This window comes from Schistocerca piceifrons, chromosome 2 (assembly GCF_021461385.2).
Source record: "Schistocerca piceifrons isolate TAMUIC-IGC-003096 chromosome 2, iqSchPice1.1, whole genome shotgun sequence".
NCBI classification, from domain to species: domain Eukaryota; kingdom Metazoa; phylum Arthropoda; class Insecta; order Orthoptera; family Acrididae; genus Schistocerca; species Schistocerca piceifrons.
Genome location: NC_060139.1, coordinates 1,012,439,423 through 1,012,511,511, shown reverse-complemented (window position 1 = coordinate 1,012,511,511; position 72,089 = coordinate 1,012,439,423). Strand labels below are relative to the sequence as shown.

General features: G+C 40.8%; 1 protein-coding gene across 1 annotated transcript; it reads right to left on the bottom strand.

Annotated features, from left to right (window-relative positions):
* Positions 1–35,684: 35,684 nt before the first annotated feature.
* LOC124776793 (protein C10) lies at positions 35,685–56,045 on the bottom strand. Its single transcript, XM_047251931.1, has 3 exons — positions 55,662–56,045; positions 55,363–55,539; positions 35,685–36,395 (listed from the first exon to the last, which is right to left on the bottom strand). Exons 1-3 carry the CDS (start codon positions 55,726–55,728, stop codon positions 36,271–36,273), a joined length of 369 nt encoding a protein of 122 aa, XP_047107887.1. The 5' UTR covers positions 55,729–56,045; the 3' UTR covers positions 35,685–36,270.
* Positions 56,046–72,089: the final 16,044 nt, after the last annotated feature.

The following is a 72,089-nucleotide window of genomic DNA, read 5'->3' as shown; positions in this document are numbered from 1 at the left end:
ATTCAATTAGGCTTGAATGAAAAGTTCTAGGTTAAATTACCTCTTCAAATTTGTGTAAAATCCCGAGCTATCGCTGGCTGCCTACATCACTGTTGTCAGTGACTGTCTGGCTGTCGGAAAACTGCCGAGGCTCCCACCGTTATGCACCTAATTGGCCAGATTATGTTACGGAGGTGATGGCGTGGCATCTGCATCTACAAATCATGTGTATGCTTGTTGTCCGGCGCCACCACTCACAACAAGCGATAATCTACCTGAAGTCTTCCTCTGTGATTTTTCTGTATCGTGCTCTCTTCCATGCAATGCCGGTGTGTTGACTGAAGTTGTTAACACGTAGCTAACTTCATCTGCTTCCCTAATCGCAGAGTTCGAAGCACGAAACCGAATTCTCGTGTATCCAAACTTAATTTCGTATTTATTTAACAGACACCGCTTTTTTTAAAAAATATTTATGTTGATGTTCAACACAACGATCGGCAACAGTCCGTATAGACTGCCCCACGTAACTGTTGCCACACTCATAACAATATTATAGATCCCTGGCAGTCCTAGGCCGAGATTATCTTTAACAGGTTGCAACATTTCTTTAATTTTACTGGGCGGGCGGAGGACTGGTCTGATTCTTGCCTGGCCGGCCGGTGTGGCCGAGCGGTTCTAGGCGCTTCAGCCTGAAACCGCGCGACCGCTACGGCCGTAGGTTCGAATCCTGCCTCGGGCATGGATGTTTGTGATGTCCTTAGGTAAGTTAGGTTTAAGTAGTTCTCTAGGGGACTGATGACCTCAGATGTTAAGTCCCATAGTGCTCAGAGCCATTTGAGCCATTTTGATTCTTGCCTGTATACGACTCTACCTATTTTAACAGTTGTTGCACCACAGAACGGAGGCCACGCTATGTGTTTGTACTCCTGGCTTGGTTGAACAGCATCACGGTTTGGTTTACTCCACAGACCGAAAATCCGTCCTTTCTGAGCACCATCATCAGACGATTAATCTCGCAGCAGGGATGGTCTTTGTGTATTAAGGTGTCCAGCACAGCTCCTTTCTGGGCAAGATTATGGCTACATGATGAAAGCTACACTTGTTGAGCTATGGGTTCGTATGCATTTGTTTTCAATACACAGAATCCGCTTTCCATTCGACCATCTAAGAAAGGCAACTTACAGTACTCCTCCCCTACTGTAAATATTGTGCTTCGATGTGTATCGTTCACATGATTGATGAACTGTCCCAGCATCTCACTGCCATGTCGAAAGTAGCAGGACAGATGGATGGAGGGAGGCACTGTTCAACGTTCGTTCTTCAAAACTCTCCACGATAAAAGCTATGGCTGGCGACAGTGGCTATTATACCAGTCATATGATAATTAATTTCCACCATACAGAAAGAAATGGTCTTCAAATTATGCCGAAACATTTAGAAATTTTCAGAAGGGAAATGAACAGGCAATAGTTTTAATGTTCTTCCACTGGTGCTTTCATAAAACTGAAGACCAAGTTGTGAATGGATTTCAGTTGGGTCTATCCTCATCTGCTTTATGATCTCAGCAAACATGTGAATGTGTCCACAATGGCCAACTCTAGGAGTCAATAAACAAGTCAAATATTTTTCCAGTATGTATGGACGAGAGCTGATAATACTAATTGTTGGTCTTAGTAGTAAGCCTTCTTTATGTCTCTTATGCAGATCATACAACATGTATAGCTTAGGTGCATGTGGACTTAAATTGTTCGCCGGCCGCGGTGGCCGAGCGGTTCTAGGCGCTTCAGTCAGGAAGCACGCGACTGCTATGGTCGCAGGTTCGAATCCTGCCTCGGGCATGGATGTGTCTGATGTCCTTAGGTTAGTTAGGTTTAAGTAGTTCTAAGTTCTAGGGGTCTGATGACCTCAGAAGTTAAGTTCCATAGTGCTCAGAGCCATTTGAACCATTTTTTTAAAATTGTTCACAAGTTCGTCATAGAAGCCAGGGTTCTTTGATAGTTCCCTTCTCTTCTTGCCAAGTGCTGACTTGGTATCTCCTTCATGAATCTGGTATTTGCTATGCTTCAATGTTCAAATGTGTGTGGATACCTAAGGGACCAAACTGCTGAGGTCATCGGTCCTTAGACTTACACACTATTTAAACTAACTTATGCTAAGAGCAACTCACACACACCCATGCCCGAGGGAGGACTCGAACCTCTGGCGGGAGAGCCGCAGAGTCTGTGACATGGCGCCTCTAACCGCACGGCTATGTTTCAATAATAAACGTACTTTCTGTAGCAGTGAGGAGAGCCATCGCGTTATCTCTGTTAACTTCTTCAAAGCAGCCATCTCAACGTTCTCGTGCAAAGTTGTATGGAAACTATGGGAACCTAATCAGGACTCCAGATGGAGATTTGAACACAGTCCTAAGAACGGTAAGCCCCATAGTTGAACCATTGTACCACCTCTTGCCATGTTCTTCAGTGTATGCATGCCAGAACGATTACACACGACCTTCTGGTGGCATTGCGGAATGTTTACGATTTCTGGTGTGGCAGAACTAGTTTTTTACGCTATAAAATACCTTGTTTGCAAAAATATAGGAACAGAACACCCATCATTGTACTCTGAAGGATAAAACAGATGATATTGCATTGTTACTAACAGACTGGTCATGTATTTCACACTGTTCTTAAGCAGAGGCCTTCGCCGCACTGTGTAGGCAGTTCGTTGACCTGACCTGGCGGGTGTTGGAGGTTGCATTTTCAACGCGTAGGGTATTCCCCAGACTCACTCAAACGTATGGGGAAAGTCTAGGCATCTAAAACTCTCTCTCATGGGTCAAACAAAGCTATGATCATTCGTGCTGATCTTATTTGTATACAGTCAGTATCCCTTGTTACTCCTATTTGGTACAGTCCCAGCACAATATTCTAGGATGGGTTGCTTAAGTGTTTTGTGAGCAATCTCCTTTGTACACAGAATGAATTTCTTCAGTATTCTATCAATGAGTCGAAGTCTGTCACCCGCTGTACCTATGCCTATGTGAGCCCACCCAGTTGGCCGTGTGGTCTAACGGAGAAGGAGCGCCTGGTCACCGGCACGAATCCGCCCAGTGGATTTGTGTCAAGGTCCGGTGAACTGACAGTCTATGGATGGTTTTTAGGCGGTTTTCCATCTCCCTTGGCGAATGCGGGCTGGTTCCCCTTATTCCACCTCAGTTACACTATGTCGGCGATTGCTGCGCAAACAAGTTCTCCACGTACATGTACACCACTATTACTCTACCACACAAACATATGGGTTACACTCGTCTGGTGTGAGACGTTCCCTGGGGGGGGGGGGGGGGGGGGGGGGTCCACCAGGGGCCGAACCGCACAATAACCCTGGATTCGGTGTGGGGCAGCGGGAGGGTGAAGTGGACTGCAGTAGTTGTCGTGGGGTTGTGGACCACTGCAGCTGTGGCGGGGGCGGAGCCTCTCCATCGTTTCTAGGTTCCCGGTTAACATACAATACAATACAATACAATACAATGTCTATGTGATCATTCTAAATCGTTGCATCGAAGTATCTCTATGAGTTGACCTATTCCAAATGTGACATTAATACTGTAGTCACAGGAGACTACGTTTCCCGTTTCGTGAAGTGCATAATTTTACAATTCTCAGCATTTAAAGCAAATCGCTAACCTCTGAATCTCTTTGATATCTTAACAAGCTCTATTTGCATGGAAGCGCCAAAGAAACTGCTATAGGTATGCGTATTCAAATACAGAGATATGTAAACAGGCAGAATAGGGCGCTACGGAAGGCAATGCCTGTAGAAGGCAACAAGTGTCTGGCGCAGTTGTTAGATCAGTTACTGCTGCTACAAGGGCAGGTCATCAAGATTTAATTGAGTTTGAACGTTGTGTTATAGCCGGCGCACGGGTGAAGGGACATAGCAGCTCCAAGGTAGCGATGAAGTGTACCGTGAATATTAGAAATCCGGTAAAAAAAGATAAAATCTCCAACATCGCAGCGGCCGGAAAAAGATCCTGCAACAACAGGACCAACGACGACTGAAGAGAATCTTTCAATGCAACCCTTCCTCAAATTGCTCCAGATTTCAATGCTGGGCCATCAGTAAGTGTCAGAGTGACAATCATTCAACAAAACTTCATCGATATGGGCTTTCTGAGCCCAATGCCAACTCGTGTACCCTTGGTGACTGCATGCCACAAAGCTTTACACCTGGCCTGGGCCCATTAACACCCGCATCGGACTGTTGACGACCGGTATCATGTTGCCTGGTTGGACGAGTCTTGTTTCAAATTGTATCGAGCAGGTGGATGTGTACGGGTATGGAGAGAACCTGATGTATCCATGGACCCTGCACATCAGCAGGGTTCTGTTCAGGATGGTGGAGGCTCTGTAATGGTGTGGAACTTGTGCAGTTGGTGTGATATGTAACTTCTGATACGTCTGGATACTACTCTGACAGGTGACACTTCGCAAGCATCCTGTCTGATTACCTACATCCATCCATGTCCATTGTGCATTCCGACGGCCTTGGGCAATTCCAGCAAGACAATGCGACACCCCACGCATCCACAATTACTACAGAGCGGCTCCAGGAACACTCCTCTGAGCTTAAACACTTCCGCTGGTTACCAGACTGCCCAGATATGAACATTATTGAGCATATCTGGGATGCCTTGCAACATGCTGTTCAGAACAGTTCTCCACCCCCTCCTACTTTATGGGCAGCCCTGCAGGCTTCATGGTGTCAGTTCCCTCCAGCACTGTTTCAGACATTAGCCGAATCCATACCATGTCCTGTTGTGGTACTTCTACCTGCTTGTGGGAACTCTACACGATATTAGGCAGTTGTACCAGTTTCTTGGTTCTTCAGTAAATGCGAGTATTTGATAAGGAACAACAGTTCCAAATACTGAAATGTATTCCTGAAATCCGACTCAGATGTGACAGATATAGATGTGCTAACCTAAAGAGACATATGGAAATTTGTGGCAGACTGGGATTTGAACCCGTATTTTCCATATATTGTGACTGGCCGCCTGACAACTTAGGCTATCCGAGCACGGTCCCCAGGCTGATCCAGACTTTTATATGTCACTCACTTAACTATTTTTTCTTATAGATTAATTATTAATTCAGTTAGCCACATTCGCTCATCTGTGTATACATCAATTTAAATTACATTCCTATCACTTTTAGTTTGTGAGGTACAACCTAGTTTCAGGGGCAGATACCACACGCTGTACATAATACAAGGCAGCATGGTTGGTGATGGATGTTCTGGCGGTGGGAAGATGATTTAATTGAGATGTTCAAATGTGTGTCCATGTTCCTGAATGCACAATGCAATGTGCCTTCTAAAGGATCTGCAGACGAAATGTAACATCGTCGGTGTCACGGAGCAACATGTGTCCATGATGTGCTGTTTTAGATCATCTGGGGATGTGGGCTCAGTGGCATAAACACGATCCTTTAGATATCCCCACAGATAGAAGGCACAGTGCTCTATGCGCAGTGTGTGTGGTATCTGCCCCTGAAACTTTGAAGGGTTGTAGCTCCAAAACTAAAAGTGATAGGAATGTAATTTAAATTGATATATACACAGCTGATCTTACTGATTCCAGTGCATGATAGAAACAATCATTGTTCCATTTAAAAGATTGTATCTTTTTGCTGCAACTCTTTGGATAATAACACAATAAATTATGTTCACAGCTCCACAGATAGTGTAATGTTTCTTATGGGGACCTACCACAATAAATGTTTCCGTCGCCTATTACTTCATAACTTATAGAGGCAAACACATTTAGTGAAACACCCTGTATACGTTACCAACATTGTGTGAAATCTCGGTCTTCTGTAGAATGCCTAGGTAATGTATTGACTGCCTGATGGTCTTAGGCAAGCTATGAAATATAAGTTTTTTGTGACAATGTTATATACTCTTCTTAGGCGTTCTGTACAATTCCTAGGTATTATACAGAACGATCAGTACCACTTACGCAAGGTGTTAAAAGGACACGAGAAGAGAAGCTTTTATTAATTAACATACGTTTGAAACTGAAACATAAAACTACGAAAAAATAACAGTAGGTTATTACCGAAAAACAATGAAAACAGAACTAAGATTAAAGTAGTTTTTACAGTAAGTACTCACTTTTCTTCTTCACAAAAAAAAAAAACACTTCACATTTTGGCAATTTGATCTTGTACATACATTTCCCGACTTAAAGAAGAATGTGAATAGAATATTGTTACTGGTAAAACATAATGCACAACTGGCATGATGTACTTGTTGCAACAGGGAAGGACAAAGTGACATTTTGAATTGCACTTAATTTTCTTTTTTACACAAAGGCACCACATCCTTTGGCATTTTGTATTGCACATACACCTGATGAATCTTTTGCTGCTTCCTGTGGACTGAGAAGTATCTGCAGGTCAGAGAGATATTTCGTGGTCAGAAACATCTTCAATTCTCGTTAAATTCTTTGAACATACAGTGAATTCTGACCTTCCATAGAGCTGCTTCGACACTCCTTCTGCAGTTCCAAGTCGATAAAAGCCATCTTTCGTTATATTCATAAAAGCTGCCAACAGGTTGCGTGAGTCACCCCGCCCTTTGTCAAGGTCAGGAACTGGAACTTGCACAGTGGCACTCAAAGGCAGAGGAGGATTTTTTTTCCCCTGAATCTCAAGATTAAGTTTCGATTCCGTTTAACTTTGTATAACTTTCTCAATAATTAAGCTAACACTGCACAAAATGCTAACCCCATAAGCTTCTGCTTCATCACCAACATTGTCTTCAGGAAAATGTCCACAGATGGCACGAACGTTTCTGCGACACTTTTGAAATATGAGCACCGCTGGTTTCTTTTAAGCAGATACAACAGATGTCAGAAAAAGAAGGATTTTTTGGTAACCACAGAAATGGAAGGCTCTTCAATAACCATGGCTGTGATGCAGCCATGGTTTCCTCCATCATGAACTGCATTCTCATCTATGCCTTCTGCAGGGAGCTCTGCCTCTTGCACTGATTCATCTTGTCTGTCTTTCTGCTGTTGTGTTGTTTCTATTCTATATTTCTTTTAGCTTTTCCTCAGCTTCTATGCCTCGTAAAATGGCAGAGACGAAGCTGAGAGACTACTCTAGCTTTGCAGCAGAGCAAAGTTTCGTATGGTGACCTATTAATCAGAGAATGAAAAGCTCTGTTTTTCAGAAGTTGGGCGAACTACAGTCCATCACTCCAGCTGTTAGTTTTTTCATCTTGCATCCAAGCACACAGCATATTTTCAATGTCCTGATGTGCTCTTTCGACACTCCCCTGACTGTGAGAGGAGCAGGTTACCATCGTTGGTCTTCGAGGTGGGCCAGTACTCCTCTACGCTGCTTACCAAATTCCCTGCCATTATCGAACTGTTGGATCGTTGGAGAGTAGGATAATTCAGCAGGTTCTAGCTCACTTTTTTCCCATGTCAGCTCACTTGTTGGCTCACTTTGTGAGCCAAAAAGTTCGATAGCTTGGAAAAAAGTTACCTAGAATCTCCTCAATTATCCTACTATACTCCAACTTTGATGTGTAACTCACTTGTTTTCATTTAAAGGACACCTATTTCATTATAAATAACTTATAAAAGTTAAGAAAAATGACAACTTTTGCTTGTCACACTCAATTATTATAAAAAAATATTTTTTCGCACAAAATGTGCACATAAGAAAAATCATTTAATATTTTCTGATAAAAGGTACACATAAGAAAATAAATTCATTATTTTATGAATATAAGGTGAACATAAGAAAGTAAATAAATACCGTTTTTATTTTTTTGTATGTTCTACTGCATACCTAAAATTTCTTACAATTTAATGGCTGATTAGTCCAGTGACTGTAAGAAAAAAAACTGGTTTTTATATGTTCTATTCTTTGCCCAAAATTTTCCTAATTCTTTCTTCTTGAGCAACCATAAGATTTTTTTAAACTTTTTGCTTCTCATGTTTTTTGAGACGGCTCTTGACTACACTTCTACCACATTCATATGTAACTTTAATTTTCTGGTATCCTTTACTACATACTTTACATATATTATGATTTCCATCTTTTTCATGACCGTCGCAGTCTGGTCCCTTTAATCCCACAAACCAACCAACCAACCATCTTTTTCATACTTCAATATTTTTTATACATACAATTACTATACTGCTTTATTCGTTTGGTATTGTCCATTTAAAGACTACAAAATTTAACAGGAAAAAATAAAGTCGATTTTTAAACCATATTTCACATCATGAACTCTGTCATGAAATCCATTATTTTTATTTTGTAAGTTCCTTCATACCATCGCATTTCAGTTTCATTTGTCCTTCTTCAAGAATTTCAAAATCTCATTAGTAATTAATTTAGATTATCTATCCAGTAAAATAACCTTAAACTAGTTATTATTTATTTTATTTATTTATTTGTCCATATAAATCACTTTTTCAGTACTTATACTGTACACAGGATACTGGGCGGAAAACCTTTTTTAGCTATTGGTTTTTCAAACGTCAAACATACATGATTTCTATTTTTATGACAAATTGGATCTATACAGTTAATAATTACAAATTTCTGAAATACTGTATATTTATAACTTATTTCTACAATTAAAGATACAAATTACATTCTTTTCCTTGCATAAGATACTGTGAGATTGAATAGTAGCAGCTTTTCAGAAGGTAGGCTGTCACAGACTTTTAAAAGCTTTGTAATTCAGGCACGGATTTTATACGTCTTGGTAATCTGTTGTAAAGTTTTATTCCAGCATGATATACACCTTTTTGGCATAATGCTGTATCACAATGATTAACATGTATGTCACTGTCTGACCTGGTACTGTAATCATGGACACTTTTGTTTTGAGCAAAAAGGTTTTCTTTTCTCAGTATGCTTTTTTTTTTGACATGCATGACTGCTCCCAATATATAAATGCAGGGAAGGGGTAGGATCTTTAGATCTTTAAAGAAAGGATTGCATGGTTTTCTGCTGCTCATTCGTTTCATTATTCTTATAATAGCCTTTTGTTTCCTGGAAACTGTTATGGCCTGGTGTACATTTCCCAATAAAATGACACTGTACTTCAGTACTGAATGTACACGAGCAAAGTATACAGCCCTAACTGTTACAACACTAGTATTGTTGCAGAGAATTCTTACTACATAGATCATTTTTTCTAGTTTTTAATTTAGGGATGTGATATGAGTGCTCCATTTAAGATTCTCCTGGATATGAATCCCAAGAAATTTAGTTTCATTGACAGCACTAATTTTTTGGTTATCTATACATATTACAGGTTGTGCCGGATTTTTATTTTGATCAATCTGGAAATTCATGAGTACCGTTTTTTGGGGATTAACTATTAGCCTGTTTCTGGTAAACCTTTCAGACACTCTTTTTGTAATATCTTTTGCAGATACAGTAAGATTTTCTTCTTTATTCCCTTCAAACAATAGACTGGTGTCATCTGCAAACAGTACTGGTACAGAATCCCTAACGTGTGATGGGAAATCATTAATGTAGACCAAAAAAAAAAAAAAAAAAAAGAAAGGTACCTAAAATGGAGTCCTGTGGAACACCTTCGCTTAGTCCACATGGTTCTGAAAGGTCTACCTTAAGTTCATTTCCTTCCGTGTACTTAATTTCAGTTACCTGAGAGTGATATGCCAAATATGATTCAATCCACTGATTTGGCACACCTCTTACACCATACCATTCAAGTTTCCTCAGGAGTATAGAATGATCAATCACATCAAAAGCTTTTGTTAGATCCAAGGATAAACCTGAGATATTTCTGTGGTTGTCCACTGCATTTAAGACATGGTTTATCAGACGAAGTGGTTGTTTCGATTGATCGCTGCAGTCTGAAGCCATGTTGACAACCAGAAATAATATTATTCTCGTTGAAGAATGTAATTAGTTTTGAAAGGCACACTTTTTCAATAATTTTCGAAAACCCTGACAATAGAGGCACAAGCCTATGGTTACCCATACATTGATGATCACCTTTTTCATATGGGAGTATTACTTTTGCCATTTTCAGTTGCTGAGGGAAGACACCACATGATAAGGATGAATTGCATATGTCCAATAAAGGCAAAAGTATTTGTCTTGCTGTTATTTTTATAATATAATCTGGAATATCATCAGTACCAGTTGAATACTTACTCTTCAGTGAATTAATGGTATTTAGGAGCTCTGCTTGGCTTACTGGACTGAGGACTATCTTATCACCAACTTTCTAAGCATACATTTTTGTTCTTAAACCACAAAACTTTTCCATTATTTTTCCATAACGTTTTTCTTTCATTTTTCCTAAAACTTTGTTTCCTTGTGGAATACCATAAATATTATTTCCAGGATAATCACTAGTATTTTTATATCAGTCATGGTTTTCATGTCTTCACTGAAAACTTCCGTTTTTGATATTGTAGATATAACTATCCGTATCTTGATTACAACTCAATATTTTTCCGATATTTTCCCCATATTTTGGTTTCATTATTCTATTGTGAAAATCATACATTAGTTCTTTTGATAAACCAACTATACTCACATCATTATAAATGGGTTTATTAGATGTGATTTTTGCCTTATTCAGATTGATGGCAATAAGATTTTCATTCAATATAGTTATTGCTTTCAAAATTGGCTTATCTATTAATTTATCACATTTTGTACCATCTGAGACTAATTTTTTATCCACTCTGTTTCTTACCAAAACAATTATTCATCAATTTGTAAAAATCTTTTCAAAATCATTCTTTGATTGCTTCCTCATCTGAGTATTCAAATTTATGTAATTCTTCAACCGATCAGATTCTATGAATTTTAAGAATTTATGTATTTTTGTTAATTTGAGTCCTAGAGATGGATAATGTTTAAGATTTTTATAGTGAACTACAGAATTATATTTGTCATTCAAAGTAGTCAGTAACTTATTTTCTTTAGTTCCAGGTATTATTTTATTTTCAGGAGCAAGTGGTAAATCTTTATCTAAATCATGTAATTCTTTTAGATATTCTATACCTACTTCACAAATACATCCAATTATAGCAGTATCTGAAATTTCAAATATTTTTGTACAATCAAAATTATTTGTTTGATTCCCTTCAAATTCACCATATGGTACATATTGACTGACAGCTTAACCATATAAATTATTTTTATCTAAAAATGCTAGTTAATTTGATTCCCTATTTTCACCAATATTTTTCATATATTTATTAATTGCTTTGACTTATCTTTTACAACATTGGGTTTACTCCACCTCTTATTCCTTTTTCAACGATTAAAATCATATCTTAATCTTGTAATAATTCTAGTTGTTGTTTAGTCACTTTCGACATTGCATCATATGATAATGCATGTGCAGTGAAGTACCAAGAAGGATCTGAATCATGTACTTTCATACAATTTTTGTAACATTTTGAAACACATCACACAACAAAACTGCAGCAGGTTTAAGGTGCAGATCATGATATTCACCAAGATTTTTAATATCAAATTTTTCCCAAACTAATTTTGTGTATCTATAATCTTCATCACTTATTTTACTGTCATTCAGGTTTCTGTAAAATTCTTCCTTTGCTGGTAATTGTGTCTCTTTAAATTTCTTCTGAGAATCCATGTAATCATATAGAAAACAACTTTTCTGATGAACACATTGAATAATTCTTCTGGGAAAACTTTACTAATATTTTTCATTTGATCTCTCCTTAAATTTGATGAAAGTTTGTCAAGTACCCTCTTGTTTGCATTGACGGCACTCTGAACAGTGGACATTACATTTCAGATGTGTTACGACCCGTGGCTCTACCCTTCATTCGATCCCTGCGAAACCCTACATTTCAGCAGGATAATACATGACCGCATGTCGCAGGTCCTGTACAGGCCTTTCTGGATACAGAAAATGTTCAACTGCTGCCCTGGCCAGCATGTTCTCCAGATCTCTCACCAATTGAAAATGTATGGTCAATAGTGGCCAAGCAAGTGGCTCGTCACAATACACCAGTCACTACTGTTGATGAACTGCAGTATAGTGTTGAAGTTGCATGGACAGCCTGTACCTGTACACACCATCCAAGCTCTGTTTGACTCAATGCCCAGGCATACCAAGGCCGTTTTTACGGCCAGATGTGGTTGTTCTGGGTACTGATTTCTCCGGATCTATGCACCCAAATTGCGTGAAAATGTAATCACATGTCAGTTCTAGTATAATATATTTGTCCAATTAATGCCCGTTTATCATCTGCATTTCTTCTTTGTGTAGCAATATTAATGGCAAGTAGTGTAATTACTCAAAAAATTATAGAATGGTAATTTCAAATGCGATTATCATTTTGAATTAAATTGGAAGTTTGAAAAAATGATTTGGTTTTCTCAAAACAAAACATGTTAATTTTCATGTTTTACTTCTGATTATAAAAGTATAATTCTATGTTATGTTATCAGAATTACAATAAATACAAAGTTACAATTTTGATGCTGGTGAATCATGTCTCAAATCTAAATCTAGTATTGTATTCTACAATAAGTGACAAAAATAACAATGATCAGTTCCTTCATCATATGAGTACAATTATTTGTACTGTACATGCCTCTATTTAACATATTTGTGTTTATTTTCAAAACGTGTAGAATTATTTGTTCTTATCAGACATAGCATCAAGCATTCACACACACCTCATATATGTATGATACATCATAAAGCATTTGTCCACATGAAGGGTAAAATAACATCACCTACAGTCAAAACATGATTATTCATATTGAACATGATCATAAAAGATCTTCTGTCTTCAACAGGAAGCTGTTCTCTGTTAGAATTATTTCCGTTGAAAAAGTCCCCAAACTTCTCTTGGAGTATTGATGGATTTTCTGCTTTGCTTGGTTATCCCTTACTAATGTATTCATGGAGGATCACACTCCTCAAGAAAAGCTCTGCCACACTGAGCCATAATTTAATGGACTTACTCTGACTGCATACTGGGTTCAGTTATAGTAGATGGTGCATCCATTCACACTGTTGTGTCCAGGAGGTAGAAATATATTGTCTCAGATGTATTGATCTCTCATCTCACAAAAGACATGTATACTCCCATTTCCTGACTGTAACCATTAGATATCACACAAATAAAAGAGAGAGAAGAAATACACTGAGAGTGCAAAACTACAAAGAAAAGAGAAATGAAATCACTGAAGAAAGAAAGAGGATTCACAAAGAAAAAAAAAATGAGAACTGCACAGAAACAAAAAAATTTCATTATGACTTAACATCCATAACAACAGGCAAATGAAGAAAATCATGTAAATAGTCAGTATGTACTGAGGAAGTATTATATTTCTAAAGCTGACTTGTTTTACAATAAAGTGAAAAATCTCCAATACGATCTGTGGAACATTCAAATAACTGACTAAAGAAGTTGTAGCAAGAACCTAAGATGGAAATAGACTTCCAATGAGCCCACATCTTGAAAATATTCCAAGAACATCTTTAGAGAGAGAGTTTTCAGCTATCTTTACATCCTCACATGTGGTGGCATAGCCTGCAATCACTTATAACACAAATAAATGAAAATTGTAATTTTGACACTTCCTATAAATTCGAACCACAAAGTAATTATTACTGCTGATATCCACAGACACACCTGTAGCTATCCACACAGATTTAAGCTGTTGACCACAAATTAATTATTATTGTGGATATCTGCACACTGTCATGTCGTGAGTGTGGGTTTTGATGCTGGGAGACATTGGATTGTGCTAAAGAGGAAATTTTTCCAATTGATTGAAGTGGGAGGGAGCCTTCCTTGTTTGGATTAAATTCTCTGAAGTGGATATGTAGGATCAGAGGATGACAAGCAGAATCATCAGCTCAGAAGATAAAATTAAGTTCCAAGTTTTTTTTAGATTCATCGGAAAGTGGTCTCTGTCACAAAGATCATCGTGTAGTAGCAAATGCAATAAAGCCATGAGGCTGGGGAAGAGACTGTTAGCTCAGTAGCTGAAAGTGCTATGGGTGCAGCAATGAAGTGGGTAGGAATACCATCATTGAGGAAAGACAGAACATCATTCGTAAGAAACTGGTCAAATAGAAAGCCGCTACGAGGCGAAGTGGTACTCCACCCACAGTTGGTGCTGCACACTGAGAACCCCCAAGTATGAGAAAATTGGCTTGGGGGATGAGCTGCTGGACTGAGGTGGTTGACTCAAAGGAAATAAGTGACCTACCTGTAGGTATGTAAACATTGCAAATGGTGATTGCTGAGGTCACTTGCACTCACATTGCTACTACTTCCAACATGGTACAAAGAGGAATTCATTCACTGACCATATCTGCATGAACCAATATACAGACCTCTCTAGATGCCCTCTCAGGGCCAGCAGGTTTCCCACGGAATGCATGATGATCACAGTGTGTTGCAGAATGGTCTTCAATGAAGTGCATCTCTATTAGAGTGACACAAAATGCAGAAGAGGAGGAAATAAGGTGTTCTAATTCTAGCTGGCGATAATAATATCCACTACAGTTCCACTGAATGACTGCTTTATGGGTGTCCAAAATAGGCATAAAGGGGCAAAAAGGACTATTCATGCACCAAGGTCACTGCTTGCCACTGATGGCGGGGGAACCACATCAACGAGAGTTGGTTCAGAATCCAATGGCGTGGGGGACCTAAAGTGGCTGTCACAAAATTAGTCACCTCCGAGTCACACCCACCCACACCCTGCAGTCAGCCATTGCTAAGCCCTGATTTGCCCATAGCTTTGTTGCTCCATGTACACTTAACAGTGCAGTATGTCGGTGCCACATGAATGCTGTGTGTCCATGTGATTTTGTGTATTCACGTGTGGTTTCAGTCTTCCGTGTAATGGTACACTGCTTTGCGTTTGGTAATGAGGAAAATACAGGACAGCAAGGGCCTACATGTAGTACTACTCCAGTCGGTGTGCATAAAAGGTGAAAAGACCACATAAAAATACTCTAGAATTGTCATATTGAACATAGTGAAGATTTTTATTGATCTGGCCTACAGTGACAAAGACACAAATGATATAAACTTCACAAAGTTCATTCTCTAGATGTGAGCATGTGTTTTGATTCTTCAAGAAAGGTATATAAATGAAAACCTAAATTAATGGAGTTTGATGAAACATTAGTGCATAGAACTGTAATTCGATACTATAACAGAGGAGAGCACCTGATGGCTAGAAAAATACAGAGTGATCTCTGTTAAAAAACTAATTATTCTGGCTTAAAGACTTCAATTCTTCATCTTCTCCATTCACTTGGGCTTTGATTCAGAAAGTTTTAATGGAATGCAGAGACACTGCAGTAGCAAGAATGAAGTTTTGCATAAAATGCACTTACTGCATGCTCTTGCAGTATACTTAATAAAACTTGTAGGTTTCACAAAACCATACACAAAAATATATTTTGCTTGACTTCAACAAAAATGTTGGCCTGAAAGAACCTACAGTTACTTCTGCTTAGCATGTATGAGCAATTTGGGTGGCGGGTGCATTGGCCATGGGTTTGTAAGAGCTACAAATAAATTTTCTGGAGGTATGGAATATTCTCGGTTGTTTATAGCAGTAACTACAATACTGGCATCAGCATACAAGTACTCATGTGTGGAGTCTTTGTAACACAAGGCGTGATACAATAATGACATCTTAGATGTTACCAAAATTAATTTCGAAGTTTTCTTAACAACTTTCAGTTGAAAGTTTCTACAAGGTCCGACAGAATGCAAATTCATTATTGACAACATTTTTCTTACGCAGGCAGAAGAGTTTCACATCTCTTATTGTATTTTATTTTTATCTCAGAATACTTTTAATTTGTTGTTGTTGTTGTTGTTGTTGTTGTTGTCATCGTCTTCAGTCCTGAGACTGGTTTGATGCAGCTCTCCATGCTACTCTATCCTGTGCAAGCTTCTTCATCTCCCAATACATACTGCAGCCTACATCCTTCTGAATCTGCTTAGTATTTTCATCTCTTGGTCTCTCTCTACGATTTCTACCCTCCACACTGCCCTCCGATACTAAATTGGTGATCCCTTGATGCCTCAGAACATGTCCTACCAACCAATCCCTTCTTCTAGCCAAGTTGTGCCACAAACTCCTCCCCAATGCTATTCAGTACCTCATTAGTTATGTGATCTACCCATCTAATCTTCAGCATTCTTCTGTAGCACCACATTTCGAAAGCTTCTATTCTCTTGTTGCTAAACTATTTATCGTCCATGTTTCACTTCCACACATGGCTACACTCCATACAAATACTTTCAGAAACGACTTCCTGACACTTAAATCTACACTCAATGTTAACAATTTTCTCTTCTTCAGAAACGCTTTCCTTGCCACGCTTTCCTTGCCATTGCCAGTCTACATTTTATTTCGTCACTACTTCGAACATCATCAGTTATTTTGCTCCCCAAATAGCAAAACTCCTTTACTACTTTAAGTGTCTCATTTCCTAATCTAATTACCTCAGCATCACCAGATTTAATTTGACTACATTCCATTATCCTCGTTTTGCTTTTGTTGATGTTCATCTTATATCCTCCTTTCAAGACACTGTCCATTCTGTTCAACTGCTCTTCCAAGTCCTTTGCTGTCTCTGACAGAATTACAATGTCATCAGCAAACCTCAAAGTTTTTATTTCTTCTCCATGGATTTTAATACCTACTCCAAATTTTTCTTTTGTTTCCTTTACTGCTTGCACAATATACAGATTGAACATCAGGGAGAGGCTACAACCCTGTCTCACTCCCTTCCCACCACTGCTTCCCTTTCATGTCCCTCGACTCTTATAACTGCCATCTGGTTTCTGTACAAATTGTAAATAGCCTTTTGCTCCCTGTATTTTACCCCTGCCACCTTCAGAATTTGAAAGAGAGTATTCCAATGACAAAATATGCATCCATAAAATTTGAGAATGTTCATGTATTATTTTCAGCCCTAACATATCAGTGGTTCTGTTTCTTTTCACTTGCTTAAATAAAGAATGACAGTATGTTTCTCTTCAAAATTTCTTATTGCATTAGGGTTTTTTTTAAGCAGCTAGCAAGAATTTAGTTCTGGAAAGTATTAAATCATATTCTTGACTATAAAGAGAGATAAGGAGAATTTTTTTCAGAATTTTTACCAATATCTGAAATTATCACTAAATGGCAGTGTTGTAGGATGGTAAAATGACCTGGATATGCCTATTTTCATGACAGCCATTATAGCACCTCTGGGGTCACCAGAGTAGCCTCCTCCTCCTCCTCCTCCTCCTCCTCCCTCCTCAGCCTTTGGTGGCTGAGATTCTTGAGACTGTCTGTCTGCAACAAGGGTGGAACAGCTGAAGAGCAGGCAGCTCTGGGATTCTCAGATCGCAGTTCCTTCAGACACTGGCTGGCGTCTGACCTCTAATCTGTTGGTTTGTGAGGAGTGGGTGCCCAGAGGGATCCCTTTCACCAGTACATGAAGGAAATAGCTGCTTCTCCAGCTGGGTGTGATAAATGGTTCCTGAAGGTGGTGTCACAGGAATACCAAGATAGGAGGGCAGTGGGAAAACTTGTTTTGAAAACATTAAGGTAGAGGGAATGATGGCTGTGACTTTCACACAATTGGACTTTGTATCAACAGGCTGTAGGTGTCCATAGTTTTTGCAATCCTCAGTATATGAGCGTATGACACACAGTCAACAAATTTATATTTTGTATTTTCTTTTCTTTATTGATGACTGGAGAAACCAGTGAACATGACGGATGATGTTCCATGTAATTAACACACACAAGTGGTTGTTCATAAGCACTATCTTCACAAAGTGATCGTCCACAGATACCACATTTAGTCTGTCATACAGTGGAATGACATATGGCCAAAGCACAACCATCAAAAGCAGCTCATGGGTGGTGGGATGTAAGGTTCCACTTCACACCTGTATAGTATTACCAGTTTTTTCTGGGAAGACATTTCCTTCAAATGTAAGATAAATGTGCCCATATCTGTTATCCTTGGGACCTCTTCCAATATGTCTGACAAAATGTACACCTCAATGATTAATGGAAAATCTCACATAAAGATGTGAAACAAATACTAACAAAGAGATAGAGGGGCTGGCCAGTACTTACCTCAGCTCAGTACAGCCGATAGATACACAAAAAACAGAACCAAAATTTACGTTCATAGCTTTCGGAACAAATGTTCCTTCATCAGGGTGGAACATTTGTTCCGAAAGCTATGAACGTAAATTTTGGTTCTGTTTTTTGTGTATCTATCGGCTGTACTGAGCTGAGGTAAGTACTGGCCAGCCCCTCTATCTCTTTGTTAGTAAAATGTACACCTCTTCACCCAAGATTAACACTTAAATCCTCATCTGTTTAGAGTTTAAGGTCTCTGTGGAAGATGATTCCTTTGACCATATTCAAAGTCTTGTATGGGTCAGTGGTCACTGGTATCGCACTCAAATGTTCACATGCCTGAAGAGCTGTAGACTGTACAGCAGAGGAGATGTTGATCAACAGCAATCCTTTGCATATTTTTCCTATCACCAACTTCTCCAAATTTATCTTCAATACGCTCCAAAAAAGTTAATGGATTTGTTGCAGTAAAAGATTCACCATCAGTTGGAGTACATAAAAGTACCGAACAAACCATTTCACTCCTAGACACCCAGCTTGTCCCTCTTTGCGTGCAGTATCTCAGGTGGGGAAAGTGGTAGGGTTGCAACTCTTCACATTAAAGTTCTGTTTCCTGTCAGAAGAGACATCCAAATCAGGATGGGCATTGTTCTGGTGTAATTTAATGTGTTTCATGTGTGAAACAGCCACACTGATGCAGCTACTCCAATCAAGGGCTCTCACCACAGGCACCATCCAACCGCACCAAAGGCTATGTGGCAAAATGGCCATTGCCAGGAGTCCTGATATCCCATAAATACAGGCATCTATTACTTGACATGAATGGTGTTTTTTTTTTTTTTTTTTTGTGGTTTTAGGGCGCACAACTACAGTGGTCATTAGCGCCCAGACTAAGTTATGAATGCACTGCGAGGCACAAGGTTAAAACAGCAACTAAAAAGGACAACACTATATATAAAAGGCACATTAACAGGCAAGGGATTAAAAGAAAACAGCATAATCAAATGTCCTTAGACAGGTTTGTGAAGTGGATAAAACGAAGAACGCGAGCAGCCACTCCTGGGTCATCCGCTAAAATGGCATCCAAGAGTACATGGCAGGCCAAGATCAATGCGTAGTGTATTAAAATTCGGACAGGATGATAAAATGTCACGTACCATCAGCAATTGCCCACATAGGCAAAACGGCGCCAGCGCAGCCATCAGCAGATGGCGATAGCTGAACCAGCCGTGTCCAATTTGTAACCGGGCCAAAACGACCTCCTCCCGCCGAGAAGGGCGTGAAGAGGTCACCCAAGCCGTGGGGAGAGGTTTCAAGGCCCGAAGCTTGTTTTCAGTAAGTGTAGCCCAATCGGCATGCCACAGCGATAAAATGCACTGACAAATGACCCTGCTAAAATCAGATGAAGGCACACAACAAGCAGCTGTCCGAGGATGGAGGACCGCAGCCTTGGCTGCGGCATCTGCAGTTTCGTTCCCAGGGATACCGACATGGCCAGGAACCCACATAAAGGTAACCGGAGAACCGTCGTCCGCCAGCTGCTGAAGAGAGCGATAGGGTGAACCGGATGCGGATCACTGAGGCTCTGGTTACCACTCAGGGAATCGGAGCAGATGACATAAGCAGAATGTCGGTGGCGGCGGCTGTAAAGAACAGCCTGGTAGAGGGCAAATAGCTCAGCTGTGAACACCGAACAATGGCCATGGAGCCGGTATTTGAAACTGTGTGCCCTAACAATAAAAGAACACCTGACACCGTCATTGGTCTTAGATCCATCTGTATAAATGTAGATCATATTAATGAACTTCAAACGAAGTTCGACAAACCGGGAGCGGTATACCGAAGCTGGGGTAACCTCCTTTGGGAGTGAGCTGAGGTCAAGGTGAACGCTGACCTGAACCTGGAGCCAAGGTGGCGTTTGGCTCTTGCCCACTTGTGAAAGGTTGCAGGGAGTGAAAAATCAAGGTGCTGAAGGAGGCGATGAAAGCAAACTCCAGGGGGTAGCAGGGCAGATACATACAACCTGTATTGACGGTCGAGACAGTCGTCAGAAAAGGAACAATAAGAAGGGTGGTCGGGCATTGACAATAGCCGACAGGCATACCGACAAAGCAGTATATCGCGCCGGTAGGTTAGTGGCAATTCACCGGCTTCACCATGAAGACTCAACGGGACTAGTATAGAACGCTCCGATCGCAAGACGTAACCCCTCACATTGTATAGAGTTGAGGCGGCTTAAGATGGACGGCCGTGCAGAGGAGTATACAAAGCTCCCATAATCCAGCTTTGAGCGGACGATCAACCGATATAGGCGAAGTAGGACGGTTCGATCCGCTCCCCAAGATGTACCGCTGAGAACACGGAGGACATTTAGAGAATGGGTACAACGGGCAGCCAAATACGACATGTGGAGACCAGCTAAGTTTCCTGTCAAATGTAAGACCTAAAAATTTTGTTGTCTCCACAAACGGGAGAGCAACGGGACCGAGATGTAAGGTCGGTGGGAGAAACTCTTTGTAGCGCCAGAAGTTAACACAGACTGTCTTCTCGGCAGAGAAACGGAAGCCATTGGCAACACTCTAGAAGTAAAGACGGTCAAGACAGCGCTGAAGACAGCGCTCCAGGAAACATGTACGCTGCACACTGCAATAGATGGTAAAATCGTCCACGAAAAGGGAGCCTGATACATCAGCTGGGAGGCAATCCATTATTGGATTGATCACTATGGAAAAGAGAGCGACGCTCAAAACTGGGCCCTGAGGCACCCCATTCTCCTGGCAAAAGGCATCGGACAGGACAGAACCCACACGTACCCTGAACTGTTGATCCATTAAAAAGGCATGAATAAAAAGAGGGAGGCGACCGCGAAGGCCCCACATATGCATGGTGCGGAGAATGCCCGCCCTCCAACAGGTGTCGTAAGCCTTCTCTAAATCAAAGAACACAGCTACGGTCTGGCACTTCCGTAAGAAGTTATTCATAATAAAGGTCGACAAGGTAACTAGATGGTCAACAGCAGAGCGGCGCCTACAAAATCCACAGGGTACAAGATTCGAGCCGCCAAACCAAACGAGAATCAACCATTCATTCCATCACCTTACAGACACAGCTGGTAAGGGAAATGGGTCGATAACTGGAAGGCAAGTGCTTGTCCTTCCCCAGCTTAGGAATCAGGACAACAACAGATTCGTGCCAGCATGTGGGAACATGACGCTCAACCAGATGCGATTATAAGTACGAAGAAGAAAACTTTTACTTGCAGGAGAAAGGTTCTTCAGCATCTGAATATGAATAGAATCAGGCCCTGGAGTGGAGGACCGTGACCGGGCAAGTGCATTTTCGAGTTCCTGCATGGTGAATGGGGCATTATAACTTTCATGATTCGAGGAGCGGAAGTTAGGTGGCCTTGCCTCCTCTGCCTGTTTTCGGGAGAGGAAGGCAGGGTGGCAATGAGCGGAGCTCGAAACCTCTGTGAAAAATCAGCCAAAGGCATTGGAGACATCCTCAGCGGCCACAAGGACATCATTCGCGAGCGTCAAGCCAGAAACTGGTGAGTGGACCTTAGTGCCAGATAGCCAGTGCAGGCTACCCCAGACAACAGAAGAAGGAGTAAAACTGTTGAAGATGGTTGTGAAAACAGCCTAGCTGGCTTTCTTGCTTTCTTTAATAACAAGAAGACACTGTGCACATAATCATTTATAATTGATGCAATTCGCAATCGTAGGGTGGCGTTTAAAGGTGCGTAAAGCACGTCGACCAGCACGTAAAGCGTCTCTACATGCTGCGGTCCACCAGGGGACCAGTACGCGACGTGGAGAAGAAGTAGTATGAGGGATGGAATATTCAGCAGTGGTGAGAATGACTTCCGTGAAGTGTGTGACCTATCGCAGCTTACGAAGGTTTGATCCTGAAAGGTCGCCCTGGAAGAGAAGATCCCCCAGTCTGTTTTGGAGATGTTCCAATAGTTGAGCATGGACAGGGGGTATGATGCAGGAGATGGATAACACACGGGAAGTGGTCACTCGAACACATATCAGAAAGTGCGTACCACTCAAACCGGTGTGCAAGCTGGGTAGTACATGTAGAGAGGTCTAAATGGGAATAAATGTGAGTTGTGTACGAAAGAACAGTAGGGGCGCCAGTATTGAGGCAGACAAGATTGAGGTGGTTGAAAAGGTCAGCTAACAGGGAGCCTCTCAAGCAGGATGCTAGAGAGCCCCAAAGGGGATGGTGGGCATTGAAGTCTCCAGTCAACAAAAATTGTGCAGGTAGCTGAGCAATAATTTGCATCATGTCTGCCCTTGTAACGGCAGATGACGATTGAGTGTAAACAGTACAAATGGAAAATGTAAAAGTGGGGAGAGTAATTCGGATGGCAACTGCCTGCAGGTCAGTGTGCAATGTGATGGGATCATAGTAAATATCATCCCGGACCAGCAACATAACCCCTCCATGAGCCGGAATACCTGCCACAGGGGGTAGATCAAAACGCACAGAGGCATAGTGTGCCAAGTCAACTTGATCGCATGGGTGTAGCTTCGTTTCCTGGAGAGCTACGACGAGCGGACAGTGCAAGCGTAGCAGCAACTTTAAGTCCTCTCAGTTGGAGTGAATGCCGTGAATATTCCAATGAAGAATTGCCATCGTGAGAAGAAAAAGAAAAAGGAGAAGCAAGAAGGGGTCACCTCGAAGGCCGCTGAGGGCCTGGCTTCGAGCTAGCACTGCCACCGCTATCAATAGGCAGACAGTCATCACCCATTTGTTCAATAGGTTCGGCGGCCATCTTGTTAAGATGGCCGGGAGGGGGAGCTTCCTCCGCCGGTGAACGGCCAGATGTCCGGCTACCAGCAGTGCGGCCAGGGTGGCGGCCTTGGGTGGCAACTGCTGGGTGGCGCAGAAGACGAAACGTGCTGCGGCGGAGAGCTTTGCTTCCTATGAGCCTTCTTGGAAGGTCGTTTAGTCGAAGTACTGGTTGATGGCTGGGAGTTCGAGGTATGTAGGAAGTCTTCACGGAATGGTTCCCTCTTGAAGGACCGTGCATCTGACTTCTGGGTCTTAGTCTTCGCAGAAGCTGATGAAGGTGCTTGTGTCTTATGGCTGATGGGAGGAAGCGGAGATATTGACCGGGTGATCTTAGCACTGGCCGAACAGACGACCGTAGTGCTAAAGGTCAGATCGCATGTCTGCATCGACACCTCCCTGGTAGTCCAAGGAGAGGCGAGGAGAGTACTGTATTTCCCCGCTGGGAGCAGTATGGGCTTCCTACTAGCAAATAGCTTGCGAGCAGCTGAGGTGGACACTTTCTCTTTGACCCGAATCTCCTGTATACAGCGTTCATCCTTGTAGATGGGACAGTCGCGGGAGGACGCTGCATGGTCACCCTGACAGTTCACGCAACGAGGAGACAGAGGTGGACAGTCACCCTCATGGGCATACCTGCCACAAGTGACGCATTTAGCCGCATTAGAACAAGACTGGCAGGTGTTATTAAAAAGCTGACACTGGTAGCAGCGCATCGGTGTTGGGACATAGAGGTGAACAGAAATAACCTCATAGCCTGCTTTGATGCGCAATGGCACCTGAACACTATCGAAGGTCAAGAAAAGTGTCCGGGTCGGTACACGGTCATTGTTGACCTTTTTTATGATCCTATGGGCAGCCGCCATGCCCTGCTCAGCGAGGAAAGACTGAATCTCCTCGTCAGTCAATCCGTCAAGTGATCTAGTATACACCACACCACGCGACGAATTCAAAGTGCGGTGAGCCTCCACCCGGACAGGGAATATGTACAGGAGTGTGGCCTGAAGCAGTTTTTGTGCCTGAAATGCGCTCTCCATTTCTAACAACAACGTACCGTTACGCATCCTGGTACAAGACTTGACAGGTCTGGCTATGGCATCTATGCCCTTCTGAATAATTACAGAGTTGACAGATGAAACATCCTTTCCGTCCTCAGATCTAGAAACTACGAGGAACTTTGGGGCAGGCAGTAGTACTTTTGTCACTGGTGGCTGGTCAAGTTTCCGTTTTTGGGCAGAAGTCAAGAGATAAGAAGAAGAGAAATCCATTGCAGAGGAATCCGCCATGATTGCCAGCATCTTCGATGGCGCGCTCCTTCCTTGTGGGGCCCCTCTCAGAGGGCACTCCTGCCTTAGGCGAATGTTTACACCTCAGGTCACACCTCCTGAGAAACAGACGGAGGGACCAATCGGCATGGTCGGAAAGTGTCAGCTCAGGCAGTCACCCCTCCCTGGGCCTGGCCTTTACCAGGGGGTACGTGCGTGCCTTACTTGTCTACCCAGAGCGGGGTATTATGTGTTACACCGTCACCAGCTACGCATGCGAACGTGAGGGTTGGCCTTCAGGCTCACAAAGGGAGGAAAGAAGAAGAGAGAGGAAAGAAGGAGAGGAAAAAAAGGGGAGAGAGGGAGAGAAAGGACAGACTGTCTCAAACGCCGAGGCAGAGACCATAGGGTGGACAAGAATGCAAGGAGAAGAAGGCAAGGTAAAAAGTAAGGAAGACAGTGAGAGAGGGAGAAGGACAAAGAAAGGAACCAAACAAAGGAAGGAAGAAACCAGAATAAGCGAAAAACCAAAATGACCACAAATGTAAGTTGTGGAACCGTCCGTCTCCGGGCGCAGGTGCAAACTACCCCCTTGAGAGGTAGGGACTCCTTTTAGTCGCCTCTTACGACAGGCAGGAATACCTCGGGCCTATTCTAACCCCCGGACCCGCAGGGGGGAGGGGCATGAATGGGGAGCTAGCAGCCTGGGTATCCTCTGTGTTGTCAGAGGACTTAACTGAAAGGGTACATACTGATCCCATCATATTGGCTTTTAGCACAAATAAGATCCTGCATAGATATTGTGCACAACCAATCTTCAACTCAGCATGCTGTAGGCATTGTTTAAGATGTTCTTCCTTAATTTCTCCACACAACAGAAAAATTTGCAAAATGACGATCAATCTCGGAAGGGGACCACAAATTACTTCAGTCAAAAGGTAGGTAATGAAAGAACGTTCTCAGAAAGCAAGGCAGAACCTAGGAAACAGCCACGTTAACATGACAAGCTGTCACCATGAGAAACAGAGCAAGGGAAGGAAAGACAGTTTGATATGAGCAATTGCTGCACAGAAGAGAAACGAGGTGTTGCACTAACTGGTGGCCCTGTTCTCACCACCCAAGTTCTTGGCAAAGAGTCATGAGCCCCCTGAATGGAGGAGGAGGAGGAGGAGGAGGAGGAGGAGGAGGAGGAGGAGGAGGAGGGCGGGGGAGATCTAGGCTTCCGGAAAAAAACCAGAAGGCGCTAGGAACATACACGTCAATCCAAAGAGTCCCTCTAGCCAGGGTAAGCCTTCTATAACTGAAGTGCAGTATGTTCTCCAGAGGTTGGCCACTAAAGGCTGTTCTCCCTCAACAACTATCCATGCCATCAGCACACAGCATACCTTGAGACTGATGTTATCATCCTTCCAATCCAGGTGGCTAAGCCAAAATCCCCATCCCTGTGACACACAACATTCCATTGCAAAGCCGTATGGTGGTCACAGAAGCATGCCCAAAGTTTACAGCTATGGAGGACTGGTGACCCTCACCAGTACGCAGTGCAGAAAACCCGTTGTTGCCACGCCCAGTCCCAGAAAACTAATGCTGAGTACCTTGAGGCACTGGCCATTCAGAACAGCCTAGGTGGTATGTCTGTCTTAATGAAATATATCAATATAATGGAAGGAAACATTCCACGTGGGAAAAATTATATATAGAAACAAAGATGAGGTGACTTACCGAACAAAAGCGCTGGCAGGTCGGTAGACACACAAACAAACACAAACATACACACAAAATTCAAGCTTTCGCAACAAACTGTTGCCTCATCAGGAAAGAGGGAAGGAGAGGGGAAGACGAAAGGAAGTGGGTTTTAAGGGAGAGGGTAAGGAGTCATTCCAATCCCGGGAGCGGAAAGACTTATCTTAGGGGGGAAAAAAGGACAGGTATACACTCGCACACACGCACATATCCATCCACACATACAGACACAAGCAGACATATTTAAAGACCAAATATTAAATATGTCTGCTTGTGTCTGTATGTGTGGATGGATATGTGCGTGTGTGCGAGTGTATACCTGTCCTTTTTTCCCCCTAAGGTAAGTCTTTCCGCTCCCGGGATTGGAATGACTCCTTACCCTCTCCCTTAAAACCCACTTCCTTTCGTCTTCCCCTCTCCTTCCCTCTTTCCTGATGAGGCAACAGTTTGTTGCGAAAGCTTGAATTTTGTGTGTATGTTTGTGTTTGTTTGTGTGTCTATCGACCTGCCAGCGCTTTTGTTCGGTAAGTCACCTCATCTTTGTTTTTATATATAATTAATGAAATATATCATAGATATGGTGAGCATTATCCCACTTACTTCCCCCTAATTCTACAGTAGCCAACAGTCTACTCTCATCACCTCAGGTTCTCAAAATAGTTTGTACTTAACAGTTACTCAGCTCTTGTAAGGAACACACACTACTTAGGGAGTCAACAAACTCAATCGCCCCTTTTAAATTTTCCCTACTTGTCACCCTACTGACAGGTTCTCTGAAATATCTCTGCATATCATTGACCATTTTTCCCCACATTCTAATCGGTTCCCCTCGCCCTTTCTTGGCTTTGAACTTTTTACATACATAATAATTAATTTTTCTCTAACTGGAATAATTTTATTCAAGAACCTGCTAAACTTCATCCCAAGTACCCATCCTTTCTCGTACTTGCAATCTTGCCTTTGCCTATACAAATTTAAATAAAAGTTCATGTTCCTCTGGATTCACTAGGTCCAATGTAGAATCAGTGTGTTTAGTACAGTCCCTAAGTTCCTTCTCATTATTACCAAAAAACTTTTCTGTTATACAGGGTGGTCAGAAAGCCTCAAAAGCTTGTAATTTTGCTGCAGGGTAGTTTGTGTTGTGAAGTAATTGTCACGAAAAAACTTGATATGTTACATCATTTCCAAGTCAATTAGCAGTGAAATTAGCCTGAGGCCATTGTGTGCAAATTCATTTAGCCTGCCACACAATTAGTGTTAGTTCTTACAGCGCAGATGACAGCACATGAGACTGCTCGGCCTTTGGCTCAGATTTGATCCTTATTACCACTCCATGTCCAATTTTTGTATCGCACTCTTGTTCAGTTTTAGGAAACCGAATGAAGAACAGATTTGGTGACACCATCTCTAGCGAACAGTTTAAATTTTCTGTGTATAGTGGCCTGATTGACTAACTTCAATGCCAATAACTTGGAAATGGCACAACATACTGAATTTTTCTCTTAACAATTATTTCTCAGCACAACTTACCCTACAACACTCTTACAGGCTTTACAGATTGTTTCTAAACATTCTGTCTACAGTGCTTCCTTAGCACTATAGTACTTCTACCACTTGCAGATGAGCTTACTTCATTAAATAAGCCTTTCAACCAGACAAGATACTATTCTAAAAAGTTGCAATGTCTTAATTTACCTCCTTGCTGTGTTGCACTGTGACAAATCATGCTGAGCTGGAATGAGGTGTGTCACTGTGCACTGCAATGAGTAGGCTGCTATACCCTTTGGACAGTGTTGGTTCCTCACTTGCTGCAGCTGCTCGGGGCCCCAGTCTTTGACCCTAGGACATCCTGCTGCCACCAGTAATGCTCATCACCTGCTGATTATTTTTATCAGCATACCACTCTGCTCAGCCACGAGACATTTCGGCAGCATACTCTTAACAGTGCTTTTCTGAGGTCACTTCTGTAGCTGTTACTGGCCTCTATTGTTCTAATCTCCTTCAGCAAGAGAGATGAGCCACCACAACTTTCATGCAGGTGCTACAGTCACTGTAGCAAAACCTATCAATTCCTATGCACAAGTACCCCGCATTCCTGGCATTTATTTATGTCATATAAATTTATGTGAATTTTGCAGGGGATTGATAAACAGGGGTTTTTGCTAACGGCAATTCAGCCATTTCCCAAAATGTGACGAATACTTACTTGTCTGGATTAAATTTCCTGAGGTGGGAGATGTCCCATTTTGCAAGTGGAGTAGATGTAATCAACTCGAAAGATACAATTAACTTCTAACCCTTTTGCTGCTACAGATGTGCCCTCTCCATTCCATGCTGAGGTGGCGCTTCTTATGGCTGTATTGCTCATGAAACACTGGTGGCTATGCTGAGAGGCAACATTCCAGTTGAAATGAAATACTAAACCCATTTTTCGAAAACTATAAATAAAAAAAATGATTTTTGTACATATTACAGGGTCATCTTCACTCAACAAAGGACTGAATTTCTTTCCATTATACATTATACTTACTGTGCAGCATCAAATTAAGTAAAACATTACACAAAATTTAAAAGTATGTGCAGAGGTAAAAACGCATTTGATAAACTTTAAGTATTGTTGATTTTAGCTCAGACATTGCAGTGAATAAAATTTAGATAAGATATGGAAATTTTGTTTAAAACTGAGAGCAGAGTGATATCTCAATGGGTTCAGGAGTTACTCGATTTTATATGTGAAGGTCTGTAGGGCACAATGCACTCAGTTCTGTCTACGCAGACTTGCCGACCGCTATGAAATACTTATCCATTTTTAAGAAAATTATCATGTGACAAAATCTGATTTTTTCCCATCTTCCAGTCTGTTATCTTCACTTCATAACACAGTGAATTTCTTTTCATTATATGCCACAGTTACGAGGTTGCATCAAATTAAGAAAAACACTATGAAGAATTTTAAAAGATTTTGCAGAAGTAAAAATGCACTGTTTGAACATTGCTTATGGTTTGATTCCAGTAGATAATATACCAAACTTTTATTCAAGATTGAGAGCAGTAGAACACCCCATTTCATTTGCGACTTGTTGTGCTTTAAATCTGAAGGACGGTTGTGCGCAGTGGTCACAAAAATTGTCGTATCTTATAAACAATTCGATATATCGAAACGAGGTTTTTTGCAAATGAAAGCACACAATAAGGCATATATGTTGTATAATAAATACTCAAAACTTTTATATACACTGAGATGGAATAACTCATTCGCAGGAGGGAGAAGCCAATGGCACAGTATGCATTCAAACATCTCTATCACTATAGGAAAATCCAAGCAGCGCACATAGAAGTGTTGTCAATTTGGAGGAAAAGATGGTAAATATGGGGTATTTGACAAGCACAGCAGTGACTAAAATTCATGTTTGGTACTGGTGCCCTTTTTGGGGGGGTCTGCTTCGATATATTATGGAAAATTTCAAAATTTTTCACTATCATAACTCCCAAATTATACTCTATAGTGGTACTTCTATAATACTTTTACAATAATATAGAGGCATCTGGAGAAAATATGTATAAATACCTCTCTTGTGATTGTGGATTCTTTAGTGCATGAGGGGAAAGAAAGAACCTTTCTTTCCATTGTAAGAGTTGAGTAAGCCTTATTTCATTGTATTTCTGATGTTAGCACTCACATACCAACAATGATCAGTAAGAATGAAACTACAATGAAATCCAGGCCATTAGCTGCTTACAGGTGTTGATAAATATCAACAGGGACAGTTGAAAATGTGTGCCCTGACTGGAACTCGAACCCGGGATCTCCTGCTTACATGGCAGACTCTCTATCCAACTGAGCCACCGAGGACACAGAGGATATTGTGACTGCAGGGACTTACCTCTGGTATGCTCCCCAGGAGACGCACACTTTAATCTTACTGTCCACACACTACATTAGTAGTGCCCCAGCCCACTATACTCATTACTCGCAGTAGTCAATCTACCAATTACCGTAAGAGTTTGAGCAGTGTGAGTGCATGCGCACTGAAGAAGATCATTGGCCAGTAAGCCTGATCTATATGAAGATGGCATCTGTTCTTTCGGACACATTCAGCACTACAGACGTAGTGTGTGGACAGTAAGATTGAAGTGCGAGTCTCACAGGGAGCATGCCAGAGGTAAGTCCCTGTAGTCGCAATATCCTCTATGTTCTCGGTGACTCAGTTGGCTAGAGCGTCTGCCATGTAAGTAGGAGATCCCAGGTTTGTGTTCCAGTTGGGGCACACATTTTCAACTGTCCCCGTTGATATTTATCAAAGCCTGTAAGCAGCTACCGGTCTGGATTTCATTCTTCGAGTGCTGCAAGATCACTAATGGTATCTGTTCTTTCGGACATACCATTTTCATATAATCAGTAAGAGCTTTGCTGAGTAGATGAACATGATTCCCTCTTGTATTCCACCACCTATGAAGCACTCTGAACTCCCTCATTCTAGTCTAAAAACAAAACAAGTAAGAAAGTTACAACTGTATTTACTGCAAGTGCAAAATTAACAGACATTACAGAACATGTTAAAATGCAGCAAATTTTGCGAACCTTGTGGAAGTTCTCATCAATGGAACTTCTGTTTAAAACAAATGCCAATAAATCATCAGAAGCAGGAATCTGCACGTTCATTGCTGAACTCAGTTCATTTCTTTTATATAATCACTCATCAGAATTACGTAAAAAAAAAAAAAAGTTTTCAGTTAGCAAATATGTGAGAACTCCACTTGCACAGAACTAATTGCAGAGAAATTTTCGTAAATATGTTAGGTCCACACTTTTTGGAAATGTTGAGTAAAGATTTTGGTAAAAATGGGTTCAGCTTAATTATCAATTAATCAAAAGATATATCCATTACATAATTAACTGGCATTTGTATACGCTATTTCAGCGTGTCAATGCAAAAACTAAGTGAGCATTTTCTTGGGTTTGGTGGAATTAGAATGTGGCAGAGCTGAAGCCATTGTTCATTCAATAAAAGCTTTCTTGGAGTGTCAAGCTTAACCTAGAAAATATGATTGGGGTCATGGTTGACAATGTTTCCGTAAACACAGAGATAACCAATAGTGTATATGAGAGGCTGAAACGATATTTAAACTTACCATGCCTGATTATGATGCGTTGTGTCTGTAATTAACTGTAGTTAGCAATCTCATGCAACGGAAGAGATATTGCTAAGAAATATTGACTTTTTGGTTTTACAAACCTACAACTTATTTTATTCACCAAATAGCAGAGATGCTGAGTCGCAGATAGACACAACAAAAAGATTTTCACACTAAAAGCTTTTGGCCAATGGCCGCACGCGCACACGAGGGAGGGGCCGCGCAATCTGTGACATGGCGCCCTAGACCGCGACCACGCGGCCACTCTGCGAAACAGGAAATAGGCTTCCTAACAGCATGCACATCCTGGGAGGGGGGGGGGGGGACATATTATCTATAAACAAGGTTCTCAAGTCTCTTAAAGAACTGATTACTGAATTACCTGAAACATATGGTTATACACTCCTGGAAATGGAAAAAAGAACACATTGACACCGGTGTGTCAGACCCACCATACTTGCTCCGGACACTGCGAGAGGGCTGTACAAGCAATGATCACACGCACGGCACAGCGGACACACCAGGAACCGCGGTGTTGGGCGTCAAATGGCGCTAGCTGCGCAGCATTTGTGCACCGCCGCCGTCAGTGTCAGCCAGTTTGCCGTGGCATACGGAGCTCCATCGCAGTCTTTAACACTGGTAGCATGCCGCGACAGCGTGGACGTGAACCGTATGTGCGTAGGGGACCGCACCGCCACTTCCCAGCAAATTAGGGACACTGTTGCTCCTGGTGTATCGGCGAGGACCATTCGCAACCGTCTCCATGAAGCTGGGCTACGGTCCCGCACACCGTTAGGCCGTCTTCCGCTCACGCCCCAACATCGTGCAGCCCGCCTCCAGTGGTGTCGCGACAGGCGTGAATGGAGGGACGAATGGAGACGTGTCGTCTTCAGCGATGAGAGTCGCTTCTGCCTTGGTGCCAATGATGGTCGTATGCGTGTTTGGCGCCGTGCAGGTGAGCGCCACAATCAGGACTGCATACAACTGAGGCACACAGGGCCAACACCCGGCATCATAGTGTGGGGAGCGATCTCCTACACTGGCCGTACACCACTGGTGATCGTCGAGGGGACACTGAATAGTGCACGGTACATCCAAACCGTCATCGAACCCATCGTTCTACCATTCCTAGACCGGCAAGGGAACTTGCTGTTCCAACAGGACAATGCACGTCCGCATGTATCCCGTGCCACCCAACGTGCTCTAGAAGGTGTAAGTCAACTACCCTGGCCAGCAAGATCTCCGGATCTGTCCCCCATTGAGCATGTTTGGGACTGGATGAAGCGTCGTCTCACGCGGTCTGCACGTCCAGCACGAACGCTGGTCCAACTGAGGCGCCAGGTGGAAATGGCATGGCAAGCCGTTCCACAGGACTACATCCAGCATCTCTACGATCGTCTCCATGGGAGAATAGCAGCCTGCATTGCTGCGAAAGGTGGATATACACTGTACTAGTGCCGACATTGTGCATGCTCTGTTGCCTGTGTCTATGTGCCTGTGGTTCTGTCAGTGTGATCATGTGATGTATCTGACCCCAGGAATGTGTCAATAAAGTTTCCCCTTCCTGGGACAATGAATTCACGGTGTTCTTATTTCAGTTTCCAGGAGTGTATTAAGGCTGATGTAACTGCATCCATCATCAGACAGTGACGGAATATCAGTTTTATAAAATGGCACAACACAAGTAATACAGTGGATTTTTGGGCTGAAGTAGGTGTTTACAAAGATTCCATAGGCATGAATTCCTTTCACAACTTTTGGTGTCTTACAACTGAAGTGGGAAGGGTTTTCAATTAAATGAGCTTTGTGAAATCAAAATTGCATGTTGTTGTTGTGGTCTTCAGTCCTGAGACTGGTTTGATGCAGCTCTCCATGCTACTCTATCCTGCGCAAGCTTCTTCATCTCCCAGTACCTACTGCAGCCTACATCCTTCTGAATCTGCTTAGTGTATTCATCTCTTGGTCTCCCTCAACGATTTCTACCTTCCACACTGCCCTCCAATACTAATTTGGTGATCCCTTGCCTCAGAGCATGTCCCACCAACCAATCAATTCTACTAGTCAAGTTGTGCCACAAACTCCTCTTCTCCCCAATGCTGTTCAGTACCTCATTAGTTATGTGATCTACCCATCTAATCTTCAGCATTCTTCTGTAGCACCACATTTCAAAAGCTTCTATTCTCTTGTCTAAACTATTTACCGTCCATGTTTCACTTCCATACATGGCTACACTCCATACAAATACTCTCAGAAACAACTTTCTGACACTTAAATCTACACTCGATGTTAACAAATTTCTCTTCTTCAGAAACGCTTTCCTTGCCATTGCCAGTCTACATTTTATATCCTCTCTACTTCGACCATCATCAGTTATTTTGCTCCCCAAATACCAAAACTCCTTTACTACTTTAAGTGTCTCATTTCCTAATCTAATTCCCTCAGCAGCACCCGACTTAATTTGACTACATTCCATTATCCTCATTTTGCTTTTGTTGATGTTCATCTTATACCCTCCTTTCAAGACACTGTCCATTCCGTTGAACTGCTCTTCCAAGTCCTTTGCTGTCTCTGACAGAATTACAATGTCATCGGCAAACCTCAAAGTTTTTATTTCTTCTCCATGTATTTTAATACCTACTCCGAACTTTTCTTTTGTTTCCTTTACTGCTTGCTCAATATGCAGATTGAATAACATCAGGGAGAGACTACACCCCTGTCTCACTCCCTTCCCAACCACTGCTTCCCTTTCATGTCCCTCGATTCTTATAACTGCCATCTGGTTTCTGTACAAATTGTAAATAGCCTTTCGCTCCCTGTGTTTTACCCCTGCCACCTTCAGAATTTGAAAGAGAATATTCCAATCAACATTGTCAAAAGCTTTCTCTAAGTCTACAAATGCTAGAAACGTAGGTTTGCCTTTCCTTAATCTATTTTCTAAGATAAGTCGTAGGGTCAGTATTGCCTCACGTGTTCCAACAATTCTACAGAATCCATAATTGCATAACAGGATTAATATCAATACTCTGAACTCAATTCTTACATTAAGAAGTGGGCTGAAGTGCACAGGAAAGTGTTGTCATTATTATGAACTACCAGACTCCATGTTGGATTTGATAGGTACAATGTCAAGTTACATCAGACAGTCTGCTCCTGACAATGAAGCAGCAGGATCTCATCAGTCATCTTCAAGAATGGAGGAATATGGAAGTGAGGATGAGGACTTGATGTAAGTAAGTTTTAGAAAACACTTCATTTTAGGTAGTATATGATTATCATTATCAATTTCATTTAAATATAACATGAAATTTGTTATTTTATTTGTTTCTATATTTGTTTTACATTGGGGTATTTTGATTAAATATGGTGACTTTTTAAACAGCTTTTGGGAGCTTTAAGTATCACCAAACTGGCAACACTGCATGTGTACATGTCCACAACACCTGGGGAAAGGTGTAGCCGGACGTGGACACACACCCACAGCAGCAACAGGGTTAAAGGAACCCTCAAAATGAATGACCAGCAAAGCCGTGCAGTTCCGTAACTACTACCCAGTAGTTAGTTACTTATTAAAACATCTGACTCACTTTATCTGTAACTGGTTCCTCCTTGACTATCTGTGGATGCTTGGCCCTGGAGTTTCATTTTGTTTTCCCCATTGACCAAGCCTGTGCCTCGAAACACATAATGTCAAACACCTCTTTGCCTCAGTAGCTACCCTTGTGCATTGTTCTTCATGTATTCAGCGGTAGAGTGTAGGAAATAGGGAGCCTTTCCTTATGTGGTCGATGTCCTAAGACCTTCACTGGTGTCTTGTGATGATGTGTAGTTTCTACAACCCATGCCCCCTGCCCCCCCCCCTTTTTCTTTCTCTCAAGCTCATGCTCTCCCTGTTCTCAGCCATTTACTGTCTTAAGGACCTTGGTTCACTAACTCTATCACATTACTAATTTCACAGGCCCTTGATTCGTCACCTTAACTCTCTGGTCCAATCATGTGGCACCTGTGGCTGCTTTTATCACACCCAAGTTCTTTTGTTACTGTATTCCTTTCAATATTGTTTCCAAGAAATGGATTTTCATTGTGGACAAGACAAAATATAAAAATCTGCAGAGACTTCTAACTATATTCCAAAACAAAAATCTTACACAAAGCTACAAAACATTTGACATGGATTCAACTAAATTGGGCCAGAAACTGTTATTGATTCACTATGAATGCTGAAACACTATAGAATGATAACATATACAGCCACTTTATTTCCTTTCATGTAAATCCAAACCAACATAATGCTTCTGACTTAAAAGAAAAAAAGTAAGCCACATCAGCTCTTGTGAACAGTGAAATCACAATCTGAACCACATCAAATGAATATCTGTGAGGTGATTAACAGGTTCAGTCAGCTCTTGAGTAATAATGTCAATATATTTGGGCAGCTAGAAAGGAACACTGAACTACTGAAATGAACTATGCACCACATTGTTTACATAATGGACTATAAAATATGTGTGTGTGTGTGTGTGTGTGTGTGTGTGTGTGTGTGTGTGTGTGTGTGTGTGTGTGTTTTGATCTGCAAAGAAATGTTTAAGTCTGAAGCTTTAACTATTGTATTTATTTTGTCTGGACAGTTACAAAACTGAACAACAGCAGGAGAAGTCACTGTCACCATTCTGAAAATATTCAACTAATGTGAGGGTACATTGCACAGCTAACTCAAGCACAGGGTAAAAATCAAAATACAAGACATTAATAAGAGGTTCTCAAACTAGATTATTACAAACCAGCACTCAATATGGCATGCAGCATGATTATCTGCACAGCCTAAGGCTCAGCTGTTCACTTTTTACAGGTGACCACAATGAATAGTTGGTAGAAAGATTAAGGATTTTATATTTTTATTAGAAACCATTAATATTCAAGAACAACACTACCAAAGTTGTAAATGAACTTGGCATGTCAGTAATAAATAATCTGCTCAATAAAGGGAAATCAATGTATCTCACATTATTGCACAACTGCACTCAACACATGGTAGTCTGTGCTGTAAACAAGTTATAAAATACTTTGTATTGTTCTAAACTCTCCACAAAACTTGGGGAAAGCAAATACTCAGTGGAATGTGTAAACTGCAAATATGTCCTTTTTGGCAAAGTTGCCTCACAATCCAAGAGACATTCTCAAGATGATTCAGTGCTGATGGACACTGGAGGCAAGTAATGGGCTCTAATCTGTGCATGCAGATGAGCAACTTCTGGATCCTCTTTCTCCAATGTTCGTATTAACTGCACAAACTGCACAATACCTAAGAAGAAAGAAAGAAATTAATATTGCATATGTATAGACAGAATTATTAGTGAAGTTAACGAATTTTCATCCTCAAATGGGAGAACAGAATAACATTTTAAAATGGTGAAGTATAAAAACATGCAATGCTAAATGTGTTAAGTATGGTGTCAGTATCCTTTTTTAACCAGTTAAGATACTGGCTGATAGCAGTGCATATCATCCACTCACTGTAACTTTTCATTTCTACCCAGACATGCTATTTTCTAATGAAAGTCAGGAAAGTGCTGCATGTGAATGTACAAAACAAGTAACAATGTCCTAACATCAACTGTCATACATCTCACTGTTCGTGTGCAGTTTGCAACATTACTGTGTTGAAACACTGTGGTTTATACTAATACAATGTGACTTTTCCTCTCTGTGTTACAATGATGCTGTCTTAAGTGATTATTTTTTTCAAAAATGGTATATGGGAAGACAGTTCATATTGTTAGAGATGAACACATTGCAAAGTGCTAGGAAGCTACAAAACAACATAGTTTTGTTACTTTAACAAAGCCAACCACCAGGTTTGCAAACTATTGTAACACTTCTCAGAAAACAGTCCAAGAAACAAAAAGTAAATTAGGCTAAGTTGCTATAATGAAGGAAGCAGCTTCTTGTCAACTCTTGCAAAAATTGGAAACATTCAAAATATCACAATAAACATACCAATTTCAATAACCATATAATCAAATACATTAGTGAGGATTTTTATGAGAGACAATGTCATTCCTGCATATGTCGAACTCCTGACTTTTCTCATAGAATGAATTATCTTCCAATGGAAAGACAGCTTTAAAGAAATATGGTATACGTCATGAAAGTTACTATTAGAAGAAAAAAACAAATACTGTAAACTGGAAGCAGCACTATTTGCAGAAAGCAAGGAAATTAATTACTGATGGTGGACCACTATTTTACTTCAATGAGACTTCAGTTGATTTGAACCTGACTTACAGAAAATGTTGGAAACATAGTGATGGTATAGGAATCACAAGCAGACATGGTGATTGTTGTACATTTTGGCGGACTATCAGGCTTTGTTGAAAGGTTTGAATTAATTCACCACGGGCAGATAAACTGTGCTAATTTTGATAAGTGGGAAGAAAGTTATTCCCAGAATAGCTACACTGAAAACATGTTTTCTTGTCATGTACAATGCTCCATATCATGAGAAACATATCTACAATCAAACATCAAAAAGTTTGCTTAAAAGATGAATGCTTGATTATTTGAGGAACTTGGCATGACATGCAGATACACCCCAAGAAGACAGACGTGTTATTTTAACAAGCTATTGGCTAGCACTGGGCATTCAGCTGCCACACTACCACCATGCACATGTGATAGTAATGTGGTTAAGCTAGCTTGGCATCAAGCGAAAGAATATTTGTGAGAGACAAAAATACAATGATGGTAACATGCCACTGAAAAGAGTACAGGAAGGCGACTTAGAGAAGCATCCAATGTGTGGACAGCGAACAATAATTGATCTTATTTTGTTCATGAAATACTAAAGACAGAAGATCATTATTGGCACAGAGACAAAATCATGGAAGACATCTTTAACAATTTTGTAATCAAATTTGAACAAGATGATATCAGAGAAAATGACACAAGCAACTTAGAAATAGCAGCAAGGCTAAAGTAAAGATATAGGAGAGTTTCTCGCCACATTCGCCTCCTAAAGCATGTTAAGTTTACCAACATTTGTAGTTTAGGTTGTAGCATCGGAGACAGCTAGCATGTTCAGAAGATGCAAGGACTTAAATGGCTTTGTTGTTCACAGATAGTTTAATAAATGCATTAACAATGGTGAGAAATTTACTGGATGGAATGCTGATCACTCTGGGCGAGACTTATGAGCGACACAACAAAGAATCGCTGCCAGGGGTGTAGTGGTAGTTCTTCAGCCTTGGCACACGGGTTGGCAAGTGAGATGGTTCTGTATGCAGATGTTGCCAGTTCGATCTCTTTATGTTGGATAGCATCGATCATATTTAGATTCAGAGGTCTTGCTGATCAATGCATTTGACACACATGATCTAGCAGGGATAACACAATGCTTTTGTAAAACTGAGCATGTATATTATCTGTACCCCGAGATCAGTGAATAGGGCAGTTTAAGATTGAGCGCCTATTTTTAGATCTATTAGATGTGGTGACCAAGACAGCTTTTAATCACATATAAGTCCAGGAAACTCATCAAATAATTTACCTCCAAAAAGGGAGACTAATTGTATATGTAGTTTGAGCAGGAGCAATTTGGACCACAATGCATAATGAATTTGGGAACTGCTCTGCATCCCACATTATGTTCAACAGGGTATGGATGATGATCTCAGCTTCCGCTGCGAGGTGCCACATATTGTAATGGATTTCGATGGTATCAGATGCAGACAATGTCTAATCCTGCTCTCACTTGGAGAAGGTGCAGCTGGTAGAGTTGGTCACTATTGGAAGCAGTTGTTACTGCATAGACAGGGAACTGGTGCCTGCCAGGCAGTTGCAGTTATCTATATACAATGTTATGCCACAGTATGGGTTGCATCCCTCAGGTTCAATTCCAGGCTACTGCCTCTAAGGGGTTCCTCCAACCTCACCCAAAAATCCTTCTGATGGTCTTGCATACTATGCCTAATTTTGTGGAAAGATTTATGAACTACAGCAACACAAACTGTAATACCTTTAGGCTCTCCTTTGTAAATCAATGTCAGTTGAAGAAGACTGCTCAATAACCTGCCACTGAGTACATAACATTGCTCAATCAGAAGTCCTCGCAGGTGGCCTGAAGACATTGGAGTGGATGGAACAGCAGAAAGACCTACGTTTATAATTTGAAATTGACACTGCAAGTCTGACAACCATCTTTTGGGCAATATTTGATCTGCTAGTCATATCCACATTAGGAAAGGGTCATTTGAGGTGAAGCCATTGATAGTTATTCACTGAGCAATGTCCTCATGATGGGGATAGCATATTAGGGATCAACAACAGAATGGCCACCAGCACTGAAATGTGAGATCTGTCCAACATCTGTAATATTTGGTTTTTGTCTCTGCATAAAGCTCTAATCTGGAAGCATATAGTGATGGGGCTCTACATCACATTGTCAGCATGAAAATCTTTTTAGATGAGTCTCTGACACAAAAACAAAGTAACACCTCTTGTGTTGAGAGTCTTAGTTCCTCCGACAAATACCTGTATCCGTTAAAATAATAATAATAATAATAATAATAATAATAATAGAAGTAATCTTAAAGATACTCCCCCCCCCCTCCCCCCTTGTTTCATTTTCCTACTGACGCTATGAGATGGCTCTGATGTTTAAGGCATTCATTAAGGTGCTAGTTAGTTCTCGCGGGCAAACTTCAGTATTCACGTGATCTGTTAACTGCAGTTACTCGGATTCCTGTGAAAGGGCTAGAGAAATATGAGCTAATACCTGTGAGCTGATATTTTTGAATATGTGTCTCCTTGAAAGATAATGATGTAGCCTTTCTTTCAATAAGGAGACACACTTATTGGTCATCTTTTCTCTCTTTTTTTTCTGGGGGGCGGGGGGGGGGGGGGGGGGTGTAGCTGGCTTGGTAGTTACTGGAGAGACACACTTGAGTATTTGCATGAGCAAGTGTAGAAATTCAATTGCTGTTATCTGCATAAAAGCATTGACTTTTAAAACTAGTTTCCAATGGTGCAACAAATGATTAGTGAACTCTGGATGCTGTGTGTGTGTGTGTGTGTGTGTGTGTGTGTGTGTGTGTGTGGTTTGAGGTTTTCGGGTGCTAAACCTCAAACCCCACACACACACACACACACACACACACACACTCAGCATCCAGACTTCACTAATCATTTGTTGCAGCTGAGTAGCATTTAATAGCTTTTCAGCATCATCATATGATGCACATTTAATTCTGGATTTTTTTACACTGCAACTTAAACATGAAAGAGCTTGCTCAACACTGAGTGTTCCCTGCCAAGGCATGACATTCCGTGCCTCATTTCCTGCAAGTAGTACTGGTTTTGCACGCAATTTTAGTATGAATGTACTTCCACCACATAAAGCATTGCACATACAGGTTAATTCTTATTAATGTTTAAAAAATCCCAAACTGACATACATGATGCTGAAACAATTAATTTAATATAAAGCTACAAATGTCGGGAAATACCCCAAAATTGGATGACAAACCTTGAACGTATGACTTCACCAGATGACTTATCTCACCACATGTGCTGTGTCGGGGACTATTGATTTATCACACCTGACCATCCAACCCAAGTCAAGTAGTCACACTGGTGTGGCTCGTGTGGCTCCCGGCCTACCTACACTACTTTAGCACTAGGGCTCTTGCTGCTCATTGTTTTAGACATTTGTGTGTTTGTACTGAGATAAGATTTATTATTTTATTTACCAGTCTCGCAGTCTCCAGTGGTTAGCTGCAAAGTATATCACAACAAAAACCTGTTGTATAGCATCACAAGTAAATAAGCATAAGCTTCCAAACTGTACTGCTACCAATAAATGACCTACATGTTCTTTACTAAAAAAGTCCGTAAACAAAAAAAGTGACAAAAGGAAGGAAACACAAAACAAAAGCCTTTGTTTGGTTTAAGTGAAGACAAAAATTTTCTAATTTCTACATTTACAACAGATCACATTTACAAAAGGTGATAGAAAACACAGTATGCTACTGGTGAGGGCAGGATCAACAAGCCCAATCACTGCACATGGAGTGAAGTAGGTTATATGGTGATGTCACACGTTCAACACTTGCTATCCACTTTTGGTGTGTTTCCCGGACATTAGCAGTCTCTTGTGTCTTATATTAAATTACTTGTCTCAGCAACATCTACATCACTTTGGGGGTTTTTAAACATTAAGACGACTCCCCCCCATACATGAGCATAAATTCAAGTGAATAATAACTGGCTTTAAAAGTTAAGGTAAAGCAAAAAATTAAAAATAATGGCTCCAGTTTTCTCCAAACTGATATTCATTCTGTCTATCGCCCATTTACCTGCACACCGTTACCAGCCTATTCTGACAGTAAATTGACTGGATATAAGTGCACTATATCTCTGTAGGATACTACTACACAGCCACTATTTAATATTTTATGTAGCTCAACAACCACAGGGTATTCACCAAGCGTCTTGGCTTTAAGACGTTTAGCCACATTTATAGAAGTTCCAGAATGAACTAGTATAGTGCCACTTTAAAATATCTGCAAAGATTTGCATACATGGGCTGCATTTTCTAAGGGTTTCTGAATACTAAGAGGAGAACAACTAAATTCCCATCTCTACCCCTCCATATTGAATACATACTAACCCCCACTGAATCCCATTACTTACACCCACTACGACAAAAGATTGTTCGCAACATCTCTTTGCTTTGTTGAGTATTAATCCCTACCACTTGCATGGACATTCCACTGGTAGATCTAAGTTTTTAAATGAACATCCCATATCTGATTCAGCAAACTGCTAGAGAAATTGGTTTTGAGCCTAACAAATTCCCGTGCATGTGACTAAGTTTACTATAACGGACATGCAGCAGGTATCACAGATGTGACCCACTAATTGCTGTTTTGCCTCAACACCTACCCTGCTCATCCCATTTCATCAATACACAGCATAACTTGAGGATCATGCTTCAGAGACGTTTGGACATCATCATGATCAGGACAGTTTAGCCAGGGACCCAACGCTTCATGTCACAGCACTCTACTGTCATATTCAGCAAATCTGACTCAAGCAGGTCCAGAATTTACTATAAATAGATCACTGAAGGACAGCATGCAACTGAGACCTGGAGCACAAATAATAGTTGAAAAAGGCAAAAATGTCATCAGAAAATATAGGCTACTATTTGTTACAGGCAGTCACAATTAATTGAACACTGAATGACAAATTGAAACCTCCAATCCAGATGAATATGTGCCAAACAAAGTAACAAAAGATAGTGAAATCTCATTTTGTTTTACTTGTACCATATGGTAAATGTTACAAAAACATACTACTACACTCATGGGACAAAAGAGATTGGAGGGAAACAGAGAGAAAGTCAATAGCAACTCTATCCAGAAGAAATACTATTTATGAAGCCTTCAGTTATTCTCAAAGTAAGATCCTGGCAAAAGGTCTACCATAAAAATCATACCGGCCATATGTAAAGTTGATGAATGGATCCAAACCTCCCATCAACTCTCTTGTGGTTAAGACGGCAGACAGAGAGCAAAAATATTAAATTAATGAATCAGGGTTTACCATACCAATGTCACACTGCAGCACAGACTCACGAGAGAGAGACCACAATTTCAGTATCCTCAGTTTTGAAAAACAATTATGACTGCTTAAAGCAAACAAGGCACCAGACCCTAACATAGTTAGTTTTTACACTACACACTGCAGAATTAGCTACTTTTCTAGCCCATAGTTGCTAAGAACCTCTCATGCAGCAGTCCTGCACTACTGGGGAAGTATGGAGGCCATTCCTGTTTACGAGGGAGGTTTGAAATTCTTGGAAAGGAATAGCAAAAAAGAAGTACTTACATGACTGAAACTTTTTTGGTTTTCGATGTAGGCTCCTTATAGATTAATGCCCTTGGTCCAAGATGTTCCAGTGCCTTCATCCCATCTCAAAAACCAGTTTCCTCTAGGCCAAAATAGTTGTCAACTCCAGCTATCAATTCTTCATTTGAAGTGAATCTTTGTCCACCAAGAAAAATTTTCAGTTTTGGGAAGAGATCGTAGTCTGTTGGAGCCATATCAGGTGAATAAGGTGGGTGTGGTAACAATTCATACCTTAGTTCCTGTAATTTTGCCATGGCGACGGCATGTGTGCAGGCACGCATTGTCAAGAGTCGCGGCACCCATCTTGAAGATAATTTTTTCATTTCTAATTCTTCAGTTAAAATGTGATATATCCTTTCAGATGACATCTGGCAAGCACGAGCTACTTCCCCCGCTTTCAATCGGTGATCCTCCATGACCATTTTGTGCACTTTTGCAATGATTTCTGAAATACTGACACATCTTGGCCAACCACTGTGCAGCCGACCAAATTTAAATTCAAGTTATCCACTTGGCAACAGTTGAATATGAAGGAGCAGAGTCCCCCAGTGTATTCTGGAAATCAGCATGAACATTCTTTGCTTTCATACCTTTTTTTTTATGAAGTACTTAATCACTGCTCGAATATCGATTTTTTCCATCTTCACAAATCAGTATGTGGGAACAACAAAAAAGCCACATCACCACCACAGCTCTCTTCCAAGAGCACAGACGTGGCACATATCTACATGCAACAGTCCGATGAATACCACTTGAACAACTCGTTGCGATAGTGTTGACCTCTCATGGTCATTCTGAGAACTTTTCATACCACACTCAGAAGAAGAGTAAAAGATCAGGGACTCAGAATTACAGACCAGTACTGTTAACCTCCATCTGTTACAAGACACAAGAGCATATTTACTCTCAAACACTGTGACAATCCCCATATCTCAAAAAGCCTGCATTGATTCAGGAAATACCTTGTTTGCTTTGGCCATACATATCATTTCGCAAACAACAGATGAAGGAGAATAGATATACTCTGTCTTCCCAATTTTTCGAAAGGCTTCAAAAATTTTGCCACATCATTGCTTACTAACCAAGGTAACTTTGTAAAAAGTATATTTGAGTAGCCCAGATGCTAAAGTTGCTAAACGCATTTTTGGTCGATTTTGAAATGAGCACACTGACATACAGATTTTTTCACCGCCTACACGATGGAATAGATTTCAGGGAGCAAAACCTGCTGTAAATGGCTGTCAAAAATCGTGTTTAGATGCAAAATCCCATTTGATGTCCAACATTTGCAAAACCCGCCAAATTCAACAGGGATGGGGGTCACCATCCTATGTCCGGATTCAAATCATGCCAACTGACATCAGACTTACCTATCTATATTATATTTTAGTTTGTTGGGATTGGGTGGGATATTTTTCTTATCCAGAGATACATTGGCTGAGCTGTAGCGAACACTTACACAACACTGAAGCTCTCACTGCTGACGAGTTGTCGAAATATACTGCAGTAAAGGCAGTTCAGCTGGTCAGCAGGATGATTGTTGACATATTTACGTGAGTGTTTCTAAGAAAATGAGTGGTTTTGTGGGCAGTTTAAATGCAGAAGATGGTACAAAGGAAGTGAGAGTAATTGAAATAACATGAAATCTTCGAGAAATCAAACACGTAACAACAGTTTAAATGTTCAGAATGGGGCCAAGGGCGATGGTCCCTCCCAGAAAAGGAAGTGGTGTTCTGCTCAGTGGAAACGAACAGAAAGATTACAACATGAAAATTATTATTAAAGCAATGTTATGGTGGCATTTCCACTGTCGAGAAGCCAAATATCATTTTCTCTCAAAGTGAAAGCAAAAAGATTTGTCTAGTTCATGGTCAGCCCTTCTACAATTCTGAAGTTGGAGAGGGGAAGAGCATCAAGAAGAGGGGAAAAAATTTCCAGCAAAGGTAAAAGGGCCCAAGATCAATCATAGCAAGCAAAGAAGTTACAAAAGCCAAACTTGAAGAGATCATAAAGCTTTTGGAGCTACATTTCGGTGGAAACTGCGTGACCAATGATAAACTCAAATTCTACACTGAAATGTCAGACTAGCATGAAGGCACTCCTGGAGTCGCTCCAGCCACTGCCAACACTCAGAACAAGGAAGAAGCCAGAAGCGATTTTGAGTTGATCGACAGTGTTGGAGCCGGTGTCATTCAAAAGCAATTATCAGCCTATTTCATTTTCTAGAACTTTTTGTCATTGTTTCAACTAAGATGCAATTTTCCACCAATTTTATCAATGTTTTATTAAGATACAATTTTAGAGCTTATTATATTTTCTACAATGTCTTGTGATATCAAAAGTACAATGGTGTAAAAAAAAAAATGAACAACTTTATGGTAAACATTCATTTCTGTTCTCTTTTCGATGTTAAATGAATCAGTTTTTTCCAGTAAAATAATATCACCTTTGTATTTTTATATGCCGATTTTGAAGAACCTTCAGATTTCTCTTTGAAATGAAATGTATTTTGTTTACATCCGCAATAATTACATTCCATCCTTCTGTCATTCCTAACATATCACCAAATAGTTGGTTTTTGCAACCAAATGTTGGTTCGTAATTGGACTGAAACATTTGCAAAACCTGCTTATTACATAAATATGGTGCAAAAACCATTAGGTCAATATTTCACTTAATGTATAAGACATAATCATTTAGCGGAGATGCAGAGTCACGATAGGCACAATAAAAAGATTCACATCTTCAACCTGTTACCCAGAACCTATCCTCCTATATAAAAGATACCAACCATTTCCTTGACCGACTCTCCACAGTTCCTTTCCCTTTACCACATGGTGCCCTGCTCTTCACTGTTGATGCCACCTCCAGGTACACTAACATTCCTAATGCCCATGGCCTTACTGCTATCAAACACTACCTTTCCAGACGCCCTATGGATTCCAAACCAACAACCTCCTTCCTAGCCTCCATGACCAACTATATCCTCACCCACAATTACTTCTCCTTCAAAGGCATTACCTACAAACAAATTCGCGATACGGCTATGGACACCAGCATGGCACCATCCTATGCCAACCTGTTCATGGGCCATCTAGAGGAATCCTTCCTAAAAACCCAGAATCCTAAACCCCTCACCTGGTTCATGTTCATTGATCACATCTTTGCTATCTGGATAGAAGGTGAGGTCACCTTATTCACATTCCTCCAGAACCTCAACAACTTCTCCCCCATTTGCTTCACCTGATCCTACTCCACCCAACAAGCCACCTTCCTAGATGTTGACCTCCACCTCAAGAGATGGCTACATCAGTACCTCCGTCCATATCAAACCTACAAACCACCAGCAATACCTTCACTTCGACAGCTGCCACACATTCCATACCAAGAAGTCGCTTCCGTACAGTCTAGCTACCCATGGTCGTCGCATCTGCAGTGACGAGCAGTCCCTCTCTAAATACACCGAGGGTCTCACTGAAGCCTTCACTGACCGTAATTATCCTCCCATCCTCGTACAAAAATAAATCTCCCGTGCCTTATCATTCCAGTGTCCCATCACCTCCCAAAGTCCCACAATCTGGCCACAGAGGAGCATTCCTCTCTTAACTCAGTACCATCTGGGACTGGAGCAACTGAATTACATTCTCCGCCAGGGTTATGATTACCTCTCATAGTGCCCTGAAATGAGAAATGTCCCACCCACTATCCTTCCCACCCCTCCTACCGTGGTAATCCGCCGTCCACCGAACCTACACAATATACTCGTCCATCCTTACACAACCCCTGCTCCCAATCCCTTACCTCATGGCTCATACCCCTGTAATAGACCTAGATGCAAGACCTGTCCCATACAGCCTCCTACCACCACCTACTCCGGTCACTAACATTACCTATCACATCAAAGGCAGGGCTACTTGTGAAACCAGTCATGTGATTTACAAGCTAAGCTGCAACCACTGTGCTGCATTCTATGTAGGCATGACAACCACAAAGCCGTGTGTCCACATGAACGGCCACCAACAAACTGTGGCCAAAAAACAAGTGGGCCACCCTGTAAGTGAACAAGCTGCCAAACATGATACCCCTCATCTCAATGAATGCTTCACAGCCTGTGCCATATGGATCATTCCCACCAACACCAGCTTTTCTGAATTGCGCAGTTGGGAACTTTCCCTGCAATACATCCTACGTTCCCGTAACCCTCCTGACCTCAACCTTTGTTAGACACTGTCCTCACCCATCCAGACCCCCTCCCTGTTCCCATTCCAGCACTGCACAGCCGTCATATTCACCGCCACACCCTGTCTTTTAATTTATTTTTATTTCTCTCCTTTCCGCTACTTACCCCCTCCGCACCTTCTCTCCTGCTCTCCGTCTAAACTGCAACACTTCATTGTCTGCCACTCCCACCGTACTATCCCTCCCCCTCCCCACCCCTGCTTCCTCCTTAAACACACAGTTGCCACTCCCAGCATGCACTGGTGCTGCTGCTCGCAGTGTAGTTTCAGCTCTCTGAAACTGCAGATGTGTGTGCAAGTTGTGCTTGTGTGTGTGTGTGTGTGTGTGTGTGTGTGTGTGTGTGTGTACTGCTGATAGCTTTCGGCCATTAAGGCCGAAAGCTATGACTGTGTGAATCTTTTTACTGTGCCTATCACGGCTCAGCATCTCCACTATATGGTGAGTAGCAACTTTCCTTCTCTCGTACTGTTACATTCCATCCTGGATTTTCCATTGTTTGATTTTTGAAATATAATCATTTTCGATTTGACCCTTTAATATTGAGTAATTAATCATTTTTTTACTTACTTTTAAAAAAGAAATGAAGTCTAACTTTAATAGCTTGGCTGGGATGAGTTTTTTGCAATTATCTCAGTTTCACTTATGAAGCAGTTAGCGGCTTTTGCATCTGGGTTACTCATTTGTAAATACCTATTGATTTTGTATATATTTCACAATCAAGTATGTAAATTGGACATAAAATTTCAATCAGTAATAAAGGAAGATTGGTTGTCTTTAGATGTATTACTGACAAGTGATATCAAATAAGATGGTCACTTAAAATCAGTATTAAGGAAGTCAAATGAAAGGTTTATTGCAGGGATACTATAAAGGAAATTACATGCAAAACCAACAGTTCCAGAATATTATTCCTGTGTTAGGAGTTCTTATCAAGTAGGACTGGCGATAGATATTGAATGAATGCAGAGATGTGTTGCTAGGATCAGAACATGTCTCTCTTGGTCTGAAGGTCCCACGTGACCATCACTGATTTTGCTGAAACTTTGTGTAAACATTCGCACATGCTTCCACTGAACATAGGCAAAGATTTACTTTACTCAATATAATACTTCTAGAGATACAGTCATTTTTTGGATCCCTAAGCGCAACTATCTAAATTCACTACTGAGCCTTTCACAATTGTCAGACACAATATTTCTAGCAATGTTTTTTTGAATGAAACAAAATTATGCCATCTTGTACAAGTTTTTGCACTATCTTAAATGATATAATAAAGACAGTTTTCTTGAGCAGTTTTCATATGGATAATGTGAAGCAAATTTGGCCAAAAAAATAGATGCTTTTGGGAAGGAGGGGGATGTGTAATGTTAGGTTTATGTCTTTTTACGTTTCCACAACTAATTTCAGGATAAACCTGAAACATAATAAATTATCAAGACAAAGCTGTAGAAGATAAAATTTCATTCTCCTACCGCTTTCCAATAGTTTACAAACTGAAGGCAAAGTTGACAATTTTTGTAGAAAGACCAAAAAAGGCTGCTTTTAGACCACTTTTATTAAAAGGAATCTTTGGAATTTCTTTTTGAAGGTTTTCATTAGAAAGATCATGTTCCAAATCACCTAAAAACTTGATTTGCTTTTGTAATGTGTGCAGTGAAGGCCCTAAAAAAGACGAGGTGGAGATACATTTAAAATACACCCCTATTCTGCTGGTACTCAAATCTGACGTATTTTATTATGTCCTACAATTGTTTAGTACCCTCTGTGGAAAGTAATATCAAAAGCCTTGATGACTAGGAAGTGAGATCTAGTCCAAACTTAGGGGCAGGGGGGGGGGGGGGGCATGTCTTTCGGTACAAATGCTGACAACAAATTTCAGCCTGTTTCTCTGCTATGATAACTACAGAAACAAACAAGTTATAAACTCTAGAATTTAACTGTGCATTACCAAGGCAGTGGACATGGTAGTAAAACTGTTGCACAACAGCTACACCATACAGTATATAAACTGCCTTCAAGTTTTACACCATCGTTACATTTTGTTAGTTCTGGGGAAGTTCATAAAATTCTGCCTGATGTTTCTTTGGAAAGAATTGATGTTGTACAGAATTTTGAGTATGTCTTTTTATCCTGGAACGGTACTGACATTCCAGTTTAAAGTACAGTATAATTTGAGTTCGTATAGTTCGTGGCTTATGTGAACTGACAAAAAATTGTGCAAATGTGTTACCATGGTCCATAGTGGTTTAAGCACTGCCGATTTCTTTTGAAGTGAGAAAACCAGCATTTCCATTGCTATAGGCACCACACAAAGTAGCTGAGCCACAGGAGCCACCAGTGGGTTTCTTTACCATAGGTTCCCAAGCCTGATATGGTTTTCTTTAGACAGGATCCCATGCCTGTTTTTACATTTCTTGAAGTGTCAGAGGGCAATGCTTGAAGAGTCTTCAAGCAGCTAGAATTTTTTACAGGTTTCATTAATTTGATATAGAATGCCATGAGGAAAACTATAATGCCAGCCAGACAATGTCACTCAGGGTGCTGGAGTAACTGTAATAATATGCTGTTCTGGAATCCAGCACTTGTCACTCCTTGATGGCCCATAAAATTAATTTCCTGGGCGATCTGGGTGCATGAAGCTTATAAAGACATCCTTTTCCTCAGGAGTCTCAGATAAGATATTTCCACTATGTGTCTGCCTGTGTCTGTATATGTGGGGATGGATGTGTGCGTGAGTGTATACCTGTCCTTTTTTCCCCCCTAAGGTAAGTCTTTCCGCTCCCGGGATTGGAATGACTCCTTACCCTCTCCCTTAAAACCCACATCCTTTCATCTTTCCCTCACCTTTCCTCTTTCCTGATGAAGCAACCTTGGGTTGCTAAAGCTTTAAATTTGTGTGTGTGTTTTTTTTGTGTCTATCAACCAGCACTTTCTCAAATGAGATTTTCACTCTGCAGCGGAGTTTGCGCTGATATGAAACTTCCTGGCAGATTAAAACTGTGTGCTGGACCGAGACTCAAACTCAGGACCTTTGCCTTTCGCGGGCAAGGGCTCTACCAACTGAGCTACCCAAACACAACTCACGCCCCGTCCTCACAGCTTTACTTCTGCCAGTACCTCGTCTCCTACCTTCCAAACTTTACAGAAGCTCTCCTGCGAACCTTGCAGAACTAGCACTCCTGAAACAAAGAGCACTTGCCCGCAAAAGGCAAAGGTCCCGAGTTCGAGTCTCGGTCCGGCACACAGTTTTAATCTGCCAGGAAGTTTCAGCACTTTCTTGTTTGGTAAGTTACACCATCTTTATATATATATATATATAATAGAGGGAAACATTCCACGTGGGAAAAATATATCTAAAAACACAGATGATGTGACTTACCGAACGAAAGTGCTGGCGGGTCGATAGACACACAAACAAACACAAACATACACATGAAATTCAAGCTTTCGCAACAAACTGTTGCCTCATCAGGAAAGAGGTAAGGAGAGGGAAAGACGAAAGGATGTGGGTTTTAAGGGAGATGGTAAGGAGTCATTCCAATCGCGGGAGCGGAAAGACTTAGGGGGAAAAAAGGACAGGTATACACTCCCACACACACACATATCCATCCGCACATACACAGACACTGTGTATGTGCGGATGGATATGCGTGTGTGTGTGTGTGTGTGTGTGTGTGTGTGTGTGTGTGTGCGTGTGTGCGCGTGAGTGTATACCTGTCCTCCCGGGATTGGAATGACTCCTTACCCTCTCCCTTAAAACCCACAACCTTTCGCCTTTCCCTCTCCTTCCCTCTTTCCTGATGAAGCAACCGTTTGTTGCGAAAGCTTGAATTTTGTGTGTATGTTTGTGTTTGTTTGTCTATCGACCTGCCAGTGCTTTTGTTTGGTAAGTCTCATCATCTTTGTTTTTAGATATATTTTTCCCACGTGGAATGTTTCCCTCTATTATGCAGCATATTGTCCAGACCGGAAGTTTGATCCAATTTGCTTTGTCACTGAGAGCATCAATTCCAATAAATTAACTTTCATCAGTAAAGGAGAAACTGGATGAAAGAAAAATGTGTTGCAAGAAAAGTGGTTTTTACATGGGCATACTAAAGCAGGAACTACAGGCAATTAATTGAGGGGACAACAATTCACTTCCATTTGATGCACCATTTCTGGCTAAAATTATTGACAACAGTGAAGGAAATACACTCACATTCAGAAAAAACAGAGCACCTTGAATGACTTGAGATAGGGCATTCATATTCACTAGAGATTCATGTTAGTATGTTCTGCAGAAACGATTAGCATTTGAACCAGATCAGCCTGCAGGTTCAAGGTCAACCTCGATATCATGGTGCAACACCACCTACCGGAAAAATATGCCTGCGCCTGTCAATGTAAGCATGAACCAAAGGTAACGGATCAGTGTGACTTGGTGAGATGTGCAGGACGCTTCACAGATGTATGCAAAAACTGTGCCATTAAATCAGTGGGTTTGAAAGAGGGCACATTATTGGCATGAAAGAACGAGATGCACCCATCCAGGATACTGCCACTTGTGTGGTTCTAAATGTTTCAGCAATGCAACAGGTGTGTGCAGAACAGTTCTCAGAAGGATGTACAACATGACGAGTTGGAGTCAGGCTGCACCACCCAGACCACCCCCGAGAAGATCAACGTCTCATCCGAATGTCATTGTGGGACAAATCTGTGTCCTCCCCAGCTCTGGCACACACTGGAACAATGAACACTTTGTACACTATCAGGGGATGAGAGCCCGTAGTCCTTTAAGATGGCATGGATTACATATGCGTCATCCACTTCTCCACCAAGGTTGCTTTCTTGAAAATGACGGCCACATTTTGGTTTGCCACAGACAGGGGAGCAGCATCACAGTTACTGAATTCACACAAGACATACAGTGCCAACTCTAGGCCTTATGGTGTGAGGTGATACTGGGTACAACCACAAATCACCGTTGGTGAGTGTTCAGGGCACTGTAACAAGTGTGGCCTACATGAATGACATCCTGTGACCCTTAGCCATACCCTTCCTACACAACACCCCAGACAGTATTTTTCAGTAAAACAATGCACAACCACATATTGCAGCATGAACATGTATCTTCTTGATGTCAGCCTTTTGCCCTGGCCTGCCAGACCACCAACCTTGTTGTCAATTGAAAATGTGTGGGATATGTTGAAAAGACAGATGTCAACAACCACAAGTGAACTTTGGAACCAGGTGAATGCAGCATGGAACAAGTTAGTAGGGCCCATGGGGGACCCTGTGCCTACTAGGCAACAGGACATATGCTAACTGAGATGGCAGAAATGCTAATCATTTCTTCAGAAGATACTAATGTACATGTCCTGTGAATGTGTACACCAAATCTCGAGTCACTCAAGGTGTTCCGTTTTTCCTGAACATGAGTGTGTATTAACATCTTACTCCAGCCACAATAATATGTTGCAACATTTATGAAAACAGAGTGGGGTGATTGAAAATGTGTGTGGGACTTCCTCTGAGGAGAAGGAAACTTTAATATGCTTTATGCACCCACATGGCCCAGGAAATTCATTTTGTTGGCAATCAAGGAGTGACAAGTGCAGAGCTCCAGAACAGCACATTCCTGCAGTTGCTCCAGCATCCTCAGTGACTTCGCCTGGCTGGCAGTATAGATTTCCTCGTGTCTTAATTTTGCTGCCACCACTGTGTAGCTCCCATTATAGGATTAGGTGAATAACATAAGAGATTGGGGAATATACAGAGGCATGCAGACTGTCATTTTTTCTTGCTGAATACTCAAACTGACTAGAACCAAAAGTCAATAATATACCCTCCTCTATGCATACTACAATGGCTTGCAGAGTAGAGATAGTCACTAACTGGAAACCTACTCAACAAGACAGACAAATGAACACCAGCTCTGAGAAAGGCAGATGATACGCGATGTGGGAAACTGACTGCAATATAACCAACCTGAGTATATTCCGTGATTGCCTAGGATTTAGGATGGAGTTTTACACTGGTCAAAATTGTTTTGTCACCACACTTGTATACTGAGTACAAGTAATGATGCATTAACATCAACTGTTGCATAAAATGGAGAGCTTTTTTGCAGCAGTGTACTCAGACCAGGATGTGTCTAGAAATGATTTCCCAGTACACTCTTGTATTACTGGACAAGATAGTATAGCCAACAGTAAGAAAGTACACATTATTGAAGCTAGTCAATGTATTAGGATGTTCTTGTCAGTGTTTACACTGTTTTCTTGCTTGTGCATTAAAACTTCAACAAGGATCACAATGTCAACTTCTTATCAACAGACAGTAGCAACTGTTAGTAACTGCTGTCTAAGCAGTGCAGCTCACAGGAACAGATATGCTGAAGGAACACAGAGATATGACAAACTCCCATGGGGAAATTGTACCATTACAAGTAACGGAATCAATGAAGCAGCCAATGTGAATTCCATACGTACATGGTGAAGACTACATTTTATTTCATCTCACTGTGATGCTAAGTATATATGAACATTATAGCATTTTAGGAGACTGCAGGGTAATAGTGCATCAATCTCTTTACTGAGAGGCAGATTTCTTTGGTGCTCACCATGTTTGAGAACATGAAGAAATTCTGGCAATCAAGTGTCTCCCAAGCATGTGATCCCAACTGTTTAGCCAGGACCTACATATAGTATGTTTCTGGGCCAAAATCATTTGGGAGACACAAACACCATTTCCTTTATGGTTGGAAAACTATATGCTGAGCAATGCCAAGATAAACTATCCAACTTTTTCACTGTATGAAAGATCACAATGCTGCCATTCTGCTTTGTGCTTTGATCAGCAATATCAGCAAGGCTTTTTTTTCCCTAATGGAGGTTGTGGTAACTGACACCTAGCATAGCTTAAGGAAAAGGTTAGGACGCAAGATCATGATTTAACTGATAGTTGGTGACCACATTATGACACTTTTTTTTTAAAAAAATACATGTTTTGTCATTCCAATGAATCCCTGTTTTCAAATGTGGTCCCATATTCCCAAGTTTCTAATGTATCTGAAGATACTGATACCAAGGACACACAACACCCACAAACTTCCGTATTTCTGAAGGGTTCCCAAAACTTCGACAGATAAAATACATGGGACTGAATACTACAGTTGTCAGAGGAGTTGACAGCACTGATGGTGCTAACTGACAAGTTGTATAGTATTCTACAATATTTCCACGGCAATTTGTATGTTAATCAGCACCTAGACAGAATAATTCAACTTCCACTCTTCCGAGCCCATGCTTCATGGGTAAAAGAACACAGCACTTCATCTTTAAGCAACCTTGATATAACCAAATGATGGTTCAAGTGGAATAACAAGCATATGCCGTCCACTCTGGCTAACCCTACACAAGGCAGCTGTGTACAGGTAAGAAAGACTGATATCATCCACATTTCAACCTTGAGGACAGTATCTCACAAAGAATACAAGCAGTTTTGCAATAGACAAGACTGGCTTTTTGTATCAACATATGTTGTAAATGGACCGAAGGCAAATGCATTTTCTAAATTAAAGAGCTTGCGTCATACCGTTACAAAATTTGTACTGCAAACAATATACATTTTCAGTATATTTTTGTATACAAAAACTAGATGCAGACAAGGTGTGCTACTTTCATAATGTATTAAATTAGAACCAAGTATTGCTATTTACTCTAATATATGATCTAGATTCATGGGTCTCATATCCTCGTCGGCAGTATTATGGTAAATAACTGTCTCTGAAGCAGGCTGAAAGTTTTCAATTTGTTGATAACATAGACCATTGCTATAACAGAGTGTGGAAGTTCATAAACATGTAGGGAGAGTAGAAATAGACTACAGCTGCCAAACCTAATGTCATATCAATTTCTTACCCTTCAGTATCAGTGAGGTCAATACCGTTTCTCAATACAGGTGACATACCAGCTACATTCATGACAAATTTCATGACAATGTTTTAAAGCACGAACAGCAGAACATAGTTAGAGATAGTTATATTAGTATGAACATTAAATAACTGCACAATATCAAACGTTCCTGTTCGTGATGGGATGTACAAAATATTACGTATCAATGAATGACAAACTTACCTTCTCTACCTTCCTGAAATCCATAATTTTTTATTACATCCATCTGTATTTGCAATACAATGGGGAAGACATACTGCATCATTTTTAACATATCGTTTCCGGCATTATCTTTCGCTTCTCCAAGTTTAACGGAATTTTCAGGAGAATCTAGTGCTTCCAAGACATTCGACAAAGCAACTGTGGTAAGAAAAGCATGATCGATATATGCATGTACCTTTAGTAATTAATAAATGTTTTAGGGCAAGGAAAGTGCCAATATTTAGCTGCATGTGGAAAATTACACAATTTAACCAACTTACCTCTGGCTTTCTCCGCTGTGAACTGAAAGGAGTTAGTTATCTGAGCACTGGCCATTATTATTTCCATACACTCCGCAAAATACTTGTTGAGGCTTTCCTTGTGTTATTGACGTGGAAACACAATATTCTATTTAGTCCATCCAGCAGACTTCGTGAGCGACGCAATTACAAATCTATCGAATGTCGCGGATTAAAAAACACATACGTCACAGTGTCACATTACAAACAAACACACCTTATGACTTCACAGGTCTGCCCGAATACACATACAAAACTATCAAACCTATATACTGACAACCATAACACTCTCGTTGACATTTCTAAATTTGACGCACATCATATGTCTTTTATTTTCATAGAGCACTAAATGACAAGCAACACCCTTTTTGGGAATGTCAGAGATTTTACACACAATGTTTGTTGCAGTCCCTAGCGATGGCAGTGCTTTCAAATACGAAAAGCAGTTGCACTTTTAACATAAACCGAGGAATTACATTCATAAAATTTTCCATCGATGACTACTTCTTTGGGTACAATCAAAAGAAAGTTTAAAACTCCTCAAAGGCTTAGAGACTCAGAGCAATCATATCAGATTTGTAAATCTGATCAATGAAAATGGATAAAGCGCCAGAATTCTATCGACTAGCAAACCAGTTGTTATTATTATAGCCCAGTGGTTTCCAATTAAACTTAAAGAACACTGTGTAAGGACATCAAACAGAAAATGAAGAAAAAAACTCAAATTTGTAACATTGGAATTCGAAAAGGGCTGCTTCACTCAGACAGCTATTTATGCACTCAATGATTGGATAAATTTTTTAATGATAAAATATCAGCAATTGGAATCTTCAGCGGCTTTTCGAATAGTTGATCACAAAAGTATACAGAATACACAAAACTACTGTACTGGTACCTTCATAAATTTGAGAACTGTTTCAGTATGTTATTGTTTTCCTTCTAAGTCTTTGAGCTTACATCACTACCACAGTCTAACATTTTACTACAGTTAATTTTCATTCTTACTTTCATATTTGTGCTACTGAGTTTTTCTTACACTATATGAAGGTCGTTTGCAGTCAAAGAAAAGATAATTTGGTTTTCTGAATGTAAGAGCTTCAAATATTTGTGTAAATATTCTTTTGATCCCATAGTGACTGAATGATAGTGACTTAAAACTCTTTTCTCTGCAACTAGCTATTTTCCATAGACTATACTGTCTGAATATTTTAATTCTCCAATAGTTTTATCATCTCTGCAACAATATGTTTATATATGTCCCTATATGTAGGACATTGTTTTGTTCGCATTTATTTATATGTTTACTTCTTCATTCATTCAACGACAAATTTCTTTGTATACACATCGTCTTACACATATGTACATGCATTATTTATAATAGAGGTACATAAGAAAATGGAAAAAACAGGGTATAAATAAGAAATCCATAACATAAATATACATATACACATTTTATCACTGCATTACATAAAGCAGAAGAGCCTGCTTCAAACAAGAGGAATAAATTATAACATTCCTCCAATAATACAACTGTGTCAAATGCTTAACTGAGATCTATGAAACTGTCTGTTACTTATTCTCCTCTAGGGCTTCTAAAACCGCTTTTGTAAATTTCGCTATAGCAGCTCATGTTCCTTTTCCAGATCTGAAACCAAATAGTTCTTTGTACAGAAGTTGTTATTTATTTAAATAACCCATTAGTCGGTTTTTATAACAATTTCTATTATTTTTGGAAAGGAAGACAGTAATGAAACTGCTCTGTAATTCTCTGCATTTTCTGCATCACCGTTTTTTATGTATAGGAAGAACTTTTGCCTGCTTTAAATAATCAGGCAAGCCAACCTGATGAGAATGACTCATTTAAAATGTCTGTCAGGGATGCTTTTACGCTGCTATGCATTCTTTTTGTAGACACATTGGAACTTTATCTAGTCCTGCAGACATTTTACTCTTAAACGTATGTACAATCCTACTGATTTCCTTGCCAGTGGTGGGTAGCGGCATCATTGTGTCAGGTACATGCTTATTTGTAGCTTTATGTAGTATTTTTGGAATATTTTCTTTCAGCTTGGTTGCTGTATTACTAAAGTGGTTGTTCACAAAGTTGGCCAGGTCCTGAGGGTTATCTATTAAACTATCTTTATTTTTAATTTTTGTGCCTATCTGCTTTGACTTCGTGTTACAAATTCCTTGTTTTACTATATTCCAAATATCTTTGCTTTTATATTTAGAGTTCTGGATAGTCTTATCACTTTGGATTCTTTTTGCTTCATACAACTGTTTGCTGTACACTATTTTGTATCTGAGAAAGAACATTAAGATTTCTGGGTCACTCTCATTTTCTTTAATAGAACTGAGACATTTTAGAGTTTCAGGTTTCCTGATACCTTTCGTTACCCATTTCTTTCTACTACATTCCCCAACAGAATGTACTACCATAGGAAATGTCTCCTTAAATTTTAATTTTAATATGTTCATGAACTTGTTAAATTTTTCATTCACATGTGTTCCTGCATATTCCTCTGACCATGCCTGACTGGTCATCTGCATTGCAAATTCACACATTTTTTATTTTGAAAACGTTCTTCTGTAGCTAAGCACTTTTGGTTTTTTTGTAGGTGTTTTGAATTCTGCAATTTGACCAGAATGGTCTGAAAACCAAAGAAGTTTGACAGCTACCTCGCAACATTTATGTTTGATGATGAATGGCTGGTTATTCCTGTGGCATTTGTTACCCGTTTTGAGGTACCATAGCTGTACAGGATAGCCAGGAATCTGAAGCTGACATAATCTGCTTTCATCATATTGGCATATAAATCTCCACAAATAACAATATATCCTGTAGAATTACATATCTTGTAAAGCACTTGTATTAATTTAGTGAAAAAAGTTTTCACATCACCATTAGGAGACCTACACAAACACAATATAAACCGTTTTAAAGCGTATTTTGGTCTTTTAACTCTACTACTGAGAGTTCGAAATGTTTTTCTACAGTCAAAGAAAGCTTATCACTTCTATCTATGAATTGGAGTCCTTCTTTTACATACATACATAGACCACCACCTGTCTTTAATGTTCTGCTATAGAAACAAGCTAATTCATAAGTGGGTAAAACTGTGTATTCAGTTTCAGTTCCTTTACAACAGTGTTCAGTAATGCAGACAACCAAGCTGTCTGTGGCTTCCAGTTCAGTTTCTAATTGTTACACTATGTTTCTTATTGATAGTATATTCTACTAAAATACTGTTAAATATTTCAAGTTACTTATCTTGGGCCCTTCTTCTTCCTTCCTTCCTTATACTAAAAAATCATTTAGATGGGAAGGAGGCATGTCCTCCTTTTACTCACACTGATACACACTAGTTCTTCTACAGTTCTGCTACTGCTGCTGTTGATTCCTGCCCTGCTTGTGGTAATGATGCTCCTACCATCACCATCGTTGTTCTCCATTTGTCCATTATTCTGTATCGTGGATCTTCTGTTGCTGCTGACTTTACAGTCCTTGATGTTACTGCTGTTATAGTTGCTGATGCTGACAATGGTTCATCTTTTGCCAATGTCATCAAATCTGCTTCATTTGCAACTGTTGCTTCTGTGGTATCTGCATGTATGAGGGCAGGCTTATCTTCAATAGGCAGTTGCTATTTACATTCTTGAGTGCAACCTCTTTTGTCTGAGTGTTCTCTTGTCTTCAGTGGAATTGGATAGTATCTTCCACTGTCTATGTAAATAGTGTTCATTAAATCACCACCTATTTTACGTAAACAGGATTTGCCTTTCTTGTTTAAGCTGATTCCATTTTTTGTGAACCACATTCTTTTCAAATCAATTGTATCAAGAAAGAAAACATTATCCACCGATCTGCAGATTTTTTGGTAAATCACGTTCGCTTCCTGGATTTTCTTGTTTACACAAGACTATTCCGTTAGATCATGCCTGTGAGCAAAGTCTGTTACAGTAACTTTCTGATATTTCATTCTGGTTATCATAATCCTTGGTGTTTGGGTAGCTTCAGGAAGCTCGTTTTTGTGTATGTCATTTGCACCACATAATATAATTATGCCTTCATTTTGCAATGGCTGATTACTATATTTACAGTCTTTTAAAATTTCTTTCATACAGGCTCCTGGTTTGATGAAACCTGTAGCTATGAATCTTTCCCTATATTGTAGTGTTTTGGCTAAGCCTCTTCCGTTACTATCGGAATAGAAGACAACATCTATAGTTTTATTGTTCTAATTTACTTCCGTTAGTATGTGTTTTACATCCAATGATTTCTTTCATTCTGAGCATACTTTTCGTGTCTTTTCGCACAAATGAAGTTTCTGTTTACATCACACATAGCTGGAATTAAGCGTCCTTTTGTACGATAATGACTGAGAAAATTAGGTTTTCTATCATTCACTGTATTGCGATTTATTATACCAGAGATATCACTGTCTTTGGCTCAACAAATAACTTTGTTTCTGTATGTTGAAACACTGTGATTTCACGAACTTTTTCGGTTTAAATTGTTTTTTGTGTTAGCAGTACTGCATTGATTATATACTTCAGACTCTGTTTCTCCACAAGTTTCAGATAACTGTTCCACCATATAACCCAACATTTCAGCATATGTTGTAATGCCAGCAAGCTGATGTTCCAGCATATCTATCATGTTGCCTCCCAACCCTTCCCACATTTTCGCACTCATGTGTAGTATTTTTCACAATCACATGAATAGCACTGTAGTTCCAACACTATTTAGAGCTGATTGATCACTTTTCATCGTTATCTTTAAGTTGATTCGCAGAGCTAATACAGCCTAAACTCTCGCTTGGTTATTCATCACACTATGCCTCTGTGGATATATTTAATTATTTTTAACTTGCAAACGTTCATTTTATCTAATTATCTTCTTAAAAATTACAAATTTTGATAAAGTACTTTGATTTAGACGTTCTCAAACACGTAAATTTTTATAATTCTTTTTAATTTGATGTCTGAAGCTTCATAATCCTCTTGATCCAGATCCTCCAACAGTCGCATGGCTTGCTGATGGGAAGCCTCGTATAATTTGACATTCCCACCGTTCTTTGTAAATCTTCTTTCTCCAGCTTTCATTTATAACATATAACCTTTCTCCATGTCTTTCAGCTTTTTAACAATGGATTGAGAGATCCCTTATCTCAAACGGCCTTTCTATTTAGACAATACTTTGCAAATTTGTTGTTTGATATGACAGAGTCCATGCAAAAAATATTAACCTAGAATGTGTTCTAAGGCTATTCTTGAGAAGTTTTTCACAAAATTTCATTAGTAATTCATGCTACAGGTCTACAGATTCCAAGATAAAGGAGAATATTATAGGATTTTAAATGAATAAGTATATTCATTGTCAGAGATACCCAGTATTATTTCTGAAGATTAATATTAATTATAATATGCAGACACTTGTATCAACATGGCAGGTACTCGGTTTGCTTCTATCAGCCACTCATAGCAGAGAACCCATTACATCACAAAGCATTACTGTTTCATCAGGTGAATTCATAAATGCCTGGGATTTAACCTTACGCCTGTACGTGACATAGACTGTGCGTGATGTCAGTATACTGAAACCAACATCTCAATCAGCTGATTAGTTGTGGCATCCATTGCTGACAGCCTCTGGAATGCTGTTCAGTTCATCTTAACTGTAGTATATCCAGTAAAGGTTTCTTTATCACAATAGCGAAAATGCTTGTAATGCATTTGGTTTCAGTGACACACATGTGGAAGGAAGCAACATTTCGTTTCATATTCTATTCTTCTTATCATGATATTGTTTCGATATCTGTACTGGATTAAGCAAATGTCAAAGACCAAATGCTTAAAGTCCAATTCACACTGGCCATCACTTCACATCATGAAACTTCTTGGCAGATTAAAACTGTGTGCCAGAACTGAGACTTGAACTCGGGACCTGTGCCTTGCCAGGAAAGCTTCTGTGAAGTTCGGAAGGTAGGAGACGAGGTACTGGCAGAACTAAAGCTGTAAGGATGGATTGTGACTCATGCTTGGCTAACAGAGTTGGTAGAGCACTTGTCCACAAAAGGCAAAAGCCCCGAGTTCGAGTCTCGGTCTGGCATGACAGCTTTAATCTGCCAGGTAATTTCGTGTCAGCACATACTCCGCTGCAGAGTCAAAATTTCATTCCAGAAATATCATGTCATGTCATCTCACATCACTGTCCCGTTGTGTCATGGTGCATTCACACTGTCAGCTACATCATGTCACGTCAATTTGCTTAGCCCAGCAGCAAATGGTAAAACTGAGGTTATGACTTACCAGATATGATACAAACAGAGTATAGTATCAGAATTGGGGAACTAACTACATCAAGGTTTATTAAAGGCCAAAGCAAACTTTACGACATATGATCCAGATCAGTTTTGCATGGTAAATAGCCGAGAATTAGTAGAATATTTTAAAACATTGATATTTGTCTGCGAAAGTATGTATTTACAAAAACATGAAGCAATATTTATAAAGTAATAATTAGAGCTTCTTTACCTTATCAGTTATTTATTTTTTTACGCAACTAATAACGTCATCGACAACTACATTTTCCTCTTTCATTACAGCTGACTTTTTCACGTGAAATGTTACTTGAAGAAAATTGCTTCAACCAGTTTCTCTTCTTCATATGCAATGGGAGTCATCTGTGTTCTGGTAATGTAAATCTGAAATAATTTTTCATCTTCAGTGACTTAGTTTATGGAGGAACACTCACTAGAAAAAACATCCATGTCATCATGGTATAGTTGGAATTTCCTATAAAATAAAGCATGATAATAAAATAAAGATTAAGAAGTTGCAAAAGCACTAAATCCATTAATATAAAGTTAGTGAGCGTTGCGAACATAGATTAACTTCCGATGTTAGCAGACCACGACACCATTCAAACTTTCTTCCCGAGAAACCTTGATGCGACGTGACGGGATGTAATGGTGTGCTGAAGACCTGTGTGAATGCTGACTTTTGAAATGAACTGTGGAAAATTTTAACATCATGTGACACAATGGCCAGGGTAAACTGGCTTTGTCAATAATACTCCTATGGGAGCAGTGAACTCAATGACTTGTAGGGCAATAAGTACAAGTATTCACTGAAAAACTGTATTTCTATCACTCGGAAAAAGACCATTGGTGCATCTAGTCAAATGTAAAATTGGTAACCATCGAATTAATATCAAAAATTTCGAAGCAATTAGGTTAACTGCGTTACGGCACGTGTAATACTAATGCAAGAAGGCCTTCAACTGTTAATTAATTAGTTAGTGCGTGAGTTTCATGTTCATTTACATGATAAATTGTACTGATGTGGAACGAAATCAATGCTTTATTTCAGCTATAAATGAGAATGTAAGCTCCACTTCATGACGGAAACTCGGCTTTTTGTCGTCTGTCACTTGACTTATATGTTAGTATTAAGCATAAACAAAGTAAAGACAGGAGCAAGAAAGGTCTATATGCATCTATGGTCTAGAGTTCGAACACACATGAAAAGCATTAACCCTGCAGCAGGCGCGTGGCGGCATACAGTGCCGCCAATTTTGTTTTCGTTTAATATTTACGTCAGCGCACCGAGCACACAACAGTGGTGCTAGATATGCTTCGACTGTTTAGTCACGCGCCAAACTGCATTACTGCGCCGTCATTATACAGGTAGCATTCATCTCACGCTAGGTGAGGAGAGCCCTACGCCATAGTGACGTAGGCACGCATCATAATGAGTTTCACGAGTTCTCCTATCGACTGTTGTGTGCATTCTGTATATATCGACTATTGTGTGCGTCTTGAACCTGCATTGTTATTTGTTTATGTGCTTTCATTGTCCTATTGTCCGGTGTTGCTAGCGTGTACGTCGTTCTGAACATGGGCTCTAACGGAGATGAGAGAACTTTCGAGCAGATCCATGAAGAAAGTCTGAAAGGTTTCACTATCTTTCTTAGTTGATTTACAACACGAAGGCAAAATTAAATGGAACTAGATGGTTTAATGTTTCTAGCAACTTTCTGAATTATCTTCAGAATCACTTCAATTTCTCAGTTTAACGTTTTGCCCACATGAATTATGTATTATTCATTGGATTTAATAAAAATACGAAACACTTTAATTTCTTCCTATTTCACCTTTTCATCCACATGATTTATTCAATATTAATCGGGGGTCTAGTGTAGCGGGGGATACAACGCGTCGGCTTTGAACAATGACGTCACAAGTCGGCAGAGAGCATGTATTACAAAGATGAAAGAGCTGAGGAGAATGTTGAGAAACAAAGCAATGTGAGAGAGATAAACTTTATTTCACATATGTAAGGGCCAGTAGTATTTTCACGTTAACGATATCGCGTGTTTGTATCTTAGTATTTCTCCGCAAAATACAATGGAAAGAAATGAATGAAATTACTAGCAAAGAATACATCACATTACATGTATGTCAGTTGTATCTCGAAAGTCTTTCAAACTGTATTGCTTAAGTGCAGTACGGGATACAAATTCAGCGTAGTCGATTTCTTAGTTTCAACTAGCATTGCTGTCCTGTTGTTCACTTGAACTATGTATCCCCTGCTTCACTAAACCGCAAATGAAACCCGATACAAATTAAAAGCTCATTCGAAGTGTGTTACTTAAGTACAGTCCGGAATACGAGTTTGTCGTAAGGCGATTTCTTCATTTTCACTAGCATTACTGTCCTGTTCTTCACCTGAACGATGTATCCTCTGCTTTAGTAAACCCTAAGTGGAACACGGGATACAAATTGTAGATGTGCTGTTTATTTCATCTCCGCTATTACTAACATAAAGTAGTATCAGTTTATTCCATCTCGTGAGATTTTTTTTTTTTTTTAAAGCCAAAAAACACTTATCAGCTACTGAAGCATCTGCATCTTAGGATCAGTTTATTCTATATCGTGAGATTTTTTTAAAAAAAGCCAAAAAACACTTATCAGCTACTGAAGCATCTGTATCTTCTAATGGGTGCGGGAGTTCCGACTCCTGGCGAGGTGGGTGGGTGTGAGTCGGAACTCCCGCACCCATTAGAAGATACAGATGCTTCAGTAGCTGATAAGTGTTTTTTGGTTTTTTAAAAAAAAATCTCACGAGATAGAATAAACTGATCCTAAGATACAGATGCTTCAGTAGCTGATAAGTGTTTTTTGGCTTTTTAAAAAAAAAAATCTCACGAGATAGAATAAGCTGATCCTACTTACAAATAGGTGGAAATACACGTACGTTACATATGCAACCTGTTTCATTTTATATGTTTTGATTGTTTATTTAACCTTTGTGTTTCACTTGTCTTTTGCTGTTATGTTTTAGTTTAGCTTTTTATCGATTGCTTCATAAAGTTGGATCAGTTTATTCTATCTCGTGAGATTTTTTTTTAAAAAGCCAAAAAACACTTATCAGGTACTGAAGCATCTGTATCTTAGGATCAGTTTATTCTATCTCGTGAGATTTTTTTTTAAAAAGCCAAAAAACACTTATCAGCTACTGAAGCATCTGTATCTAATATCAAGCGATCGCTTTTGGATTCACATTCAATTATTTTAATGGTAGCGCTTATTAGAACACAGAACTGCTTTATTATCTATGCCTCAAAGTGAAGACATTACTATCTATGACTAAAGAATGACGTCATTGTTTAAAGCCGACGGGTTGTATCCCCTGCTACACTAGACCCTTAATTGGATTGAAAACATGACTAGACACTTTTTTAACTTTCGTTATGGTTATGATTCCTTCATTCAGATATTCGTTACGTTCACAGAACACACAATAACATCCCACATTCTTTGGATTGCAGCTTAATAATTAATTACTTCACTTTTCTGTCCACCCGATGTATGCACGATTCATTGGATTTAAAAAGAATGACAAGCTTTCTTTTTAATTTAGTTATGGCTCTTTCGTTCAGACATTAATTATGTTCATGAAATACACAATAACATCGCAAACTGTTGGGATTACATTTAACAATTCATTATGCTGGGATGAGCAAATCGCACAACTCCTGCGACTTCGTTTGTACAAATGTATTTGCATTTAGCTTTGACGTTATCGGTACAACTGCAAAGATCGATATATGTATTTAGTCGATTTAGGGTATTTACGTCATGATGACGTACCGTTACGTCATTATGACGTAGGGTTCTCCACTCCTAGCGTGACATGAATGCAGAAGCGTCTCGCGGACCCCGAGGAATCATGACGACACATCATGACATGACGTCATCTCTCACGCTAGCCAATATCGCTGGTAGTTTTCGAAACGCGGATATTCTTTGAACATGACATGCTAATGCATTGTGTGTGTGTGTGTGTACAATGGCGGGTTTTGTGATTTGTGTGCGTTAAAGCTCTTCAATCACGGGAAAAAATTGATAATACTTGCTGCAAAAGCAGATGTTTGTAGAGGAGAAAGGATAGTTTATATTCCAGATAATGGACGGTAAGTAACTTACGTTAGTAATCTTGTAATGCTCAAGAAAAGTAAAGTGTATGGTAAATCTACAGAAATTTCATTATTTGTACCTATAGTATTCTGATGCATTGTTACCCAGTAAAGTTTCTTTCAATGCATCTATGTGGATTATTTGTGGTAATGGCGTATTCTCATAACAAATGGCTTCGGTATTTAAGTTGCAATCATCGTAACTTTTTCCTGATCAAAAGTTGTGTAGTAACTGTATTCTAATGTCAGTAACCTGCACATTTGGATGTTCAAAATTACATCATTCATCATAGTCAGTATTTTTTACAGTAAAATAGGTATGAATTGCAATGACTGAATCCAGATTTGTGAGTGATGTAATCTGTTTTTGTAATGGATGTTTCAGTTTCTGAAGTGAAAATCCAAAGAAGAGAAGACAGCGAGAAGTAGCTTTTTGTCTGTTTCATGGTTTATAGGCCTACTGGGGAAACTCGCCATGTAAAAAACCGAGTAACGCATCAAGCTTGGTACCTCTATGGTGATGTGGAAATCCGAGCATTGTTAATAAAGAAATTAATTCAGTGAGTGTGTGTTTCTTTTGATTCCTTTATCATGTTGCTTATAGTAGACCAAATTTAATTAAAGTACCCAGGTGATAATTTCAACACAAATTGGACTATGTGCATAGCTGTTTCTAATGGCTTTGCTGCTTCTCAGAGGAAAAGTATGAATATTTACCGTCCTCTGGCATGTGCGTTCACTAGTTATTTATGGCAAAAGAAATCACTGACTGAAAGCATAATTTGCTTGGTAGACATAATTCGAAATTACCTTTTTAGTTATAATTTTACGTTTTTAGATTATAGTACTCCCTGAGAGATTATCATCTGCATTTCTCGACCCTGTCATGACTAGTAATGGATGTTTCACCACCAGGTTAGGCATACAGCATTAAGTGTCCTGCTCTGCTGTGAGTAGCATGGTAGCCAATGTGTTAAGCAGGCGTTTAGGAACTTTGAATGTGAAGTATATGCATCTGTACAGTCGTGGCTAAAAAGAACAGCTAGAATGCTAATTACTGTTTCAGGAATTATCCTTTACCCAGTTAAATATGTATCTAAAAATGAATTCATGAATAACTTTGTAGTCATTTAATCGTTTGGTTTTGTAAGACATTTAAATAAAAATACTGCAGACCCAAAAATAGTCTGGAAATAGCAAGCAATATCAAATATATGTAAATATTTTTCCTCAGTAAGATAAAAGTGTAAAATTGCTGATACCTGGTTGTTACCATATCACTGCTGGCCCCAGCAGAGCAGTCTGCTGTGACCACCGGCAAATTCATGCCAGCCAACAGCTTAATACACAAAACAGGGCAGTGCAAGACTTGGTCCGTAATTCTTATTGGTTGAAGCAACTAAAATCAAATTTCTGAGGTGTGCTGGAACTGTGTTATTGGTATATTCCCCAGCATGATTTAAAATTTTTGCATTAAAATGGCACTGACAGTGCGTAACATATTTTGCAACTGAGAACAGATACTAAAAAATTTATGTGGGAATATATTTCATGAAACCCTTTCATACCAAACCTGACAATTATATTGACACACTAGTAAACCCACCTGAATGGCACACTGGGTTATACAAGCATTAGCTGTAGGTGTAGAACAGGTAATTTACACAGAAAACTTTTCATACAAATTTTATTGTAAAGCACACTAAAGTTAAGGGAAAGGTGCAATGCCTAGATGAGATAAACGTGGACACACAAGAACTGGTTTTGCTCAGATATATGGAGAATTAACTGTAGTATTATATGACATACAACACATCTGAGGTGCCCCCCCCCCCCAGGGGCTCAGCATTCATTTGCTGAGTACGGGCTTGGCGACTCCGGGGTCCTGAGCTGGGGACTGGTCAGTGCCGCCAGTCTCCTGTCACCGTAAACCCCGGACATGCTTCAGCGAGCACCGCATGGCGCAGCAGTGGAATGTTGTGTGCTGCGGGGAATGGTAATCTTGGCTTGACCGTCTGGATTGCGAGGAAGGTAAACCTCTATAAAAACCCCTCAATCTTACGGTGTGCTGCGCGCCTGTAAGATGCATGGCTGTTGGGGTGGAACAGTCGCAAGCGGGCAACCTCTGGGGCACCTGCCGCACCCCAGTTGTATAAGGCTTACTCAGGCACGCGGGGCTCTGTCTGAGCGGACCTTTAGTTCCCTAGCTGCTCATGGGACCACAATGGACCCTTCGACCTCTACGTTTCCCCCTACCAGTGGATTGGGTGGGCCACTGGTAGGAAAACACACCCAATCGAAAAAGCGACTTCGTGCTGCGAGTTCTCCAGCGCCTGTTGTTACTAGAGATTTATCAGACTGTCGTAACAGAGCACATGCTGATATCCAGAATGTGTTTTTGATTGTCAAACGAAGGAAGGTAGCTTTGAGAGAGTTTCTCCCTTTTACATCCACAAGGGTCTTGAGGGAATTGCAGGAACACTGAAATCTGCGAAGTGTCTGCGCAATGGGACTCTGTTAGTTGAAACTTCTAGTTCCTGTCAAGTGACTTCTCTTAGGAAAGCAACCTGTCTCGGAGAATACGCTATCGAGACCGAGCTCCACTCCACTTTGAACTATAGTAAGGGTGTTGTGACATGTAGGGACTTGGTGGATATCCCCAAGGACGAGTTGAAATCTGAGTGGGCTGACGAAGGTATTCTCGACGTGCAACATATTATGAAACGAGTCGATGGGGACCTAGTCAAATCCGACTCGTTTATTCTCACGTTCAATTGCCCGAGACTCCCAGAGCATGTGAAAGTGGGTTTCTTACGTTTGCCAGTACGGCCATATTTCCACAACCCAATGCGCTGTTTTAAATGTCAGCGCTTTGGGCATACTACGTTGGGGTGCAATGGGATAGCCACTTGTGGTAAATGTGGTCAGCCTGCCCATGAAGGAGCCAATTGTTCATCGCCTGTGAAGTGCGTGAATTGCTCTGGGAGTCACTCTGTCTGGAGCCGGGTCTGCCCCATCTATCTCGAGGAACGGAAGATACAGGAGATCAAAACATCTAAGCACATCCCCTATGGTGAGGCCAAGAAGCTCTTTAAGGCCATGCAGCCCCCTGTGTTTACAACATCTTTCGCTTCCACTTTGCAGAAACCGGTACAGTTCGCCACTGTTGCTACACAAACGGAGGTTGCTAGTGTCAGCACTAATACCTGCATTTGCCAGTGCACTTGTGCTGCTGTGGTTGTTTTGCAACCTGCAGCTCTCCCCACAATGTCGGACAAGGCCGTGGTTGCTGACATTGGGGTACTTCCTGCACCTCTCCATATGGCACCTTCTGCCCAGGCGAGTAAAGCTCCAACTGTTGACAAGGTTCTGCATTCTAAACCCCCCAAGACGAAGACGCCGAAGGTGAAGGTTTCGCCACCTGAGGAGACTAGTCAGGGCCAGTCCGATGACATCTCCCTTGGGTCGCCATCGGAGCTGATGGACATTGATGTTGACCGGGGGCGATCTTCTCGCCCCAGGAATAAATCTCCGGACAGTATGGGCTCTCCTCCAAAGCACAGGGGCAGGGTGAAAATTCAGCCACCCTGATCACTGGCTCCCATATTACAGTGGAACTTGAATGGGTTCAGGAAGCATGTGGCCGAATTACAACTCCTTGTACGAGAGCGCCCCCTGTGCTTATGTCTCCAAGAGACACATTACCGGGCCACTGATGCTCCTTCTGTACAGGGCTATACCGTGTATCGAAAAGATGATCTGATGGGGGAAAGGGCAAAGGGTTGTGTTGCGGTTTTTGTCCATGACATGCACCACTCATCTGAGCTCCCTCTCGTTACGGACTTGCAAGCAGTTGCAGTTGACCTTCTTGTGGGGCGGAGGCTCACAATTTGTTCCCTTTACTTACCGCCTCAGGATGCAATAGACTCTGAGGCTCTCACAGACCTTATTACCCAACTCCCCCGCCCATTTCTCCTTTGGGGGACTTCAATGCTCATAATGTCTTATGGGGCTCTACGACTACTTGCCCCAGGGGTCGCATTCTGGAAAGCCTCATGGCATCCGAAGAACTGTGCATCCTCAACTCTGGGGCTCCCACTCATTTCTGTACAGCTTCTGGGTCGTCGTCAGCTATTGACCTTTCCTCTTCCTCTCCAGCACTCGCGGATCCTGCTCTGTGGGAGGTTGCCACTGACCTCCATTCTAGTGACCACTTCCCCCTTTGGATTCGCCTCCTGGATGAGACTGTGGCATTACCAGTGCCGCCCAGGTGGCACCTCTGCAGAGCTGACTGAACAGTTTTCAGCGATTTAGCTGTTGAACACCGTGCCAGCGTCCACGAATGGGTCGACCATGTTACAGCCGTGATCTCTCATGCTGCTGCATTGTCGATCCCACGGTCCTCAAGTCATCCCAAGAGGCGCCCTGTCCCTTGGTGGACCACTGAGTGCTGCTCAGCCATCCGAGCCCGCCGTGCAGCTCTGCGCCGCTTCAAGTGCCGTCTCTCAGCTGACAATCTTGCGGCCTTTCGGGTGGCAAGGGCCAAGGCGCGGCGAGTGATTAAAGAGAGCAAACGACGGTCATGGCAATCGTTCCTGAACTCCATCTCCCGCTCCACTAGTTCTACAAAAGTATGGGAAGCCATCAGGAGGATTTCCGGGAAACGCAGCCAACTACCTGTCACGGCATTGCTGCATCAGGGTTGTCTACTCATGGCGCCGAGAGACATTGCCCAGATACTGGCCGTGTATTTTGCCGAATCTACTGCCACTATCAACTGTGATCCAGATTTCTGCCATTACCGCACTGCCATCGAGAGGGATCACTTGGACTTCCGGTCTCCAAATTCTGAACCCTACAACTGCCCCTTCACAATGTGGGAACTGGATTCGGCGCTGTCTGTGGCTCATGATACTGCGCCAGGTGATGATCAAATCCTGTACAGCATGCTGCAGCACTTGTTGCTGTCATCCAAGGAAGTACTCCTGAGTTGTTTTAATATGATATGGTCATCCAGCACGTTCCCTGACTTGTGGAGGGAGGCGATTTTGGTTCCCCTCCTCAAACCGGGAAAGGACTGAATGCAACCCAGTAGTTATCGGAGTATTGCTTTGACGAGCTGTGTCGAGAAGACATTGGAACGCATGGTCAACCGTCGCCTGGTTTGGCTGCTCGAGACCAGGCAGCTCCTTAGCCACTCTCAGTGTGGCTTTCAGAGATGTCATTCAACTATAGACAACTTGACCCTGCTTGAGGCGGCCATCCAGCAGGCCTTCCTACGTTACCAGCATTGTCTAGGTGTATTCTTTGACATTAATAAGGCGTATGACACTACTTGGCGCCGCCTTATCCTCAATCAACTCCATCAGTAGGGCTTTCGTGGCCATCTCCCCATCTTCATTCAGTTCTTTCTTTCCCGCCGCCTCTTTCGATATCGGGTTGGTAATGTGCTATCTGATTTGTACGTGCAGGAGAATGGTGTTCCTCAGGGAAGCATTTTAAGTGTCACCCTCTTTGCCGTCGCCATTAACAGTATCACGTCCACTATCCGGAGTCCTGCCCAGTGCTCCTTGTTTGTGGACGATTTTGCTGTTTTCTGTTCTTCCTCCAGTCTTGTCACTGCTAGTCGGCAGCTGCAGCTTACGATAAAGCGATTAGAGGCATGGACTGCGAAGACGGGTTTTACCTTTTCTGCAGACAAATGTATGTGTGTTCATTTTAGTCGTTCTCGACGTGCTTTTACCTCCCCTGAATTGCGTCTGAGGGACACCATTCTTCCTTTTAGAGACCCAGTGAGGTTGCTGGGCCTCACTTTTGATTCCAAGTTGTCGTGGTTGCTGCACCTTAAAGACCTCAAGGTGCGGGCCCTGAAGGCGCTGAATATTTTGAAGTGTCTGAGCCATCGGTCCTGGGGAGCAGATCGGGCG

Coding starts and splice junctions, on each gene's coding strand:
- LOC124776793 (XM_047251931.1), bottom strand. CDS start 55,728: ATGGAAATAATAATGGCCAGTGCTCAGATAACTAACTCCTTTCAGTTC. Junction 55,540..55,661: donor CACAGCGGAGAAAGCCAGAG/GTAAGTTGGTTA, acceptor TTCTTACCACAG/TTGCTTTGTCGAATGTCTTG. Junction 36,396..55,362: donor ATTTCAGGAAGGTAGAGAAG/GTAAGTTTGTCA, acceptor CTTTCTTCTTAG/GTATTGTGCAGTTTGTGCAG.